Source organism: Nannobrachium achirus, assembly GCF_963921795.1.
Source record: "Nannobrachium achirus genome assembly, chromosome: 12".
Classification (NCBI taxonomy): Eukaryota; Metazoa; Chordata; class Actinopteri; order Myctophiformes; family Myctophidae; genus Nannobrachium; species Nannobrachium achirus.
In genome coordinates this window covers 58,624,479-58,696,567 of record NC_137832.1, presented here as the reverse complement: position 1 = coordinate 58,696,567, position 72,089 = coordinate 58,624,479, and the positions used below count along the sequence as shown (strand labels likewise).

General features: G+C 42.5%; 4 protein-coding genes across 4 annotated transcripts; 2 read left to right on the top strand and 2 right to left on the bottom strand.

Annotated features, from left to right (window-relative positions):
• Positions 1 to 20,086: 20,086 nt before the first annotated feature.
• LOC308295756 (nuclear factor 7, ovary-like) lies at positions 20,087 to 21,529 on the top strand (the record flags this gene model as incomplete). The annotated part of the gene is made up of 1 exon (XM_080738803.1): positions 20,087 to 21,529. The coding sequence occupies one exon, from the start codon at positions 20,087 to 20,089 to the stop codon at positions 21,527 to 21,529; it is 1,443 nt and encodes a 480-aa protein (XP_080594929.1).
• A 10,058-nt stretch (positions 21,530 to 31,587) lies between these two features.
• LOC308295755 (mycocerosic acid synthase-like polyketide synthase) lies at positions 31,588 to 40,784 on the bottom strand (the record flags this gene model as incomplete). The annotated part of the gene is made up of 6 exons (XM_080738802.1): positions 31,588 to 37,149; positions 37,589 to 37,770; positions 38,760 to 38,966; positions 39,796 to 39,956; positions 40,131 to 40,284; positions 40,727 to 40,784. The coding sequence occupies 6 exons, from the start codon at positions 40,782 to 40,784 to the stop codon at positions 31,588 to 31,590; spliced, it is 6,324 nt and encodes a 2,107-aa protein (XP_080594928.1).
• A 2,707-nt stretch (positions 40,785 to 43,491) lies between these two features.
• On the bottom strand, positions 43,492 to 51,567 carry LOC308295753 (patched domain-containing protein 3-like; the record flags this gene model as incomplete). The annotated part of the gene is made up of 5 exons (XM_080738800.1): positions 43,492 to 43,495; positions 47,156 to 48,710; positions 49,463 to 49,608; positions 50,424 to 50,551; positions 51,226 to 51,567. 5 exons carry the CDS (start codon positions 51,565 to 51,567, stop codon positions 43,492 to 43,494), a joined length of 2,175 nt encoding a protein of 724 aa, XP_080594926.1.
• A 4,582-nt stretch (positions 51,568 to 56,149) lies between these two features.
• dimt1l (DIM1 dimethyladenosine transferase 1-like) lies at positions 56,150 to 64,562 on the top strand. The gene is made up of 12 exons (XM_080738199.1): positions 56,150 to 56,293; positions 59,231 to 59,304; positions 60,318 to 60,404; positions 60,524 to 60,585; positions 60,683 to 60,776; positions 60,865 to 60,914; positions 62,160 to 62,283; positions 62,385 to 62,477; positions 63,514 to 63,578; positions 63,664 to 63,727; positions 63,856 to 63,962; positions 64,223 to 64,562. The coding sequence occupies exons 1-12, from the start codon at positions 56,236 to 56,238 to the stop codon at positions 64,263 to 64,265; spliced, it is 921 nt and encodes a 306-aa protein (XP_080594325.1). The 5' UTR covers positions 56,150 to 56,235; the 3' UTR covers positions 64,266 to 64,562.
• Positions 64,563 to 72,089: the final 7,527 nt, after the last annotated feature.

The window sequence follows — 72,089 nt, the reverse complement described above, 5'->3', positions numbered from 1 at the left end:
TTAAGACGAGCCCCCATTTGTCATGACTGGCTCAGGTCACAACAAAAGATTGGGGAGAGGAGACATGGCAAAAGTGTAACAAGGTGTATTTATTAAATAAAGGCTAACATAACAACTAAAGGTGGTCAACAACATGCCAAAAGGATCCTATGAAGTGTGGAGTCAGTAATCAGTGGTGTAAATGTGGATGTGTGGAACATGGTGTTGTGCAGGGTGTTGGATGGAAAGTAAAGCTAGAACTAACTAAATATAACAGAACATAAAGCAACAGGGCTGGTGGAGACAGGTCAGCCTCCTCTGGATCTCTGCTTCAGAATGGCATGGGCTGGCTTTTTATAGACTCCTGGAGGCACCGGGCCCAGGTGCTCTCCAATGAGCCATTAGACCAACGAGCCAATGAGGCCCCACCCAGCTCACCTATTAGGACACAGTTAAGCAAGGCAACGAGCCCCAATGACTCAGACTTAATGTGTGGGGCATCACAGGACCCTAACTAATTTCGGTTCGGGAGTGCTCCCCGACCCGAAATTATTTAGGTTCGGGGGGAGTTCATCCATACTTTCTTAACGGCTATAGTGCTGAAGTCGCTTAAATATTGGAGGTCCGTGGCATGACAACGTTTGTGGCCGATGAATGAGCATTGCAGGGCGGATATATATCTGACTTGCCCTGGCGCTGCAGGTTGAATGACTTGAAGTCCAGACAGTGAGTAGCAGGCAGCTCCAGCAGGCAGCAGCACCAGTGACGGGGACACTGCGTCTCTTCCATAGGTCTCTTTCTCTCTCTCTCTCTCTCTCTCTCACAAACGTCGAAAACATTTAATCTACAAGCTCACATTATAGACGTGCCGCGGCCGCCTCTCTTGCTGCATGCATATCATCACGCAGTCACAACTCGTCGTGGACAACACGGAACATTAGCAAAGTTGTGTCTATGCTTTTCTTTTCTCTTTAAAACGGTCGGCGAGTAGCACTAGCAAGACATGCACCAAAGCTGCGTGCGTGCGTGCGTGTCGCGCGCGCATCCCAGTCCACCACTCGTCTCCAGCAAGTAGAGGCAGCTGTATGTATCCGCTCTGCGATGCCCAACACACGGCCACACAAGCATTTGGAAGTCGGCGTGTCTCCCTCCCTAACGACCGCTGTTTCCTTGGATTTACAGCCGAGAATATGCACTTGAAGCCGGGCTGAATGAATTAGAAGACACCGCTGAGTACCGAAATTAAGTCGGGAGGTCACAACATTTCGTCAGCACCATAGAGCCGAATTTAGTCGGTTGACGCCCCCCCGAACCGGGAGATGCGAACCATATTTGGGTTTGCCTAGTGCCGAACCGAACTTTGTTAGGCTCCTTATAACGGTATGGATCGACCCTTACTCTACTGCGTTGCGGCTGGCAAAGTTATACCGCGGGGCGGGGCCGGGCCGGGGCCGTCTGCCCCGGTTCCCGGGTATCTATTGTGAAGTCGCCGGTTCCTGTTACCCGAGTGGAGCCGAGTCAGGCCGAGATTGAATGAAAGAGAACGCAACAACTGCACCAAATAGATAACGCCACACGATGGCACTAAAGATGCAGCATGTAATCTGATGCATTGGTTGTGAGAAGTTTAGAACTCACTCACAGTCACAACAACACTGTATCAGTTGGATTGTTATTATTATCAAAGATTGTAACGTAACGTTTTGGTTAATGGTTTACAATGGAGTTGTCTTTGCGTGTTGTCATGCTCTGCAGCGCAAAATGGACACTCAAAGCAGAAAGATATAATGAACGACACATACACGATAGCATTAGCATTGGCTAGCCAAAGAAGAAGGAATAAAAACATGGCTTTATTTGTATTTACAAACTGTCCGCATTGACTTACTGGTCAGGGAAAAGATAATTTTTTTGACGAGGCACAGCGCCGCTGACAGCAACAGCGACGTCGTTAGGTAAGAAAGACGTCTCATACAACTCTTAATATAATAACGTTGGCATTCTTTGGGGAGCAAGACAAACACCTTCACGTGCTGCCCCCCGTTAGTAACTTCTGACCCCAAAACGTCAGAAGCGAAACAAAGTTTGTCATTTAAGGGCCCTCACCCGGGCTAGTGTGAGGCAGCAGTCGGGAAGGACGGGCGGTGGTGCTTGGTCCACTGGCCTCCAACCCAGAATACTGCAGCTGAACACAGAAGGACTTACCGACAGCAAGATATGCGTCATCGAAAAGTTAGCCTTTACCACCAAGGCTCTCATCATCCTCCTTCAGGAGACCCACTGCGTTTCAGCAGAAAAGCTAGTGCTACCTAACTTTACACTAGCTGGGTTCATCCTGAGTAGGAAGCATGGCCTCGCTACGTTTGTCCATGAAAGGTTGAGCTGGACTCTTGTCAACCAATCCTCGGCTCAGTCAGAGATTGAGTGGTTGTGCGTGGATGTTGCCGGCTTAATTTTCACAAAAATGACAAAAAAGAAACAGATTATAATAAAAGTGATCCACATGCAACTCAAAATAAACATATCAGAAACCAACACAAATCTCTACATAATCTAAAACAACCTCTCTCCGCATTACAGCTCCTCTCAATCTATTTTTAAAAGTAGCTTTGCTGTTAATTAAAACTAAATAATTAGAGTAAATAAAGTGTGTTCCAAAAATCTATTGCTCTATACATCACCGTTTTTTTCAAAGCCTCACTTTTGGGCTTAAGCTGGGTGAAAGCACCTTTCAGGGCAAGCCTGGTGCCATACTTATGGCTATCACTAACACGCAATAACTTGGAATACAGATAAACAGGTTTATGTAAAGTATATATATTTTTAAAGAACATATTCAAGCTACCGTAATTGCTGGACTATAAGCCGCACCTGAATATAAGCCGCACCAGCTAAATTTCAAACAAAAAGCAAACGTTTACATATTTAAGCCGCACTTGACTATAAGCCACAGGTGTCCTTCCTGCTTCCTGCTAGAGCGCCCCTGGTGGCAGTTAGCTGTATACATCTATATATAAATCCTTGTTAAAGACCATTGTAAAACAAACTAACTGGCCATTAGATGTAAACATCGCTATATAAGCTGCACCGTTGTATAAGCCGCAGGGTACAAAACATGGAAAAAAGGCGCGGCTTATAGTCCGGAAAATACGGTATATGCTAGTCTTTCATTAACTTTCATCCATTCATTATGGAATGGATTCATTATGCATTATGTCAATACAAGTCCTAAATGAGCAGTGCAGAGCTAGTCTTGCAGCTCTATTTTGGGTAAGCTGGATTTTATTTAATTCTTGTTTAGATGCATTTGACCAGATTGCTGGGCAAAAGTCAAGATGTGACAAGACAAGGGCTTGTATAACTTGCTTAATAGTTGTGTTAGTTAGAAAATAGGCACTCCTTCTTATAATTGAGATACTTCTGCTAACTTTTATTACTATATTATTAATGTGAGTGGCCCAAGAAAGTATCTCATCTATTGTGACCCCCGCCTCTTTAACTTGTTCAATAGGAACTCCATGCAGAGAAACACTTAATTTGTGTTCCCGTCTCTGAGCATGATTTGAGCAGATGACAAGACATTTGGTTTTGGAAATATTAAGTTTCATCCTATTTTCAGTGACCCATTTAGAAATTTGCAGAACTGAGCAGTAAACTACAATATGAGGTCTATTGTAGTTTACTGCTCAGTTCTGTGCCATTCTCTGCATAAGCATATATTGTAGTGTCATCCGCATAAATTGCACAGCTAGCATTCTTTAACATATATGGCATTGCTGTCTGTTGAATAGGTAGCTTTTCATCCAGTTAAGAGCTGAGAGTTTAAAACCATAAGCAGACAGTTTTATAAGTTTTATTAAGTAACAGTTTATGGTCTAAAATATCAAAAGCTGCACTAAAATCTAATAGCACTCTTCCAACTAATACTTTGTTGTCAATTTGTTTTAGCCAGTCATCCGTCAGTTGTGTTAGAGCTGTGCATGTTGAATAGCCAGTCTTATATGCATGTTGAAAGTCAGAATTGATGTTATTAGTAGAGACATAACTTTGAATTTGCTTAAATACCATTGTTTCCATACATTTTCCAAGTGCTGGTAATATACTAATTGGCCTACTATTCGATCCAGTGAGTGAATGCTTCTTTCCTATTTTTTGGAAGAGGAGTTACTTTAGCAACCTTCCATTCTTGAGGATAGATTCCTTCCTTAAAACTTAAATAGGACTGGCTATAATTCCAGCAGACAGCTTTAAAAGTCTACAGTCTAGATAATCATGACCACAGGGTTTATCAGATTTCAATTCAGACAATAGATTTTCAACTTCCAATATGTTTGTGACTGAAAAATCTAATTTACATTCTTTGTCCTGCATGATATGCTTTTTAATAATAGATTCAGAGGTGACCCTTTACTGGCAACATGTTATTTCTTATAGTGTCAATGTTCCACTGTATGCTGTGCAAGTCCTCAATAAAGGCATCGTCAGATAAATATTTATAGAGTCTTTTATATAATTTTAGGTCCCACTTTGGGGACTTTCACTTTTCTTGCAATAGCAATCATGTTATGATCACTGAATCCAATTGGCACTGAGACAACATTTGTGCATTTATCTTCTGAATTAGTAAAAAGATGATCTATGCAAGTTGAAGACAATACACATGAGCTTATTTTATTTATTCTAGTTGGTGTATTTATCATTTGAACTAGGTTACATACAGTGGCAGTGTCTTCGAGCTTTCTTTTCATATGGCAGTTTTTTGAGAACCAATCTATATTTAAGACCCCCCAAAAATAAATTTCTCTGTCAATATCAGAAACATTCTGAAGCATTGTACATACTTTTTCAAGATATGCTGCATCAGAGGTAGGTGGTCTGTAGCAGCAGCACATAAGTAATGGCTTTAGATGTGGCAGGTGAACTTGAATCCAGATGGCTTCTACATCTGGCAAATCAAGATCTTGTCTCCTTTTTATTGGAATATGATCTTGTACATAAAAGGCCACTCCTCCCCCATATCTGTTTCTATCAAGTCTAATAATATTGTAACCTTGTATAGATACCACAGTATTGTCAACTGAATCATCTAAATGAGTTTCAGAAATTGCAACTATGTGTAAATCATTTTCAAACATGGTTTTACTTAATCAATTACCTTGTTTTTCAGACTACATATGTTCAGGTGGGCAACTTTGAAAAAATCCCATGAAGTCATTACTACTGAGAGTTAGAGGAATACGCTGTTTCACAGAGTCACAGCCTTTTGTCAGCCCGGCTATGGTGTCAAAAAGGAACTTGGGATTGTTTTTATTTTCCTCTATTAGGGATGAATAATAGGCAGTTCGGGCATTGCAAAGGGCCCTTCTATATAGCTTAAGGCTATTCTGCCATGCTATACAGGATTCGTCCCGTTTGGCTGAATGCCATATTTTTTCCAGTTTGCGTGAGGCTCGCTTAAGGCTTCTAGTTTCATTATTATACCAGGGGGCTAATCTCTGTTGCTTTATTACCTTCTTTTTAAGGGGAGCAACAGAATCAAGTGTCGCAAGAAGCGAGCTTGCGACACTGTCGACAAGGTGATCAGTCTGGGACCGACTATAAGTATTCAAATCTTCAACTTGGTTGAAGTATATTGGACTAATGGCTAATGGCAATTTTTCCTTGAATTTATTTATAGCTTTATCGGATAGACTTCGACCAAGGACATTCGTGTCCAATGGTGGGTAATCCAATAGTGTGAACTCAAAGGTGATCAAATAGTGATCGGAGAGTTCCTTATCATGTGGGAAGACCACGAGATGTTCGATTTCAATGCCATACACCAAAACAAGGTCAAGGGTAAAGCAGTGCTCAAATATCTTCACTCACTCAATTGACCAGTCGCTATGCCCCTCCTAAACCCGTGCTTGCCCAATGCCACGTTTAGCGACAGGTTACTAAGGCGGGTGCCTTGGCAAGCTGCCATGGCGGCGTGCAGCAATAGCACCCAGCTGCAGACTAACCTGCCACAAACTAACGCACGTCCAGGAAGAAAACAATAGCCTATACTAAAGTCAGATTAACATACAGTACACAAGTGTTACCAGTTATATTTTCTCATGAAGTGCTCCTAAATTATTCCCGTGGGTTTGTGTAGGTCAGTGCAATCCGTTCTGTTTTTGTTTCAGTGTTTGTGACACGGAAGCGAGTGGGTGGGACGTTCGTGAACGAATCGAGTCTGTTGAACGACTCTTTGAAATGAACGATATGATTCGGTTCACAGTAGGGAGCCGTTCCTTTCTAATGAACAGTGGTGGGAAAAGTACTACATGTCTTTACTTAAGTAAACATATCAATACTGCAATCAAGTTTGGAATGTTATTAATGTACTAGAGTAAAAGTAAAATAGTATTGGTTTCAAAATGTACTTAAAGTAATATTAGAACGTAGACCTACTCATTATGCAGAATGTCCTGTTTCACAGGTTTTCCAATGAGTAAAATGTAGAAAAATCATTTGCAAATAGCCGATCTACAAGCTCACAATGCATCGCAACGTGACACATTGTGAGCTTGTAGATCACCTATTTTCAAATGCCAGAAATGTATCCAATGGCCAAAATGTATAGGCCTATATGGGTGGAAGTGATTTACAATCATAATCAAAATCTACAAAGTAACCAGTAACTAAAATGAGCCAGTCTTTTGAACGGCTCTTTGAAAGGAACGGATCTCAGAGATGCGGTTCACTTCAAAGAACCATAAATCCCATCTCTATCTAGCAGCCAGACACCGATGCGCGCCGCCATGGCAGCTTGCCAAGTCTGCTGCGTTAGTAACCTGTTGCTAACTTGGCATTGGACAAGGACGGCTTTAGGAGGGGCATAGCGACTGGTCAATTGGGCTATTCACGTTATTCCTGGCCCCGCCCCCAGCTTCCTGTTCATATCCTGAAAGAGGCGGAGCTGGCCTGAAAAACATCATTTGGTTTCCTGTTGTCCTTGCATTAAAGTGTCAGTAGATGGCGTTCTGGCCTCTGGGCTCTGAATGTACCTGGGTTGCCATGTCTGCTTATAATAAGCAATGTGTGTCTCTAAAACAAATAGTATAGCTGCTTATTGGGCTTACTTTCTAATATTTTTTAAACCAGTGGTTCCCAAATCTTTTCATATCAAGGACCCCAGATTAACATATTTGCCCACAGTTGCAGACCCCCATCTGAAAACATGTGGTGCCAGGGACCTCCACACAGATTTATGTTGTTAAAATGTTTAAAAAATATTCAAATGTCTTTTTTTTCCCTCAATATTTTTTAAATAGCAAATATACAAGCTCACAATGTGTCGCAATAGGTTACATGTTTCCATTCCGACATGTCTCCTTTCTGACACTAACCCTATACCTAGCCCTAACTCTAAAATTAACCTCTATGGAAGTGTTGCCACTCGACAATAAGAAGTCAATGTCGGAATGGAGACATGTCGGAATGGAGATACGTCCCCGTCGCAATATGACACATTGTGAGCTTGCTGATCTGCTATTTTCAATAGTAAATGTAAAGTAGTATAGCCTAGCCCTAGTTGCTTCTGTTGGGCTTATTTCTTTGGCAAAATCTGGCAACAGACAATTCCGTGTCACTTCCTTACTTGGGAGGAAGTGAAAAGATGTTTTTTGAAGCACACACCCTCTGCAAAAGAAAATGGCAGCCTCCATAGAGAGGGCCAGGAATATGGTGAATATGTAAAAATATAAATATGAGCTATCGTCGGCCTGTGGAGGGCAGCATTACGCTTCAGCGTACAGCCTGCCGGAAACCAACAGAAGAAGAAGAAGAAGAGACCGGATTTAAAAGATGCCGAACGTCAGGTCCGTGAAATGAGCAGAAAGAACGTTTCCGGTCTGGGCACTGGCAGAAATAAGCCAGGCTCCAGCCTTCAAAATAAAAGTGCAGTAAATAATGTATATTTAAAAGACACAAATGTATTTAAAAGATGAGTATATGATGTATGTCTCTATACTAGTGTACTTCTAATTGTCCTAACACATTTTCCAGGTTCTTTCAGATTGAAATTCGTGGAATGCGAGCTATTAAAAGCCATTTAACAAAATTAATTCCATTCCAATTCAATTCGTTCTACTGTAATCCCATAAAAGAGCTATCATAGGCTAGAGCAGGGGTTTATCTGTTTATTTTGACAGGACAGATGCAAAGTATGGTAGGCTACTATATTAATGTAATTAATGAAAATATACATGTAACAACACACCATAAAAGTGTTATATAAAAATACTCTGTTGCAAGTAAAAGTCACAGAATTCAAAATATACTTGAGTAAAAGTACAAAAGTATTGGCATTAAAATGTACTTAAAGTATCAAAAGTAGGACTACTCATTGTGCAGAATTCCCATTTCAAGTTTTCAAATGTTTAAATAAATATCTTTTGAAAATAGCAGATCTACAAGCTCACAATGCGTTGCATCACAACGCATTGTGAGCCTGTAGATCTGTTATTTTCAAATTAAAATTGAGTACACAAAGTGCCGTTTTCAGAATCTAGTTGGCCCTGGACAGCAGACGTCTATTTGTGTCGGCACTTTGGACACATGCACGCGGGGAGATCTGCTCTGCCACACTGCACTCTCCACTAAGCGGGAGAGGCGTAAAATCAATTTCTGTTGACATTTTCGGACATTTTCTGACATTTTCAGACTCTTGTTGGCCCTGGAGAGCAGACGGCTCTTTGTGTCGCCAATTTAGAGATATGCACGCGTGCGGGGAAACCTCCTTTATCACACCACACTCTCCGCTAAGCGGGGGAGGCGTCCCCTCAATTTCTGCTGGCTTTCCAGTGCAGCCACCCGCTCAAAAAAGGGTAATTTTCGGAAATTTTCAGACTCTAGTTGGCGCTGGAGAGCAGACGGCTCTTTGTGTCGCCACTTTGGAGACATGCACGCGTGCGGGGAAACCTCCTCTATCACGTCACACTCTCTGCTAAGCGGGGGAGGCGTCCCCTCAATTTCTGCTGGCTTTCCAGTGCAGCCACCTGCTCAAAAAAGGGTCATTTTCGGACATTTTCAGACTCTAGTTGGCGCTGGAGAGTAGACGGCTCTTTGTGTCGCCACTTTGGAGACATGCACGCGTGCGGGGAAACCTCCTCTATCACGCCACACTCTCCGCCAAGCGGGGGAGGCGTCCCCTCAATTTCTGCTGGCTTTCCAGTGCAGCCACCCGCTCAAAAAAGGGTAATTTTCGGAAATTTTCAGACTCTAGTTGGCGCTGGAGAGCAGACGGCTCTTTGTGTCGCCACTTTGGAGACATGCACGCGTGCGGGGAAACCTCCTCTATCACGTCACACTCTCTGCTAAGCGGGGGAGGCGTCCCCTCAATTTCTGCTGGCTTTCCAGTGCAGCCACCTGCTCAAAAAAGGGTCATTTTCGGACATTTTCAGACTCTAGTTGGCGCTGGAGAGTAGACGGCTCTTTGTGTCGCCACTTTGGAGACATGCACGCGTGCGGGGAAACCTCCTCTATCACGCCACACTCTCCGCCAAGCGGGGGAGGCGTCCCCTCAATTTCTGCTGGCTTTCCAGTGCAGCCACCCGCTCAAAAAAGTGACATTTTTACTTGGCAAAGGCAAAAAGATGTGAGTAGGGATAATAAGTGGAAATGAGAATGAGAATGATGGAAATTAAAATGACTTGCAAAAAAATGTTTCATGTGTTTGTCCTATCTTGGAATACTCCTTTGGACTTTGGGATTCAGGTAACTTAACAAAAGGTGTAAGTGTGCATGAGAGAGATATTAGATATTTTCTGTGAGTTTACAAATTTGCTTTAACTAGCCCTTACCCGTTAAAGATATGAGCTCCGAAATGATGTGCAGTGTGTGGATTATGGGATGTGCACTGTGCACACAATATGTGAGGGATGGAAAGTAACTTTAACTGGTGCTTGCATGCTAATATGTAGGAGCATGTAAATACCCGTTCCATTTAATGGCTACAGAGATACTGTGTACCGATCTGCATGATTTTGGACAACAAGTTTTTGGGTTTGTGTGTGATTGTGCATGGCCTGAACAACAGCGCCCCTCCCTTAACATGTGTGGTCACAAAAGGTACTGTAGGCTAAATAGATATAGATACACCATAAAAATGCTATTATACAGCATACGATTTGTGAAAGTGACAAACGGGCTTCACAGTTATGTCAGGTGTGTTCATATGCTGATGGTGATGCGATTTCAGATCAATTGCTCCAGCCACCGAGGAGAAACGCTGAGACAGACAGACACTCACTCAGACATTCGCAAAATTATAGTTTAGATGGAGTTGGAAGCATATTTTAAGTAAGATGAGCTCAGCTTTTCACATTCTGAAAATACCTGCCATTTCCCTTGGAGTAGTAACAGAAAAAATAATAAAACAGACAAACAATGGTATATTGGGGGAACTTATTAATCTTTCTCAACACAGACGTGTTGAGAAAGATCAGAAGTGAAGTGCGCCAAAGAAAAGGCCGCATGAAGACGAGATTCAGGCTTTGATGCTACTGCAAAAGCAGTTTAAAGAGAAAGACACAGAAAGTAAAGTTTTAACAGGATTCATTCAATGTATTAAAGCTAGCCCCCTTAAGATTATATGTTTTAATGAAGCAGGAGTGAGAATGTGGCACAACTTGTGTACGAAGGATGCAGTATCATGGGATGCAACGGGGGGAATGATTAAGAGCAATATAACAACTAAAAGCATTTTGTATTATGAGCTTGTTCTAAGTTCATCATCCGCTTCAACACCTGTAGCATTTATGATCAGCGACACTCATACACAGCACGCTGTGGAGGAGATCCTCAGGGAATTGAGGGCCAGTGAGAGGGACATATTTGGTTGCAATGCAACACCTGTTCAGATCAATAGTGACAGGTCAGCATCCAGTCTGAAACGCAGAAAATGCCGGGAGGGGAGGAAGACCATGATCAACCAGACAGTCCACATGACATTGAGGGTGATGATGTATTTGACTGTAAGCACATTCCTTTAAGTGCATCTCCCTTCAAAGACCATTTTGAACAAGTAAGGACTAAAGCCAATCAAGCAATGAAAAACACCAATGACACAGGTATAAATAACTATCATGCAGAAACTATTTTAAACAAACTGTTCACATTCCTCCCAAGTATTCCAGTATGGTCAGATCTACTCTCAGGTGATTTGCAGAGATTCTCTGCAGACTATGCTGGTCAAATAAACCAATGTAAGAAAAGCACAGCGATCAGTGAGGCTAAGCCGTATAAAGAAGCGTGGTGTATAATAATGACTAGAATCTGAAAATGTCACTTTTTTGAGCGGGTGGCTGCACTGCAAAGCCAGCAGAAATTGAGGGGACGCCTCCCCCGCTTAGCGGAGAGTGTGACGTGATAGAGGAGGTTTTCCCGCACGCGTGCATGTCTCCAAAGTGGCGACACAAAGAGCCGTCTGCTCTCCAGCACCAACTAGAGTCTGAAAATGTCGGAAAATTTGACTTTTTTGAGCAGGTTGCTGCACTGGAAAGCCAACAGAAATTGAGGGGACGCCTCCCCCGCTTAGCGGAGAGTGTGACGTGATAGAGGAGGTTTCCCCGCACGCGTGCATGTCTCCAAAGTGGCGACACAAAGAGCCGTCTGCTCTCCAGCGCCAACTAGAGTCTGAAAATGTCCGAAAATGTCACTTTTTTGAGCGGGTGGCTGCACTGCAAAGCCAGCAGAAATTGAGGGGACGCCTCCCCCGCTTAGCGGAGAGTGTGGCGTGATAGTAGAGGTTTTCCCGCACGCGTGCATGTCTCCAAAGTGGCGACACAAAGAGCCGTCTGCTCTCCAGCGCCAACTAGAGTCTGAAAATGTCCGAAATGTCACTTTTTTGAGCAGGTGGCTGCACTGCAAAGCCAGCAGAAATTGAGGGGACGCCTCCCCTGCTTAGCGGAGAGTGTGGCGTGATAGAGGAGGTTTTCCCGCACGCGTGCATGTCTCCAAAGTGGCGACACAAAGAGCCGTCTGCTCTCCAGCGCCAACTAGAGTCTGAAAATGTCGGAAAATTTGACTTTTTTGAGCAGGTTGCTGCACTGGAAAGCCAACAGAAATTGAGGGGACGCCTCCCCCGCTTAGCGGAGAGTGTGACGTGATAGAGGAGGTTTCCCCGCACGCGTGCATGTCTCCAAAGTGGCGACACAAAGAGCCGTCTGCTGTCCAGAGTCAAATTTGTAAAGGCTATGCACTCCAGTGAACAGCATTTATCCATTTATTATGTTTTTATGTTATTAAAACCTTTCTTTTATACCCAGAAACCTAATTTGCATTTTGTTTGTTCGTTTAGATACTTAATCTATATTTGTAACGTCCATATTATGACAAAATTATCCGTTTTCAATGTTTTTGCAATGGCTTTAGGGGTACTCTTATTCTGAAGAGATCGGCGCCGGAAGCCTTATTTCTGCTAACGCTATTTCTGCTCATTTCACATAGGCCCGAACGTCAAAGCAGAAAAGAAAAGTAGACAACACCAGGAAGCGAAGAAGCAAGGTAACGTTTTATACTAAACTACTAGCTCCGACAACCTACCTGAGCTAACTGACTAGCATCAGCTGCTCTGCCAACAACAGGACCGTACATATGTTCCCCAGGTTCTATGTTCCCCACTATCCCCACAAAAAGGTCGTATGTTCCCCAGGTTCTATGTTCCCCAGTTATAAAGGAGACATAAAGTTATAAAGTTATTGAATCTTGAATCCTGATCATTCTATGATACTGCTATGCAAAAGTTTCCATTTGGTTACCAACTCTCCATCATTAGCTGGGGACCGACCACCTGTAACCTCCTCAAGGACCACTGGTTGAAAACCACTGCTCTGACTTTTTAGTTTCAAGGCCCACTATGACTCTTGAGAGTGTACAAATGGAACCAAATGGACCCTTATGTGTCCATTTGGTTCCATTTGTACACTCTCGGAGTTACAGACCTGTAAGGGTCCATTTGGAACTCCCTCGAGTAACCCAAAGGTGTGCAATACTGTATATAACTAGAGAAATTGCAATTTGGGAAATTGCGAGTGTGGTTGCATAAAAAGTTACATAAAAAAAGTTACCTTACTATATATGGTGTTTCCCATTCAAAGTCAATGGGAAAAGTTACGTCATAAAAGTTACTCACTATATATGGAGTTTCCCATTCAAAGTCAATGGGAAAAGTTACGTCATAAAAGTTACTCACTATATATGGAGTTTCCCATTCAAGTCAATGAGACTAAGAGTTTTGAAAAATGCAAAATTCCCCAGAGTAATAATGTGGTTGCCCTGGCAACCACACTAATTATGATTGTATTTGTTTATACATTTCTTTAATGAAGGCTGTTTTATTGATTTATTTTCAAATATAGGAGGCGTTAAGGAGCGTTGAGAGGGAACAGTTCAAATCCTCCAGGATCACAACCCTACCTGAGTCAACACAGTAAACACACAGGTTGGTATTTACACTCCTCACTTGACAAAATACCAGATGTACAAGCTGACAACACCTTACCATAAAAAAGAAATATTGTCCACCATCTGTGTCCATTCCTGATGCAGGTCATTAACCAGTCAGCGTGGTTAATACAAGGGACATTTTTTTCCTTTGTTGATCAATAAAACTCTAATGCATATCGGATAGTTGCTTTCTACTGTGCTCATTCACTTAATATCAAACCAAACAACCTTTTTCCCTAAGAAATGGTGTTCTGTAGAACAATATAAAGTATAATAACCAATGAGATGCCTAAGGGCAACAAGCGACCTCACCCTTCGCCCTAAAGGGCGAGGTCGCGCCATGTCTTGGCCATCTGGCCAGTGATGTATATCGGACCAGTTACCCATATTTGGAGGCCCCTTGGTACCCATATATGGAGATCCATGTACTGTATATGGAGATATGCTGTGAGACTCCAAACAAGCTTACTGGTTATTCGTTATGTGAAAGTCCTATGACATCTGACATCATACATAATTCCCTTTTATGCCCATATATGGAGATCCTGTCTGTAGAACCAGCCACACAGATATGGGCTGTCTTGGCCATCTGTCTTCGTCATATATGGATTCTGTTAGTGTGGTATGTTGACGATGTGGCCTCCATACAGTATATGGGCATTCCCATATGAAGTCCTGTTACAGTAGATATGGGCGTACTATTGATGACACCAGGGATCTCCATATATGGGCATAAAAGGGATTATGTTAGAGTGGCTCCCCTGACATCTCAGTGATGTCAGAGCATCAAAACCATAGACCGTAAAAAAGAAAAAAAACATGACACATCTGGAGACAAGATGTGCCGTTCCTCATCACATGCTAAACTGCGACCATAGGTCGCATTTATGTCTACATGCAAAACACGTGGAGTGAAGCTTTTCACTTATTACACTGACAACATTTTCAGGTTTCACTACTCTGGGTTTGTGCATGGGTTAAAGGGATATTACACTTTCAAAAAAACATTTGGTCATTTTATCATCTAATCAGGCTTTTATGAACACCCTGAACAGTTTTTAAGTTGCTTCAGCTTGATTCAATATTTAGATATTTGATGTAAATGTTATCAGGCCCTACAGGCTCAGGGCCTCTCCACATACACACCCATTGTAACTTCAAACTCCATTTTAACCATCATAGATTCATTAAAAACACCTATCATTTTTTCTGGTGACTCATACTACTCTCCTAATACGTGAGCAGGTCGTGTTTTTTCAATAACTTTTTTCTTTTATCAAACATATAATTTTCCGGATGTCTGAGTGTCTGTCTGAAACAGCGTTTCTCCTCAGTGGCTGGAGCAATTGATCTGAAATCGCATCACAATTAGCATATGAACACACCTAACATAACTGTGAAGCCCGTTTGTCACTTTCACAAATCGTATGCTGTATATTAGCATTTTTATGGTGTATCTACTATCTATTCTGCATCTAGCTTGAGGCTAATCTATTCTGCATCTAGCATGAGGCAACATGTTTAACCAGCTGTGTGTGTGTGTGTGGGGGGGGGGATGTCTGGCCCTGTTACAGATGTTGTCCAAAAATCATGCAGATCGGTACACAGTATCTCTGTAGCCATTAAACGAAACGGGTATTTCTTACATTGATGCTCTACATATTATCATGTAAGCACCAGTTAAAGTTACTTCCCATCCCTCATATACTGTGTGCACACTGCACAGTGCACATCCCATAACCCACACACTGCACATCATTTCAGTGCTCATATCTTTGAACGGGTAAGGGCTAGTTTGTAATAATTCTTTGGGAAAATGGAAAAAATTAAATACAATAAAATTTTATTAAAAATAAATGAAAAAAGTTATTGAAAAAACACGGCCTGCTCACGTATTATGAGGGTATTACGAGTCACTTGAAAAAAATATGGGTGTTTTAATGAATTTATCATGGTCAAAATAGAGTTTGAAGTTACAATGGGTGTGTGTGGGGAGAGGCCCTGAGCCTGTAGGGCCTGATAACATTAACATCAAATATCTAAATATTTAATCAAGCAAAATAAAAACTGTTCAGGGTATTCATAAAAGCCTGATCAGATGATAAAATGACCAAAAGTTTTTTTGAAAGTGGAATATCCCTTTAAGTAGCCTCTGCTAGGGCTGTCGCGATTAGGAATTTCTGGAGATGATTAATCGTCATACAAAATAATCGCGATTGACGAATATATTGTATTTTTTTTCCTTCTTTTTTTTCATTTTATGCCACTATGATGAGCTTTGATAATACTCATACTGTACACCTTAGAAGAGCAATTGAATTGCTTTTTGAACATCAGTTCAGTGGTGTAAAGTAACTATTAAGTACATTTACTTGCAAACTTAAGTCCGATTTTATACCGTGGTTATTTGAAAATAGCCCATCAAGCTCACAACACGTCGCGTCGCGTTGCGAAAATAGCCGATCTACAAGCTCACAACACGCCGCGAGCCGACAACTGCAAAATTTGCCGACAACTGAAAATAGTGACAATAGCCGATAATGTTTATCACGATCCAACATCTATACTCTAGTCGCCATCTGTGTGATCATCATCATCATCATCCCCTCCACAGCAGAGTAGCAGCGCTAAGCTAAGCAGTCCTCTGTGTTGAAACAAAAGTGAAAGCCTTTTTCTGTATGTATCAAAAGGAATTTAGTCCCGGGTAGGCCTGGGGCGGTATCGACATTTTGTTACCGCGATTACCGTCTTCCCATTTACAGACGGTACTGCGGTAATTACCGCACCCCCGTATCTATTAATTAAGGTTCGGCGATAAGCCAAAATATTGCAATCATCTTCCCTAAAGTCGCCTCTCCACAGTGGAGAGGCGACACAGCCTGACCGCCCGAGTTATACTTCTCCGTACAACACAGCGGGTATGGCTTTGAAAGGAGCAGATCTACAAGCTCACAACACATTGCATCCGCGACGCGTTCTGAACTTTTAGATCTAAACTGTCGGGTTACCATAGTAATGTAGGCTAGCTAGTAGGCTTTTCAGACACAAACAGCTGTGTGAACAAACCAGAAGAGGACGGGTAGTCAGATCGTGTACAGTGATTCTGTAAACTCACGTCACGTCTCAACTCTCAAATCCCAGTGATTGAGTGCTGCTATATACAGGTTTTAGTTACAAGACTTGACAGAAAAGGTTATAAAATCTCCGACGCGCCGCCAAACGGGCACAACGTGCGACGCGATGGAAAAAGTAAAATAGTTTCATTTTCGGTTTTAGTCCACGCGGCCCGTGCTCCGCCAGTAATCCGTATGAATAAAAAAAGATATGCCACAACACAAGGTATGTATTAACATCCTTGTGTCGTGTGGATTACAGAGAAATTTACGCTGCTCTGTAGGGTTTCCTGCAGCACTTTACAGGCCAGGCGCCCCGCCCGGCCTGAAAACCCCCCCGCCCCCCCAAGGGTATTAAAAAAAAAAAAAAAAAAAAAAAAAAAAAGGGTTTTTTTTTTTTTTTCAAAAATCTTTTTTTTTCTCAAAAAAACTTTTTGGACCTCCAACAATGTACTAGGCATGATCGCGATCGCGAAATTGCATGTTTAACCCCCATACCAACCCTATCTTTCAAACATGGCAGCCATGTTTGTTTACATTTGAAGAAAACATAAGGGCTGGTATCTCCTGAATGCAGGAAATACTCAAGTAAAGTGCAAATACCTGAAAATCTCCTTTGTACAGTATAAGTACAGTACTTAAGTAAATCTACTTAGTTACTTTACACCAATGTTTCTTTTTGGAGCTGTGTGGAACACAAGCTCCCTATACGTGGCCGTGTGTGTAGGTATGTGGGTGGGTATGTGGGTATGTGGGTATGTGGGTGGGTCTGTATGTAGCCTGTATGTAGTAACCCTGGGTGACCAGAGAGGTGCTGTTGAGTCTAGCCTGCCCTGAGCATCAACTGCAATACACACACACACACACACACACACACACACACACACACACACACACACACACACACACACACAGCTCCACTTCGAACAGAGGTTCGATTTTTTTTTACTGTGCTGTAGACTTCTATGTATATGGCACGAGTGCTGGTTGATTAACCTGGGGGGAAAAAACAAGTTACACTGTCCTGTGAAAAACGTAGTTATTCAATGTTGAATAAATGTGAATGTTAGCATGTAGTTGTGTTTTCCGTCATCATGGGCACATTCATGTGTTTTTATAGGGCAAAAATAAGAATTAATATAAAAAATTAAGTGAATTAATTACTCGAATTAATTAATTAATTATCAAAAAATTTCGGCGCACGCGCTTCGTGCGTGCGCCATGAGATCCCCCCCTGGTCAAGACTTTTTCCTGCAGGAAACCCTGGCTCTTCTGTACTCCTCTACGCAGGCAGCAGCAGTGACTGTCTGTGTCTCTGAGAGTGAGAGTGACGTATGTGGCTTCCAAACTGTGGTACACGGCCCAGAGCAGAGCGGCATGGAGCGCATGCGGTCCTCGCTTCTCCCCTGTTTTAAAACTCGCTTGTTTTCCAATAAAAAATAGACTTTTTTTTGTCTTTTTTTTACCGCGGTAAGCACACTGACACCGCGGTAGACCTCGGTTTACCGCGGTACGGCGGTTACCGTGTCCAACCCTAGTCCCGGGATGCGTATGGTACATGTGTCTGTTCCGACCGTCTGGAAAAAGTAATTGATCGGATCGGTTGAAACAAACTTTTTAAGCATGTTTAGTTAGCCAGCCAGCCTGCCTGCTGTAGTCAGTGCGTCCCTGCTGCCGTTGACTGACTGAGGAGGAGCGGCCGGGGACGCAAGGAGGACTCAGGAGGAGGCGCATTCAAGAATGCAAGTGTTGACGTGAGGTTTAAAGTTGTACCATGTAACTTTTTTTATAAAACAAATCTTAAAATTGTCCTAACTGTTAAATCGCTAAAGTTTTAGAACACCCACTCCGTTATTTTCAGCTTCTGAAGCCTTCTCTTTATATGTTTTCTTCTTAGCAGTGACAGGGGCGGGTTTTCGCGCCATAATGACGTAATCTGCATCATCTGTATACGTTGTGTATACGTTGCCCAATCACATCGCCGATCATGCACACATGGTACACTACCGGCCAATCACAGCGCATCTTGAAGTGGGGTCGCCATATTTGTAGTCGCCCGTGTGTCTCTTTACTCAAAAGGTAATCTCGCCTACCAGGCAGGGTGAAGTAGTCCGTTTCTCCGGAATGCCTGAACGCACAGGAACCAGGGACCCCTCTAAAGATAGCTCTCGGCGTTGTGGAGGCAGACGCGGGGGTGTGAAGGTACGAAAAACGGGCGAAAGACGCGAACGCGACCGCGGTTTGCTATAGGGCTACTGACCACTAGTTGAGCATCTTACACAGTATAGCTTTAAGAATGGTTTTATTGTCAAAACACACTACTTTTTTTAATTAAATTGGATAATTGACGATAATCGCGAATATGAAAAATAATCGCGAATATGAAAAATAATCGCGAATATGAATAACTAGAAGTTTGCGGCCCTTTGGGCCGCAAAAGTCTAGAGTTCAGGCCGCTGCGCGGCCTTCACCGCCATGTTGCGGCAGTGTGGTGTGTGTAATGGCCAAATATGGGTAATTCTTTTTTTGAGAAAAAAAAGTTTTTTGAGAAAAAAGTTTTGAGAAAGAAAAAGTTTTTTGAGAAAAAAAAAAGTTTTTTGAGAAAAAAAAAAGTTTTTTGAAAAAAAAAAAAATTTGGAAAAAAAAAATTTTGGAAAAAAAAAGATTTTTGGAAAAAAAAATTGAAAAAAAAATTTTTTTGGGGGGAAAAAAAACGCTTGCGCACACGCACGCGCACACACACACACACACACACACACACACACACACACACACACCCCTCTGTTGTAATTCGATACTCTACTCTACTCTGCTCAGCTCCTCTCCCCCCTCCCTCCCCCTCCCTCCCTCTGTAACTTGATACCCACTGGCCAGAATGGTCAGAATACTCTCTGTCAGGACTGGCTGCTCTGCGTGAGGCGAGATGTTGTTAAATTGAAATAAATGCGGTTCAAAGAGTGGCATGTTTAAAATGTGGACAGTTGTAAATTTTCACGTTTGTTCGACGTGTTGGCTATGTTTGTGAGAGGTGTTTGTGAGAATATGTAGCTAAACATTCTGGTTTAGGATTGCCTCCAAATGCTCCAGTATAGGATGGAGATAATCGCGAATAGATGATTATGTATTAATCGTGACTGCCCTAGCCTCTGCCTCCATGCTCTATTGTTTCCTGTCTATACGAATTATATATAGAAAATAAAAGACTGTCCTGACTTTGATACATTTCATTAAACTTATTCAATATATTTGGGGCAGACATGTGTTTTAGATTAATGACAGATCTTGTGTGTGTACTTTGCAACAGGTGGTGTGTCAACGCTCCTCCCCCTGTCAGACTCATCTGAGACGATAAGATTGATCAAACACAACTTCCAGTGAGCAGGACGGACTGTCTTTCCACAGCTACAGGAGGGAATACTGACCCAGACCACTGGAACCTGCTGCTGACTGGAGGAAGTGTTGCCACCACTGACTGATTTCCTGTATTGAGCATAGTGTTTGTAGCTTCACTCAGAGACTAAATGGCTTCCACGTCGTCTCTTCCAGTAGAGGATTATTCCTGTCCTGTGTGTCGTGACATCTTCAAAGATCCTGTTTTCCTGTCATGTAGCCACAGCTTCTGTAATGCTTGTCTGCAGCAATGGTGGAGACAGAAGGGAATAAAGCAATGTCCTGTTTGTAAAGAAATACATTCAACAGATCAACTACCCCGTAACCTGGCTCTGAAGAACGTGTGTGAGGCCTTCATACAGGAGAGACGGAGAGCTTCAAAACGTAAAAGAACTTCATCAGGGTCTGAGGATCTCTGCATTCTGCATGCTGAGAAACTCAAACTGTTCTGTCTGGAATGTCAACAGCCAGTGTGTCTTGTGTGTCGAGATTCTAAAAAACACACCGACCACAGTTTCAGACCCATCGATGAAGCTGCTCTGGATCACAAGGAGGAGGTCCAGAAATTACTGAAGCCTTTACACGAGAAACTGAAGGTCTTCAATAGAGCTAAAAAGAAAAGTGACCAAACAGCGAAACACGTTAAAGCCCAGGCCCAGCACACAGAGACACAGATTAAGGAAGAGTTTAGGAAGATGCATCAGTTTCTACGAGAGGAGGAGGAGGCCAGCATCACTGCACTGAGGGAGGAAGAGCAGCAGAAGAGTCAGGTGATGAAGGAGAAGATTGAGTGTCTGAACAGAGACATATTAACCCTTTCAAACAACATCAGAGCCATAGAGGAGGAGCTGAGAGCTGAACACGTCTCATTCCTGCAGAACTACAAGACCACGATGGAAAGAGTCCAGCTCACACCGCAGGACCCACAGCCGGTCTCAGGACCACTGATGGACGTGAGCAAACACCTGCACAACCTGACCTTCAGAGTCTGGAACAAGATGAAGGACATTGTCTCCTACACTCCTGTCATCCTGGACCCCAACACTGCTCATCCAACACTCACCCTGTCTGATGATCTGACCAGTGTGAGAGGTGGAGAAATACATTCCTTGCTTCCCGACAACCCAGAGAGGTTTGGAGGTTATATCATTGCCCTGGGTTCTGAGGGCTTTAACTCAGGTACTCACACCTGGGATGTTGAGGTTGGAGACAATGCATACTGGAGACTGGGTGTGCTAGCAGAGTCCTTTCTGAGGAAGGGAATCGAAGGGGGTCAATGCTGGAATATATTTTTATCAAAAGGTAAATACGGAGCAGGCTCCAGACCAGGGCCAGTCACTGTTCTCTCACTGAAGCAGAAACATCGGAGGATCAGACTCTCACTGAAGCAGAAACCCCAGAGGATCAGAGTCCAGCTGGACTGGAATGAAGGAAAGCTGTCATTCTCTGATTCTGATACCAACACACACATACACACCTTCACACACACGTTCACTGAAACACTCTTTCCATACATTTGCACTAGAGGTTCTCTGAAGATGTTACCAGGGAAGATCAGTGTAACAGTGGAATGATGATACATTACTCAATTCTAGGATCTTGTTGTCTTGACACAATCAAATATACACAATACATTGCTATAATTGTCACAATTAGGCTATTGTCTGAGCATAACATCAGGTTATACGATCTAGCCAATAGTAAAGATTTTTGATTTATGGAAATGAAAATATGTATCCAAATGTGATCAATCGGCAAAATAATGGATAGATGAATCTCAAAGAAGATGAGCCGTAATTGCAGTCCTAATCCTCAGTGTTAGTTTAACTCGGGGTTACAGACCCACAAGGGTCCATTTGGACCCCTGGTGGTCCTCAGACCTGATGTTGAGAAATGGTGGTCTCTATTGAACACTTAGTGATGTTGGTCATTCAAGTTGAAATCTAATTTGTAATCTTTCCTTTTTTACCAGTTCAAGTATGAGGTCACATTTACATTGTGTTTAGACCAGTGACCACTGCACTGACATTTCACATATTTACTTTTTACATTTTTCTTTGTGTGCAGCACCTTTGTATGTACTCCATTGAGTCAAATTGTTACTACTTATCTTTTTCTACACTGCTACCTCATAAAATATAGAATTTGAATAAAAAAAGATTTGAATAGAAGTCACTAAACCATCTGATTCTTCATGATGCTGATCATTTATAATAAAATAAAACTGTGGGGAAAAATGTGAATACTTTTTGAAACATTTTAACAATACAAATCTTGTATGGGGGATCTTGTCACATGTTCAGACAGTTGTTATGAAGACAAAGCTCAGCCAGTATATGGAAAACCGACTTATGACACCCTTCCCAAGCTCGCAGCACGGCACCGAGTGCCGTGTGGCAAGCTTGTAGATCATCTTTTTTTTTGTGTGAAAAACCTATGTTTCTATGTAAGTGGTGCTCAAACCTTTTTCATGTGGTGAACAAACCCAAAAAATATATGTATTTGGCCACAGACCCCCATCTCAAAATATTTAGTTTAGGATCCACCTGAAGCAAAATTTGAATTACAAAATGCATATATTACACAAATGTTCACGACTTAAAAAGAAAATAGATCTACAAGCTCACAGCGTGGCACACTGCTATATTTTTCAATAGCTAAAGTATAAAATAATTAAGGGCCCTCCACCTTGGGCCCCTCTCTAGTCTTGGTGTTGGTCTGCTCAAATCAAGAAAGATTTACCTTAGCCTATTTTTTAAGTATTGGATATGTTATGGAAAGACAGTTCTTACAATATTTAGGTATTTTCTACTTTACTGCCAATCCAAAAGTTTACTTCCACTCTACTAAATCTCAAATAAAAGGCAAATATTGTACTTTTACGCCACGATAATTATTGGAAAACTTTGCTAGTTGCTAGTTACCTGTTTATTATTACAAAACCACTTCAGCCCATTGTTTATATACTTTGGCAAGTTGAAAATAGCAAATCTACAAGCTCACAATGTGTTGCTTTATGACGTGTATTGAGCATGTAGATATGCTATTTTTATACATATATATTATTTGAAAACAAAATGGGACCTGCGCAATGCATTTTACTTTTGGTACATTTTGATGCCATGCAATACTCGTAAATTCGGAATACTGAACTTGTAGTACTTAAGTAACAGATTATTTCTACAATAAGATATTGATATAGGGTATTGATAGTAAAAGAATGCGGTTACGCCCATCACTCTTTGTAAGACGGTTAAAATGCTGAGACAAAAGCAAATTGAACTATTTCCAGTCCATAAAGAGTGCTTAGAATAGTTTCTGCAACCCTTTTTTGTGGAATTAAGAATTCATTGCACAATACATGTAGTTGTGCACTTGTGCTCTAACGCAAGTTCAGGAGTGGAGACCACCCACTGCGATCACCGTCACTGCTCGCCTCAGCCATCCACGTAGCCTCCGCTCTCCACAGCCACTCACGTTCCTTATCACCTTATCAAATACAACCACGTTCCCCCATCGGCCAATCGCACAGCAATCACACAGTATAAATACACCTCAGATCACGTCACTTACCTGTTTGACTCTGCTCACGTAGAACGCACAGTACGCTCTCACGTCGCTCGTCCAAACAAGGTAACGCTTCTTTGTGTTAATCCCTTATCGCCTATTCCTCGCGTTTGTTTCATCAGCCGCACTGTTGCTAAGTCGTTAAAGCTATTGTTATCCCAACAGTGCCAGCGTATAAGTCAGGTAGTATTTATTTATTCATATTCAGAGTTGTTTCGCTCGCCGTCCGTCATGGACGAGCGTGAACAGCCATTTAACGTGCACGCCTCCGACGAGGAATTGTTATACACTCCCGTGTCGTGCACAACTATACCCGAAACCAGCGGCTCAGCCAGCTCCAGTTCTGTCTCAGCGGCACAACCAAGGCACGTTCAGCCGCATCAGCCCAGCTATCCATCTGATGCCTCCACTTCGCTCGCCGCTTCCGCTCCTCGCCGTGATCCCGCCGGCACACATCCACGAGCTGCTCCATTGATGGCCATATCCGAGTGGAACGTCGCCGGCCTGCAGTCCGTGCTTACGGCGAGCGGAGTCCCCTTCCAGAAGACGGACCGAAAGGCGGACCTGTTCGCGGCCTATCTGGCCCATCTCCGATCCGAGCGTCCGGGAGCGGCGTCTCCCGCGGCCCCGCCCTCCCGGTCCAATCGCCCCACGCGCTCTTCCGCCTCCCACCCGTCTTCCTCCGCCCCCTTTCCAGCGAATCCAATTCCAAAGCAACTTCCCAGTAAACAACATCTTAAGTCTTCCATACGGCAGGTGCACGCTCGGCCCAATTCCCCTCCCCCTTCCTCCCCTCACTCTCACGCTGGCCGACGTGCTCCTCGTCCGTCCCCAATCGATCCCGCACAAAGGCAGGCGCTCTTGAGCGCCCCGCCTTTTCCTCACCACCCCACCCTCCCTTCCCTTCCCTCCCTCCCCCCCAACCCTCTCTCCCCCCGACGCCGTGCGTCTCTTCCCCCGAACTCGCGCCGTACGCCTCCCTCCCCCCCCTCCCGACGCCGTGCGTCTCCTCCCCCGAACTCGCGCCGTACGCCTCCCCTCCCCCCCTCCCGACGCCGTGCGTCTCCTCCCCCGAACTCGCGCCGTACGCCTCCCCTCCCCCCCTCCCGACGCCGTGCGTCTCTTCCCCCGAACTCGCGCCGTACGCCTCCCTCCCCCCCCTCCCGACGCCGTGCGTCTCCTCCCCCGAACTCGCGCCGTACGCCTCCCCTCCCCCCCTCCCGACGCCGTGCGTCTCCTCCCCCGAACTCGCGCCGTACGCCTCCCCTCCCCTCCTCCCAACGCCGCACGCCACTTTCATCAGCGCAGCAACTTCCCGTCCCAAAAAAGAGGACTAAGAAAAGCACTCCACTTTCCGCCGTCAGACGCTGCACGCCGCCTCCACCCAATACTAGGCCTTCATCAGTTGGGCGCCAATTGACTTCGGGCCAAAGCCAACAGCCCTCCTCCCCTCCTCCACACCAGCGCAACGTGCGTCCTCCACCCTCGACAGCAGATCGCTGCTCCGAACCTCCATCTCAAGACCGCCACTCACCGTCCTCAGACCGACGACCCTCGTCCTCTCCCGCCAATCAACATGCACCATCCTCAGACCGCCGCCTCGTGACTTCTCCACCTGGCCGCCGTCTCTTGCCCTCTCCATTAGCCCACCGCCTCGCGCCCTCACCACCTGGCCGCCACGCGTCTTCTCCACCTGGCCGCCACGCGCCTTCTCCACCTGGCCGCCACGCGCCTTCTCCACCTGGCCGCCACGCGCCTTCTCCACCTGGCCGCCGTTTCGTGCCCCCTCCATTAGCCCACCGCCTCGCGCCCTCACCACCTGGCCGCCGCGCGCCTTCTCCACCTGGCCGCCACGCGCCTTCTCTACCTGGCCGCCACGCGCCTTCTCCACCTGGCCGCCACGCGCCTTCTCCACCTGGCCGCCACGCGCCTTCTCCACCTGGCCGCCTCGCGCCCTCACCACCTGGCCGCCACGCGCCTTCTCCTCCGGGCCGCCGCCCCGGGTCCTCGCCGCCTGGTCGCGGCCACGGGCCTCCCCTGGCGGGTCGCCGCCGACCAGCTTCTCAACCCCCCCAGTCTCCTCCCCCCGCTCGACGTTCTCGCTCGGCACACCGGCAAGCGCCCCAGAACTCTCCACCTCCAGCTCAATGGCCTCCGACTCCTCCCCCCCCACGACGCTCCACACGTCGTAGCGCTCGGCACGCTCCCTCGTCTCATTCCGCAACTTCCTCCATGGTCTCAGCTCCCAACAGTGGGGTCGTGCACTCCCCTCAGGCAGCGCCTTCGTCAGCCGTCCCTCCTCCACCCTCGCAGCCCGCAGCTCCCAACCAGGCCTCACATTTGCCTGATGCAGCCCAGGTCTTCTCCATGCTGTCCTCCCTGTTCTCCCAGGCTGCGCAGGCACCCCCTCCCCCCCCCCTTCCCCGCATTTCATATGCCTAACGCCTCGTATGCCGTAGCTCCCTCCCACACTCTGGCTACGGCCTCAGCAGCCGTTCCTCCCCTGTCTGAAGCCACACGGCCTTCTCCAGTGCCAGCTTCACTACGCCAGCAAATACTCAATGGTACGTATTTAGATCTGGCCGAACTCGTGCAGCCATCCATATCCGACCCACTTCGCAATAGGGAGATAACTACTCCGTTTGGCCTTTTAGCTCAGCTTCGCCAATCCCTCCCTTCTCGATCTAGAGATCTGACCTCTACCGAATTTGCCTATGCATTTTCCTTATTCAGGGACGTAATATGTTCCGTTTACCCTGGCCGTCGGGCCGAATTGGACCATTACATGTCCCTGGTATTGGAACTATCCATTCGTTTCGGCGGCACAGGTTTTTATAATTATCATGTGCTCTTTGCCACACAAGCTGCAGCACGTATCCTTCAGTTTAACCTGGGTACATACTGGGGGGCCCTGGACCATGAATTGTACTGCAGGGTGTTCGCGGCCAGGGCCGCCCTGTCCTGCAACTTGTGCGGTGCCCCCTCCCACCCAGCAGCCGCTTGCACCACAGCCATTCAAAATTCCCGCCCCACCAAAGCATCATCCACCATTTCCACCAATCCACCTCCTCTGTTACCCCGAAATCGTTCAGCAGCTCCACCCCCGCCCATAATGCCAAAACCATCTCCCAACACACGCATCATTGAACCTTCCAGCGCTAAAGACTGCAGGGGAAGACCCCTCCTCTACCAGGCAGGCAGACAACTCTGCAACAATTACAATTTCCGCGGCTGTTCGTTGTCATCCTGTCGATTCCTGCACGTATGCTCATTCTGCGGGGGAGCCCACTCTCGCGCCTCCTGCCCCCACAACCCCACTTCATCCGCATGACTAGGCCGTTTCCTCAAGACACCCATCATCATCCCAGCCTTCGCCAACGCCCTCCGCAACCATCCCGACCGGCCGTTTGTCAAATTCCTTATCAACGGATTTTCTCATGGTTTCCACCCCGGGTTAGTAACCACACCGTCCACCTCTCACATTTGCCATAATCTCCAGTCCGCCATCAACGACCCCGCCGCAGTCGACACACTCCTGGCCAAGGAGGTAGAGGAGGGGTTCATGATGGGGCCTTTCGACAGGCCACCTTTTCCGGTCTTCAGGATTAGCCCCATCGGAGTGGCCACAAGGAAATACTCTGGCAAGAAGCGCCTCATCTTGGACCTCTCCTCTCCCCACAACTCCGATATTCCTAGCATAAATAGCTTAATCCCCAGCCATGACTTTTCGATGAATTACTCTACCGTCACACACGCAATTAACTTGATCCACCTCGCCGGTCGCGGAGCCATGTTATCTAAGGCAGACATCACAAACGCCTTTAAAGTTTTGCCCTTGTGTCCTGATTTTTGGCCTTTTTTCGGCGTGTCATGGAAGGGTTCCTTTTACTTCGCGGTCAGACTTACTTTCGGTTGCAAAAGTAGCCCAAAATTGTTTAATTCACTCTCCGAAGCACTCTGCTGGATTTTAACAAACAACCACCACATACCTCACCTCGTCCACCTCCTCGACGACTTTTTGGTCGTCGAGTCCCCGTCCACCCCTTCAGGGCACGGCCTTTCCATTCTTAGGAAAGTGTTTGCGGACATCGGAGTTCCCCTCTCCGAGGCTAAAACCATCGGCCCTTCCACCTCCCTCGAGTTCCTCGGAATCACACTGGACACAGTTGCCTTCAAGGCCTCACTCCCCCTGGAAAAGTTAAACCGAATCACTTTACTCCTCCAAAACTACCTTCTCGCCCCCCACTGCACTAAACGACAACTCCTGGCACTACTCGGTCACCTTAACTTCGCACTTCGCATTATTCCCCAAGGCCGTCCCTTCATCTCTCACCTCCTCACCACAGCTTCATCCGTACCCAACCTGCACGATAACGTCACCATAGATCACTCCTGCCACACAGACCTCCGCCTCTGGTGCCACCTCCTCGAACGGTGGAACGGAATTACCTTATTTTACGATAGGCTAATTTCCAACCCAGACGACATCCAGCTGTACACGGATGCAGCCCCATCCATCGGTTTTGGTGCCTACTACCAGGGTCGATGGTTCGCGTCAGAATGGTCACCTGAATTCCTCGCCTTCACCCCCCCCTCCGCTCACCCCTCATCTGCACTCCACGAAATCTATCCCATCGTCATTGCGGCGCTCATTTGGGGTCACGAATGGGCGCAGAAATCCATCCTCATTCACTCAGATAACCAAGCAACAGTAGAAATAATCAATAAAGGCCGCTCCAACTCACCCGAAATAATGCCATTCCTCCGTCGCCTCATCTGGACCTCAGTCACTCATCGGTTCATTATCCGTGCTGCCCACATACCCGGCCATCATAACCTAATCTCCGATTCTCTCTCCCGTCTCTCGTTTCAGAGGTTTCGTCTGCTAGCTCCGGACGCGGACCCTCACCCAACACTCATTCCTCAGTTTTCCGAGACCATATTCATCTGAACCCACAACTTCAGCAGCTCATCATACAATCACGCCATCACATCATCAGTGGGTTCGCACCCGGGACACTCACCAGCTATCTCACGGCCTGGAATGCCTTCAAGCGATTCCACACCAACTACGGCATCCCGTTCCCGTCCTCAGACGTCACCACCGTCGCGGCCTTCATCACACTCAGTCATTCTCAACTTCACCTCCGTACCTCTACCCTTCACGTCTACCTCAGCGGAATTAACTTTTTCTTCCGTTTGATCAGCGGGTCTCCAAGCCCCGCCATCACTCATCCCCACATCACCATGCTGCTACGTGGTCTCCAGCGCAGAGAAGTCCCGGTCCCGCCAAACCGTCATCCCCTCACTTCGGACCTACTGCTCCTCTGTCTTCGCACACTCAGAGCCGGTTACGCCACTCCCCTGGTCTCCTCAACCCTGGAAAGTATGTTCCTACTGGCATTCTACGGATTCCTGCGGTGCTCCGAAATGACATCATCCTCTTCCCGGTACGACCCTACGCGCCACCCGAGCCTGTCCGACGTAACCTTCCAGTCATCTGAATCACTCACCTTCACTCTCAAACACAGCAAGACGGATCAACAGGGGCGTTCGTTCACCATCCCTCTGTTCAAGTCAGACTCACCACTCTGCCCTTACGAGCCCATCCACCGGTACGTTTCCACGAGACGCACCCTGAACGCAACACCTCGAGATCCCCTCTTCATCACAGAAACTGGTTCCGTCGCCACCCGACACTGGTTTCACCGCCACCTCCGCCAAGTTCTCTCCCTCTCCGGCCTTCCCCCTCATCTCTACTCCGGCCACTCGTTCCGCATCGGCGCCGCCTCTACTGCATCCAGTCTCGGTCTCTCCGACCACCTCATACGCATCCTCGGACGATGGAACTCAGATGCGTACCACGCCTACATCAGAACCAACGCCCAAGACGTCCGAAACGCCCATCTCCGACTTGGTCGTCAATAACAATATCTGGTAATCACACAGGTCAGTCAGTTCTTTGGGGGCAGTGCAGGAGCAGATGACAGTTGGCTCACGGACCGAGCAAACTCGGTCGTCTCGCTCCCGGAGAGCAGATGACAGTTTGCTCACGGACCGAGCAAACCCGGTCGTCTCGCTCCCGGAGAGCAGATGACAGTTTGCTCACGGACCGAGCAAACCCGGTCGTCTCGCTCCCGAGGCTGCTTCCCCATCCTGAGCCTCGCCCTACCTCGGGCTCCTCAGCAACGCACACACACACACACACTCGCAATACTGCATGCTACATCTCACTTGTTCAATAAATGCTGTTAACCTGAGCAGAGGTTGTGGTCTCTTACTAGTGAAATGTAGTTGTGCACTTGTGCTCTAACGCAAGTTCAGGAGTGGAGACCACCCACTGCGATCACCGTCACTGCTCGCCTCAGCCATCCACGTAGCCTCCGCTCTCCACAGCCACTCACGTTCCTTATCACCTTATCAAATACAACCACGTTCCCCCATCGGCCAATCGCACAGCAATCACACAGTATAAATACACCTCAGATCACGTCACTTACCTGTTTGACTCTGCTCACGTAGAACGCAATCCCCACCCCCTCCCCAGTCACCACCTTCATTCTAATCGTTCTGCCTTGCTAACTTCGTTTCTCGTTTCATCTCACTAACTTTCGTTTCTATATTTCCTAGGAGCATCGAGGGGGGCAGTGCAGGAGCAGATGACAGTTGGCTCACGGACCGAGCAAACTCGGTCGTCTCGCTCCCGGAGAGCAGATGACAGTTTGCTCACGGACCGAGCAAACCCGGTCGTCTCGCTCCCGGAGAGCAGATGACAGTTTGCTCACGGACCGAGCAAACCCGGTCGTCTCGCTCCCGAGGCTGCTTCCCCATCCTGAGCCTCGCCCTACCTCGGGCTCCTCAGCAACGCACACACACACACACACTCGCAATACTGCATGCTACATCTCACTTGTTCAATAAATGCTGTTAACCTGAGCAGAGGTTGTGGTCTCTTACTAGTGAAATACAAGTTGCGCTCGAAATTATTCATCCGCCTCTGAAGATTAGGTTCATTAGTGTAGCCACAGTTCCTTTGACTTTTAACTTGTGAACTATGCTCAAAACTGTACTTAAAGGAACATTCAGTGCCTTTGCAATTCCTTTTCCTTTTTTAAGCTCTTTAAAGGACAATAGGTCAAACTCTTGTGTGCTGATTAAGTAATTTATGTTTATTTTTGATTAAAATGATGATGGTAACAGGGTTGACATAACAGTTACAGGGTTGAATAGCCACATTGATTTTGGTCATAGATTATTGTTAGTATGACAAATACATGCTCAAGACCACAGAATTGGCCTTTTAATAACATACATATTATTTGAATAACTTTTAATGTTACGCATAAGGATGGTTGGTAGACAATCAAGCAATGAATTTTCCTAAAAGTACGGTTTTGAGGATAGTTCACAAGTTCAAAGTTAAAGTAACAGTGGCTACTACTAATAAACCTAATTTTCAGAGGGGGTTGAATAATTTCGAGCACAACCGTACAACTCTTTGCAAGCAACCGAAACAAATAAAAATGAAAGAAATAAATGGAATAAAATAGACATTTATACCATCAAGTAAAAACATTTTATTCAAACAATTTTCAACTTTATTTTGTGGAATGTGGCACAATACAAGGCTCTTAAACAACTGGAGGAAAAGAAATACAGTACGATTGTGTCACAGAATTGTCAAAGATATCTGTAAATAGGCATGTCAATTAATGTCATTGCACTCGTGCTCAAAGTCTCCCCTATCCCCCTAATTTTGTTGCATAACACATTGTTCATTTTGTATATCAGTGCCAGTATTTCTGTTAATCTGCATTTCCTCTTTTGAGATTGTGGTTTTGCTCTTTGAAAATTGCTAGTTTTCTGTGATCAAATTAACTTTACTGAACAAGAGAAAATACTATAAATGTTGAATAAAATCCACTCACTTCAGCTTCAGGATCACTCTTACCAGTTTTCTGACACCTTGTTGGTGTCAAAAGATGTAGTCGCTAAAAGCATTAGCTATAATGTTACAATCATAAAACAATACTTGGACTATGTACAGCTTCTGTGCTTGACAGATCTACAGCCTTGTTGAAATAGCATCTGTCTCTTGAATCAAGGTGGACTCTTGGTCATCGTTCATACGTTCACTGCTAGCTCTTTCAGTTACGATGTTTACCAATGTTGACAGTGTGGCGTTGGGGTTCAGCAGTTTGACCAGAGGCACATTTACACCTCTGTCCTGAAAGATGAGGTTCTGCAGAGTCATAGCCTGCATGGAGTCAATGCCTAAAGAGGAGAGCAACAATTCCTCACTCAACTCACTCTTATCAATGCCAGCTGTCTCACTAAGTAGAGATTTGACATAGTCGGTTGGCAGGACTGTCGGTTGGAAGTCTGTTTGTTTTGTCTGTGAATCCAACTGTTTGGATCGGAAGAAATCTTCCACCACAACATTCAAACGCTCTGACAGGGAGGGATTTTTGGAGAGGACGTTGTACCTGATGTTATGGAAGTTAAACTTGCACACAACCTGTTGGGGTCTGTTGATAACAAGGCATTGTTCCAAACTTGTGTGAATGTCAGCAACATCCAGCACCATGATTCCCTTTGCCTCCAGAAACTTATGGAACTGGTCCTTGTTTAAAAGAAGACCCAAGTTCAAAGCCCCCCAGTTGATAGACTGGCCTGGGAGCCCAAGCTTGCGTCTATAATGGCAGAATGTGTCAAGGAACGAATTGGCTGCTGCATAGTTTGCTTGTGATGCATTTCCTAGGAAGGCAGAGATGGAGGAGTAACACACAAAGTAATCTAAGTCAAAATGTTGTGTTGCAAGATGAAGATTCAGAACACCGTTCACTTTGGGCTTGAGGACCTTCTCGAAGAGAGATTCGTTAAGGGTTTCAATCAACCCGTCGTGCAAGACAACAGCACTGTGGAACACTCCTTTGATTGGACAAGTAGGGAATTTCTGGCCAATTGCGTCGATAGTCTTGCACACATTCCCAGAGACAGATACATCACATTGCATGGCAATGATGGATGACCAACACTGTTTCTCTACATTTTGTATCTCTTGCTGCATCTCTGTTGATGGACGGCTTCTGGAGAGTATGACAACATGTCCTCCACCTCTCTGACAAATGAACCTGACCGTTTCAAAGCCCAACCCTGTCAACCCTCCCGTGACAATGTACACAGCTTGCTTACTGAAAAGAGTTGTCTTTGTAGGCAGCAATGGAATTACAGATACTGCATCTTTTACATCTTTTGCCAATTCCACAACAGGCAGGGTCTTTAAATTGAAGTATGACTTTGATCCTTCCAATTGGTGATGGTCAGTACTTTCGGATGTTGCACTCTGCAAGGTGAAATTCTTAAATGAAAATGATTTTCCATCCAATTTCATGGACTTAAGCCAGTGGTAAACATGGGACCTCTGCGCAGTCAAGGAGCCCTTATGTAGAACCACTGGCATTTGAATGATCTGCAGACGAACACCTTCCCTCATATTTTGAAATGTGTCCTGAATCATAGAACTCTGGGACTGAGATTCACAGACTACAATGACATTTCGTACACCTGGAACGTCGCAAAGTTTAGCAATCGTAGACTCATCAAACTGGGGCAGGAGGACAAAGGCCTCCACTTGTTTTCCATCTACAAAAGACCCATTGTGCTGTGTACTACCAATGACATTCCATCCTGATTTGTGAGCTGTGAGACTCAAAACTTTCATCAGCACAGAGTCGGGGACTGAAGATATAATTCCCAGGTTTTGTTTTTTTCCAGTCAAAGCTCTGCACAGGATCTCCCATGCTAGTACAAAGTATGAAACACAAGGTGTTCTCCTCAGGAATGGGAATTGTTTGCTACGGTAGCATGCATCTGCTGGCACTGAAACAGTGGTTGCTGCCTGAACAGGGTAACAAGCAACAACATGATCTCCAACTTTAAGCTTTCTAACATCCTTTCCAACTGCTGTAATCGTGCCACTGAAATCCAGAGCGAGTAGATTATGGTTCTGGGATGCTTGTTTGTTGCAGTAGATAGTCTGGCCATATTTCATATGTGAAACACTAACAGGATAATAGTCAGACGTATGAGCACACATCTTACTGATCTGAATGTCAACTGATGACTCAGCAATTGGCCGGTGGTCTTTATCATTGAAAGGAACAGCGGACAACTTGGTCATTGCATATGCATCAGCTGTCTGAAGGATGCAGGGATCAGTGGAGCAGAAGTTGCCTTTGAAGCTTTTAATGTCACTGTGAACGGGGGTACGGACAATAGAAGGTTTCAAAACTGACCCATCTTTTACTACCAATTCTGGGTACTTACTGCAAGGGTATGATCTCAGGATCTGAGACAGTGCAGTGATGTCCTTAGCAGAGATGGAACTTATGTCAATCAGTTGAAAAGAGAGCTCTGCCAACTCTGCAGCAAGTGCTCTTGTCATGCCAAGCAGAGCAAAGCCTGGGCTTATGTGGTCCACTGTGTTTTCAGCAGCACGGTAGGTTATTGCTCTGATGGAGTTAGGAAAATCTATTTGCTTCAGTTCAACAACTATTCGGCGGAATATCTCACAACAGCTCACCAAATTATGCAGGACATTATCGGCTGCCACCGAAGAGAGATCTTCTTTGCCCCACAAAAACAAAACCTCATCAAAATGTTTCCCTACTTCTTTGATGTTGAGATTAAGAGTATGGAATCCATGACTCAAGATTTCCTTTGCATGTGAGAAGGAAATGAATCGAGATCTTGGGTCCAGGTGTTGTTGCATTGCTTTACCTATGCCTAACTGGTCACAGAAGACCAAGGCCTTAGGAAGATCAAGGGAGGTGTTGTTTTCAGAGACCACATTGTATTCATTGTGGTAGAAGTATTCCTCAACCACGTGAGTGCGACTTCCAAGGTACTTGAGCAACACATGTTTGACCTCAACCAACACTCTTCCATTTTTATCAGTGAAGAAGCCACAGACTTCAAAGTGATCATCACCCAAATCGATTGCTCTAATGTAGATAACCATCTCACGTTGAGGTGGTTCCAACACTGTCACACTTCCAATTTTGACAGGGAATCCTGGTCTTCCCGCAAAGGCATATGCTACCGTAACTGGGAGAAGTTGCATCAGGTAGTCAAATACAACAGGATGGATGCAGTAGTCGTATAACTGAGGCCATAAGTCCTCTGGGACTGATACAACTGAATATGCCTCCATCAATTCCTCCCCATAATACACATCCCCCTTATTCTGGAAAATAGTCCCGTGCTGAAAGCCTGCCTGAGAAAGATACAAATAGAGATGTTCAGAGCTCACAACAGATTTGCACCGTTTGTAGATGGTATTTAATGAAATACTCTGTTCCTCGATTACCCTTTCTTGCAGGCAAGCTACTGTGCCTGATGCATAATTGCGAGATGAAGAGAACACCTTGAAAGTGGACTCATTTCCTGCTGGCACTAGTTGCACTTTCATTTCTGGTGTGTTCTGCATCAATTCGCATGGACTATGAAAATCTACACTCAGCTGAAGAGAGCTGAGTGGCACCTTTGGTTTGGCGTTTACCATGAAAGCAGCCAAACCCAACTCGACATAGAAGGCACCCGGGACGATTGGTGTGCCGTTGTATTTATGTTCTTGCAGATAGGATGATGAGTCAGAAGACAGATCACAGCTGAATGTGTTGCTGTCTTTACCAGTTTGACGCAGTACAGGGTGGTAAATTGTTGCGTTGGTGCTTCTATGTGATGCTTCAATGACTACATCCCGTTTAGAGCTATCAAACTGGTATCTTGGGAAAGGCAATGGGGATGTCTCACATCCTCTGTAGAACTGACTCCAGTCTACCTTAACCCCCAGCTCAAAAAGCTTAGACACAAGGCTCAGAATTGTTCCATGATCTTTCTCTGGCAGAACCGATTCAAGAACAGGGGTGTTGTTTCCTAGAGTTTCCATGATGTTCCTTTGGAGGGCTCTCCTTGGGCCTATCTCTACAAACACTGCATTCCTCTTTCCTTTCGATGCTACTGTCACTGCCTGCTCAAATAATACTGGCTCCCTGACGTTTCTGGCCCAGTACATGCCTGTGCTAAAATCATGCTGTGCTACCTCCTTGCCTGTCACTGTCGAGATCAGCTCTGACTCTAGGTCATTCGCCTGTAAGGAGCCAATACTGTCCCTTATGTCAGACAGAATTGGATCCATCATGTGGCTGTGGTAAGCAACAGGCACATTTAGAACATGGAGGAACAGATTCTGACTACTGTCTGATGCATGCAACTCACTGTAGAGGCTTTCTATAGCATCTGCATCACCAGAGAGAGTGCAGGACTGGGGACTGTTGACGGCAGCGAGGCAAACCGTGTTAGAATAACGAGGGATACATTTAAGAACCTCTGACACAGCCATGTTGCTGAACACCAGCATCTTTCCGCCTGTGACCCTACTCTGGAGGGTACTGCGGTAATAGATCACCTTCACTGCATCCTCAAGAGATAAGAGGCCAGAACAATGAGCAGCAGCCACCTCACCAACCGAGTGCCCAAGAATGGCATCAGGTTTGACACCCCAATACTTGAGGAGGGTGGCAATGCCAACCTGGATAGCAAATAGGAGTGGTTGGATGACATCTGGGCTTGAGAAGTCACTACTCTCAAACTCACTCTCAAGTCTGTCCAAAATGCTCAGTCTACTGAATCTTTGGAAGAGTTTCTCAATCTCTTTGACCTTATCTCGGAATACAGTCTCCTGTTTCAATAGTTGCTTACACATGCCATGGTAGGTCACACCATTCCCACAGAAGACAAACACTAGCTTCACATCTGAGAAGGAAGGGTTGATATTTTTGCTCAGGGAAGATTTTATTTGCCCCTTAAGCTCGGCCAGAGAAGAAATCACAATGGCCTTCCTGTATCTGTGTCTTTGATGGCTTCTTCGACAAGCTGATGTGTATGCCAGTGAGTCAAGGTCAACAGTGCTGTCTGCATCTACCTGTTTAATGGTGTCTTCCATTGTGGAAATTAGGGATTTAGGTGAATTTGCTGACATGACCAAATACTTAGTTTGTTTCCGTGTATTCTTTTGAGGAAAGCTTGTCTGTTTGTGTTGTTTTACAATAGCGTGTGCATTTGTTCCTCCAAAACCAAAATTGTTTACCCCTGCAATTCTGTCACCAGAGAAATTCCACATCTCTACTTTACTAGGAATCTTCACATTTAGGGCTTTGGCATCTATACTGGCACTGTGGTCTGAGTAGAACAGAGTTGGAACAATGGTTTCATGCTTCATCATTAACAGTACCTTAATGAGCCCTGCCACCCCAGCTGCAGATTCTGTGTGTCCGATGTTGCTCTTCACAGAGCCGATGCGGAGTGTCTCTGAATCTGGAGGCCTGGCTTTGGCGATGACGTTTGAGATGCTGCCAGCCTCTGTTGGGTCTCCAACTGGGGTTCCAGTCCCATGTGCCTCTATGTACTGGACATTCTGGAGGTCAGACTCTGAGTAGACACGGCGCAGCAGCTCCTCTTGTTGAGCCATGGAGGGTTTGGTGATCGGAGAGACTGTATGACCATCCTGGTTGACTGCCGTTTTGGTAATGACACCCCATATATGGTCACGTTCTTGTAAAGCCTGTGTAAATAATAGACAATTGTAATGTTATCCAGCTAATTATAAATGTATTGTCATCCCTGGTTAGGCAACCAGGCCTGGCGAAGATCTACCTTTCTATTTAATGATGCAACACACCGTTTTCTTGAAATACAATTGATCAATGTTTCTGAGAAAAAAATAATAATAATAACAATACTCAATTAGCCTGTAGCTATGCCCTTCCCAAAAAGCTTTTGTCCAATGCTAGCTTAGAATAACTTCCTGCTTGCCAGTTATTCTAAGCTAGCATTGGACAAAAGCTTTTTGGGAGGGGCAGAATCTACAGGCTAATTCATCATTCATCATGACCTTGGTGACCACACTGTGACTCGTTTAGTCACTGTAAACTACATGTATGTGTAAGTGTAGCATTGTGTAGCAATATTATACATGATCATTAACTTGTGTCACTCCGTACCTTTCTCAGTGGTTTAAGCAGAACAAACCCGCAGCCCTCCCCTCTGCCGTAGCCATCAGCAGTGCTGGAGAAAGGTTTACTGGTTCCATCAGGTGAGACCATCTTTGCCTTGCTGAGAGCGACGAAGACGTTTGGCTCGATGATACAGTTGACTCCCCCGCACATGGCCATCTCACAGTCTCCTGGCAAGAGAGAATATATATACTCACATGAATCAATTATGTTTTGACACAAAGTCAGTTGTTTTATGGTCATGGTTCATCAGGAGCCTGGATGTCTTTAGCCCCATATAGAACTCCACCCGTCGCTGCATACTGTTGTGCTCCGAGATGAGGTCCTATAAAGGTGGCGTAGCGATCACTGGACTGCCGCAACAACGAGTTGGAAAACACTCAAAACGAAATTTTATCCAAAAAGTAAAGAGTAAAGTAAAAAAAAAAAGTAAAGTAGTTCTGAGCTCCCAGACTGTGATTACCTAACCACGGTATATAAAACATGAACCACGGCGTTGGGAAAATGGTTTAAATCGCTTATATAGTCTCATTAAATTCAGAAAAGCCCCCGGCGGCAGTGCCAGTACTGCATCTTTCCCATTGTAGCAGATACTGGCACCTGCCGCCGGGGAAGTTTCGGTTGAATGGGAAAACATTACAAAACTAGCGATTTAAGGGGTTGTTTCATGCCGTGGTTCATGTTTTATGTACCGTGGTTAGGTAATCACAGTCTGGGAGCTCAGTACTACCTTTACTTTTTGGAGAAAAAAAATCGTTTCGAGTGTTTTCCAACTCGTTGCGGCAGTCCAGCGATCGCTACGCCACCTTTATAGGACCTCATCTCGGAGCACAACAGTATGCAGCGACGGGTGAGGTTCTATATGGGGCTAGGATGTCTTGGTCCCACTCAGGCTTAAAATAATTTATACAAATATTTTCGTGAATCTCTATGGGAAAAATGAATGGGCTTTCTATCTGTGGAACCACAAAATTGCTGCCGCTGCTATGCCCTGCACGACACTGATTTTTTTCAATGGATAGAGTGTCCCTAATGTTGCTTGTAAAAAACGTGTTATCCCTTTTTATAAGTTGAACAAATTAAACAATGGCATTCAAATAGCTCAAGAGGTAACCAAACAATTAATTATCCAAGTATAACTACATCCAAAAGTGCCAACCTTGTTTAATGGCTTGACAGGCCAAATGAAGAGCCACGAGCGATGATGAGCAAGCGGTGTCTATAGTCATTGAAGGTCCAGTGAAGTTGAAGACATAGGAGATTCGGTTAGCAGCTATACTCATAGCTAGCCCGGTGCCAGTCCAGTGGTTGATGTCACTTGAATGCACGTGTGCAGCAGTTGCCTCATACTCTCTGTTCATCAAACCTGCAATATACACATAGTTTATTTAGTGGGAAAAGTATAGGGTGCTGTGCCGTTGCTGCATTTACTAAAACCTGCAGCTCATGTGCTGTCTGTCAGTCAGTCATGCCTCAGCAACCACTTCTAATTCTGTCCATGTCCCTTTTATGCCCATATATGGAGATCCCTCAATATAAAGCCCATAGTGGGAATGCCCATATATGGACATATTGTGTCAGTCTCTGTTGTTTCAGCGCCTTAGGGTGTCTTACTTGTATTATCTAAAAGTTAATACAATGGCAATTTAAGAATTAGAATTCTCATAGTTCAAAAGATACAGTATAAACAACTATGTAATCAACGACTTCACCCATTTTCAACCCAGCTTCATATAATTGATCCTCGCTAATGCTCATGATAATGTGGTTACATTTTTGTCTACTTGGTCTGTATCTCATAGGAGAGCTGTGGACATTTCGCAAACCCATCAGCCACCGGTGACATCATCGATGGGGATTCCAAGCTAAACTGGAATGTATGTTAGCATGCTATAATGGAAGCCATTGTTCTCACATTAATACCATAAAATAAAAAGAAAGTTACGATGCCACTGGTTTCTGAAGTGTCCACAGCCCTTCTATGAGGCACAGACCGAGTAGGAAAAAAAGGGTACCGTTTTATCATGTGCATTAATTAGTGAGGACCAATAGGCTATATTACTAGTTTAAAAATATATATAAACATAGTGTAATTCTTTCTACGCAGAAAAAGTCTTACAGATCCATTGTTACTCAGAGGTACAGCAACGTTCATGATTTTACTGTGTAGGCCTACTTTATTTCTCCCACCTTACCCAGAAACACTCCTGTCCTTGTGCCGCTGGCCTTTTCCATTGGCAGTCCAGCATCCTCTAAAGCCCTGTACACACACTGAAGAACCATCTTCTGCTGGGGGTCCATGCGCTCCACTTCACTGTCACTGATGCCAAAGAACCTGTGGTCAAATTCATTGAACCTGCAGGGGAATTCACATGGAAGCTGAGTGAGTTAGTTGGCAAATGATTTAAAATATAAAATGTATTCAAAAAATGTGAATCCTGAAGAGTAACAGATATGGTCCTCTGTTGATTTGTGTTGTTATTAAGATATTCATTGACATTTTGACTAAGAATGAGATGAGTAACCGTACCCCTCGATGAGAGCAGCCTTCGCTGTGCGGGACTTGCCCGGTTTGCTGTCATCAGGGTCATACCATCTTTCCACGTCAAATCTCTCCTTGGTAATTGGCACCGAGCAGTTCTTCCCATTCACAAGAACGTCCCAGAAATTGTCAAGCCCCTCTCCTGTGTACAGTACAATGATATTATGATTAATTCCTGTCATGATGTGAACATGAATAGTCTTTGCATGTTAGACATTTAATATCATAACTGCTGGAGTATTACATTCTGATAAAACTGTTGAGTTGCTTGTGCATGTCTTTATCATGTGGAGTGAACAGGACATCTTAGGGCACGATCACCACACTCTTATTGTACCTGCATTGGCAGATTCTGCCAATGCATTTCAATGGAGAATGGAGCTTGAAATCTTCAAATGGCAGCAAACCCCTCCATTCCCATTGAAATGCATTGGCAGAATCCGCCTTCATAAGTAAAATAAAAGTGCAGTGTGATTGTGCCATTAGGTGTATACAAGTATACATAGTATTACTACTATATATTGTTTTTACATGTGCAGTAAGAATGGTTAAAATATCTTTCTTAAAAAAAGTAAAATTCTTACCCCCTGGGAAATTGCATCCCATGCCCACAACAGCAATTCCATCTTCAGCTTCTTCCATGGCTTCCCTCACTACACTACACCGTGAACAACTTCAGCCAATCTGACATGACATTCAGTTGTCATTTCTTCAAACCGAATGAATCAATGTAGTGTCATATGATACGCAGACCTCTACCTCTCACAACATACCATTTACACCTGTATGTGCACCTGGCTTACTGACCATACTTATAGCCCACTTTGTTTTTAAACGTTGCCATGGGGACGGAGGACTTTGATGCCCACGTTTTTACAGGACTTTAAATGACCTCAGAAGTTCGATAAGTAGTCCAGCAAGGAACGCACGTTCACCTTATCACCATCCTATCTCCATCTCTCTCGCTTGGCAAGTCACATCACGGTCAAAGTCAGGCTTTGCAGATTAAATAATTTGAAAATGCTTACATAGCATAAGTTAATGATTCTTGTTTCCTTGTTCCTTCCAAGTAAGTTGTCTATGTTGTTGCACAGATCTTGGTTTATGTTCCCTAATTAAGTTGTCTGGGTTATAGGATAGATATCGAACGTTATATACTGTAGTGTTTTGTGAAATAATGCTGCCACTGTGCTTCACAAGAATATGATAAGAATTACAATAACTTGGTAGAGATAAGAAATGAATAGAAATAACAAGAATATGACAAGAATTATTAACTTGGAAGAGATAAGAAATGAATAAAAATATTAATAAAACAAATAGAATGTGTTAAAAACACAATAAGAATCGATAAGCATGGATTGAAGAGAAGTAAGCTAACGAAACGATAAACCTTTTAAAAGGTGGCCTTGACATGAAGGTACGTTTGCAGAAGTGACTTAACGTGATCAGCTCGCCAATGCAGGCCTTTCCAAAGCTCTGTCGGCTGGGCTGCAAAAGCCTGATCACCCAATGAGGCAAGTTTAAGGAACAACTATGGCCCATGTGTACCAGAGGTGCTCAGGTTCACACACACATAGCTAAATATGAGGCTTTAAAAGTCATCAGTAAAATATTAAATTAAATAATGAAATTCACAGGCAACTAGAAGAAGTGCTCTTCCGAGCACAGGTCTCCACCAGCCACGCGTCCTGGTGGTGGTATAATAGGCCAATGTAAAAAAGGTGGCATGTGTTCTTCACCAATCTTAGGCCTTTAATGGTGCCACCATGAGGCTGATTTGAACATTTTGTAGTGTAATTTCTTCCTTGGCCTTTTGCGAATGACTATCATTACAATTGCACGCTGTGTTTGATTTGAGGCATTTTGTTTGAAACGGATCAATCCTGCAAAATTTGGAGGCCAATCTTAGCCAATCAGGATGGAATATTTAATACAGGACAGATCCGTTTTGATCATATGACCGTAGAGATACTGTGTACTGATTTGTGTTCATTTTGGGTCAAATCTGAAGGAGTAATATCCAAAAATGTGTCTTACATAAGTCGCTATAAAAGGCTGATGTGAAAAATGCAAGGACAGGGTTTTTCCTTGGCCTATAGGGAGTGCGCTTACAAAGTTTGAAACTGATCAGTGGAGTTATAGGTAAAACCACGAATTGGCCTGTTATAGCGCCACCATGAGGCTGATTTCAAAAATTTGAAGTGGCATTTCTTCCTCATCCTAGTGGGAACGTGTGTGCGCGATTTCATGTTAATTGCACTCTGCGTTTGTGATTTGAGGCATTTTGTCCAAAACGGACCAATTTTACAAACTTTGAAAGCCAATCTCAGCCAATCAGGATGGAATATGGACAATCAGAGAGATCCATGTCGATCACATGACTGTAGAGATACTGTCTACCGATTTGCGTTATTTTATTTTTTTTGGCAGCGTCCGGGCCAACGGCGCCGGAGATTAGCTGTACACAAACTCGGAGGATGGAAGGACGCACGGACGGACGCACACACGGACAGGGGCGAAAACATACTCTCCCCCTGCCTTCGGCTGGTGGAGACAACCAGTGAAGAGAATCAAGCATGGGTAGGTGCTTAAGTTTGCACCAATTGGAGATGGGACATAACCTCCTGAGCCCTGACAAGGAGTTACAATATTGTATTTATTTTATTTCCAGGCGATATGTTAAAATAGTATGATCCGCTGTGTCAAAAGCAGAACAGAGGAGGTTTAACATTGAAAGTTTTGAAACATTTAAAGGACAACTGCAATGGCCCTTCTGTAGGAGCTCAGGAGCTTAAGCATATCTAAAATATAATAGGAGCCTGGCATTTTAAAGTAAAATCTTAAATTAAATTCTGGAATTCACAGGTAACCAGGGAAGCATGGATGTGTGGAATTTCACATTTCTTAGAATTGATTTAGCATTAGCATTAATCTAGGAATGTAATTGCTATTTCTGGATTTCCTCTGGTGCACTGGAAAAGGACCATCTCTGATGTTTGAAGGCTATGGATAATTCTGAAAGATACAGTATGAGTTATTAAAGCTCCACTAGTAACTTTCCTCTTCTAGATTTGAACCCGGGCCTCTGCACAAGTGTTTCTTTTTTTTCCACCTTTAGATAGTAGAGGTAACATTATAAGAGAGCTGAGAAGTAAACCCATAGCCTGGAAAAAGTTTCAAGTTGTTAAATTATGTCCAGAGAACCCCATGACATTATACATACTGTGTAGGTATCTTATAGGTATCTTCTTCATTTTTCTCTCAAAGTGCACCAGAGTAATACATTTACTGTAACTTACAAATGCAAAGAAAAGGGATAATACCCACTGACCACAAGGCCTGACCGTCACCTGCACCACCCCAACACAAGGCCACTTTAGATTAGATTCTCGGCCAGCCGGACATCATGCCAATTCCCTATACTCTTGCTCCATGTTTGTGTCTTCCCCCACAGCACCTTTAACTAACAAGGATTTCTTTGTATTTTTATTATTTTTTATCTGGTCTCAGTCTCGACTTGGTCTCGACCCCCGTTGGTCTCGGTCTGGACTCAGACTCGATCTCCTCCCACACTCGCTTTAGGTGGACTCGACTACAACACTATACTGGGAGACAAAATTCAACCACCCCAATTCTATAAGATTTATTGTATTAATTATACTCTACCCTTCATATTGTATGAGTTATATATGATTAACATACTCAGATTGGACAAATTTACACTTTATTCATTAAAAGCTGCACTAGTAACTTTCCTCTTCTAGATTTGAACCCGGGCCTCTGCACAAGTGTTTCTTTTTTTCCACCTTTAGATAGTAGAGGTAACATTATAAGAGAGCTGAGAAGTAAACCCATAGCCTGGAAAAAATTTCAAGTTGTTAAATTATGTCCTGAGAACCTCATGACCTCAGAGGTTTGATAAGTAGTCCAGCTCTTGTTGTTGTTGCACAGATCTAGGTTTATGTTCCCTAATTAAGTTGTCTGGGTTATAGGATAGATATTGAACGTTATATACTGTAGTGTAGTGTTATATACTGTAGAGATTAAGATAGATGGTAAACTTTATTGACAATCCCTTTTATATTCTGCTTCACTTTGCAGAAAAAAAATCCTTTTGTACACATAGTGAAATGGACAGGTAGGAGCAATGGACTTGAGAAGAGCAACATAAAGTCCCATATACTGTCTCTTCACTTACTGTACAGCAGGCTGATTGAGCAGTCATCAGAATCAGAGGCAAGCAGTAGATCAGGGGTCGGCAACCTTTTTTGACATTTTCAGCCAGTCTGCCATATTAACACATTCCCCGCCATTTAACAATACCTTCGTACTCTATGGTGCCTCTGGTCTCCATAGACTTCCATGTAATTCATAGTGCACGGATCATGCACACCCATGCCTAGATAATGCACCACGTGTGTCCACATTGCTCACAGCTTTCAAACAAAAAAATCCGAATGGAAATCCGTTCAGGCATTCATGAGATACAAGCCATTATGTTTTCCTAAAATGTAAACAAAGATGGCTGCCATGTTTGATAGATGGGGGGGTTGCTATGGGGGTTAAACATGCAATTTCGCGATTTCTATCATGCCTACTACATTTTTTGGGGTCCAAATTTTTTTTTGAAAAATAATTTCTTTTTGAATTTTTTATTTTTATTTTTTCAAAATGGCGGAAATTCTCGGGACTATCGGGCCTGGCAGGGAAAGACATTGAAATAATCTCGGGACTATCGGGCCTGGCATGCAATGAGTTAACATACCACACCTAAATTAAAATATTTAAACAGATTTGATTGTCCATAGGCTATACATAATGTTTTCTTCTTTCACATCAGGATGTAAAGAAAGTAACACGCCGTAAGACAAAAACAATACAAAATATATATTAAAAACATTCATTTACCCCCATTGATTCCGGATGGGGAACAAAATATGTTTTTTGTCTTAGGAATGTGACATATACAAAAACATGTAGATTATTGAACTCAAGTCTCCATGGTGTGAGTAATCAATAGAAAAAAAGTCATTTTGGGGATGAACTACTCCTTTAAGTTTGCGCCAGTTGGAGAAGGGACATTACTCCCTGAACCCTAAGCAGAACAGAGGTTTAAATTGAGCAGTCACAATGATCATAGGCAAGCACAGACCACTAGTGACCTTTTCCAGTTCTTCACAAATTTACTTCTAAAAGGTACAATGGTGTCAAGAATAATTGAGCATATTCTTTTGAAAAAAGAAAAAGAAAGTACAGACCTCCATTAATGTGTGTGTGTGTGTGTGTGTGTGTGTGTGTGTGTGTGTGTGTGTGTGTGTGTGTGTGTGTGTGTGTGTGTGTTGCGTGCGTGCGTGCGTGCGTGCGTGCGTGTGTGTGTGTGCGCGCGCGCGCAAAATCTCAATTCTAATAAATGTGTAATATCTAGAAATGTATAGGAAAACGTCATTTTTGTTCCATAAAAATAGCTAAATTAACTGCCCATTGTTCTTTTTTTTTAAACAACTCTTTGTAAGGTTAATGTTTTTAATATTGTAATTATAGATCACTGCATATAATGTAGATTATGGACTTATTATGCTATGGTTATTGTGCATGAACATTGACACGTCTACATTTCTTCATCCAGTAAAATGTTGTCAAATTATGAAAGTAAAAACCTGTATCATTCAGATACCGTATAACTCAGTGTTACTATATTGATCATATTTGATTTTATATTTGTTCGTTCTGTTCAAGTCTATGTACAAAAATGTTCAAAGATCTAACTTATTATGTTACAGTATGTGCAGGGCTATATACTGTAAAGCCACCCATTGTGAATAGCACAACAATAAAGATATGACAAACTTACTTTGATTTTGACTTTATTTTTCAGTCATGAGTGAAAATAGCATCAATAGTATGACAAATAAATTACTTATCCAATCCAATCCAACTTTTTTATAGAGCACATTTAAAAACAACAGAGTTGACCAAAGTGCTTCACATAAAATGCCAAATTGACACAAGACACACAATAAACCAGAGAGAATCATAATTAAAACATAACACAAACAAATAAGCTCATAAAATACAAGTGATACTCATATAATACAAGTTAAACTGATTAAAAGCATGGGAATAAAAAAAGAATTAAAGCCGAGTTTGAAAAAACGTGACTCAGGGGCAGCCACATTGGGTATTCATAAGACCGTGAAAGTAAACTTAAATTCTGTGCTTCCTTTTCAAACACAAGCCAAAATAAGTCTATGGGGAAGCAATGAGCTAATAGCTTGCTAGAGACCGACGGTCTATTACCAATAATATCGGCCTTTGACTTTTTCTCTTGGTATTTGGAGCTTATTTCTTAACAACTGTCAACCTATTCTAATTTTAATCATCATTTCATCGTCATCATAGGTGTATATTTTTTAGCCGAATCAGATTCAGCTTTATTTGTCACATCACATGGTTTACAGAAGTAAAAGAAAAACAAGTGGGTGAAATTCATTTTTGTGCAAGTTCTAACAATTTAGTTATTTCCATACAAAAAAAGAAAGTGAAGAAGTAGGAGGGGGAGGGGGCAAGGGGAAAGAGAGATCAATCAACGAAACAAACAAATGATCTAATATCTACATATTCACACATACTGTAGTACCTGAGATAAGACATGATAAAGGTGCATGAGCATACAGTAGCAGCAGATGTATACCCGTTGGGAACGCATGCCCCCGCAGTTTTGCAATACCCATTGTATGCGCTGTTTTCATACCATTTAGTGCTCTTTTTTTAAAATAACCTCATTCTCAATTTCGAGTATTTTCAAGTATAACTTACCATCAGATTTTTTTCTAAGATTAGCTCCCAACTTTAAGGACAGTCGGCAGACTCAACACAATTGTTTCTGCTATGCTTGTTGTTGGGCTGTGGTTGGACTGTTTGCAGTTTTAGCCACCTGGGAACTATTTATGTCTAACGGTATGCCGTTAGTGTGTGTTTCTCTTGACCGATTCGAGACTTTTTCACAACACGTTCCGATTAAGGTCAGAAAAACGGGTAAGAAAACGATGCCGTGGACCGCGGCGAAAAGTATGACCAAGAACATGATCTTGAAGAATGTCCTGAAAAGGTAACTCTTGGCGGCAGAAAGCACTACCACTCCAAGAATGGTCGACACGGCCCCCTGCATGATAGGATAACCCAGTTGCACGACCGCGTCCGTGGCCTTTTTGTTCGCAGAGGTTTCTTCGCTCGAGACAAAAGCGTACGAAATGTGCGCTGTGAAATCCACAGAGAAACCAATGCATATGACTAGATTGATCATGGACACGGAGTCCAAGCTGATGCCCCACAGCGCCATGAAGCCAGACACGCCCACTATGATAGACGCGACGGCAAAGGTCACCCACAGAGAACAAATGGGATTGGGAATCAGACACAGCGAGATCACCAGCATGGCGAGAGTGGCAACGAGAACATTCTGGACGGTGTTGGTGACGATGACTGCATACTGGTCGAAGAAAATGAAAGCCGGGTGGTAAACGACAAGAGAGCCTGGACAAACGTCTGACTGAGCGATCTCCCTGAATTTATTCAACAGGTTCTTCTCGTCGACGGGCGTTCTGATATTTATCGTCTGGACGAACATACGAGAAGCGTAGATAGTGTTCTCGGGAATTGAAAAGTTAACATCTTGTCTGAACAGAAATGTGCTGGGTGTTGCGTTGAAAAAACGTGGTAAATTATCAATGAATGTGCTTTTGTCAGTTAGATTTAAGCCCACGGCGGCTCCATATCGCAGGTATCCCCGAAGCCAAGACACGGTCAGTTCCGGGTCAACTCGTGATTCTTTCTCGAATGTCAAATTTCCAAACGTTTGCAGACAAGCGTCTAGTTGAGCACGGCGGCTCTGATCCCAATACATGAAATCTGGATCTGTCACAACAACCATAACAGGAGGCCCATAGTCGTTAAAATACTCATCTTCATCATCGTAATATTTACCCACATACGAGTCGTCGGACGCCAGATTCTTTAGCTCTATGCCCTCTTTCATGTTTATGCAACCGTAGATACCCCCGGCCAAATATCCGGCGTACAACAAAATCACGACCAACTTGGTCCACGTATTTGTCAGGAACGGCCCGTAGTAATTCTTAAGAAAGATCGTGACCGGCATCGGTTTCTCCGTTCCAGTCACCGGATCGTACGCTCCGCCTACGTAACAAAGGTCGCCCGCAGCGACGTCCAAGTCTACAGGTTCCGGCAGCGGAACTTTGGCGCAGGTGAACCAGTTCCTGTTGCTCCGCTCTCGCCTCCCGTTCAGGGCCAGGAAGGCACCGAAGAAGGTGAGGTTGTACAGGTAGCAGAATATGACGGCCGTGCCGGTGTACATGCAGAAGGACTGCACGGAGCGGAAGGGGGTCAGGAGGCCGATGTAGAACGCCAGCAGGTCCGTCAGGGTGGTGATGGTGATGGAGACGGCCGCCTCCTTGTAGGTGGCCGCCATGCGGTCTTCTACACCGTCTTTGACCTGGGTCTGCTGCCAGCTGTTGATCATGATGAACATGTCGTCCACTCCGATTCCTGTTCGAGACAAAATATTAGCCGAGCACTGTTCATTTCGTTGACTAAAACTGTGATGAAAGATGTTCTTCTAATCTAATACCTTTTTTCACTGGCTAAAACGAAATAAAAACTAAGCCATGATGACTAAAACTAAGACTAAATATATTGTCATCAAATACAAACTGGACAAAAATGTTAGGGAGGGACTAGTGGAGAAGAGAATAAGAGATCCAGTAGAACTAATTAGACTAATTACTTGTCTAATTATTAAAAAAGTCATTTTATGTTTGATTGCGCTCGGGTGTTGCACTACAATAGCAGTTCTAAAAGCTAGGATCTTGGCCATCAGGTCAAGTGTTTAGGTGAGACATGACATTTAACACGATCAAAATGCAGGCTCTATTAGCCCCAAAAACAACAACACTTGCTTAGGGTTCAAATCCGGGGTAGAAGAGGAAAGTGCTGCTTTAAATTGATTGATTGATTGATTGAAGACTTTATTAGAAGTTTGCATAGGAAAAGGAACAGTTTCATGACGGTACAGTTCACTGGTACAAGGTCTACTAAAAGGAGATCCATGAAAAGACTAAGCTTATTCCCACAGGAAACCATTAAAGTATCTCAAGCAAAACTAAACTGTCTTCTCTATTAAACAGCACATATTTCTCAAGGTAACTAAGTACATCGATGTTAATGAATGCATGGACATTAATGATGAGATCGAAAAAATAACAGAATAAAGAGAGACATTCTAATAGTGCCGTTAGTACCGAGGATCAGGAAGGGAGTCATTCCTACACTCGATGAGAAAGGCATTCCGCAGTACAGCAACAAGCCGAAACTGGACAGAACTGCCAGGCCAGTGGACAGGACGCCAAATGTGGCGACCCACACCTTGTTCCTCACACAGTCCAACCTGGAGACAAGGAGACACAATCAATACAGCAATGTGGAAACACTCTGTTACAAGTAAAAGTCTGGAATTCAAAATGTACTTAGTAATATATAAAGTAATAATATATATAGTAATATATATACTTCAAAATCTACAAAGTAATTATTAACTAAAGTCACACACACGCATGCATGCACGCACGCACGCACGCACACACGCACGCACACACACACGCACACACACACCATCTCTGGTGTGTTTTTAAAACAACCTCATCAAAGTTGGTATGGTGACTTTATACATTGTTCAGATACTTGAATATGTCCACACTATTATTATATGTGTATATATATTATTTGTCCTCATTGATTAGAGAATCGTTTCATTAGTTCAAGTCAAGATTTGCAAAACCCACACACAGACGTAAAAGGTGTTCAATAGCACTGCTTTAAAAGAAAATAATAAAAAAGTTGAAAAACAGAGATAGTTGGTTTCTGCCCGACATTGTAGTGTATTTTAGACACTGCTTATTTCAAACGTGGATGTTTGACTGTGGAACAAAATTCAAATATGATAGAAAAGTGGTTCTCAACCTGATGACAGTGAATTGACAATTTAAGGACTTTTACAATCCTTTTAATACATTAAAAAGAAAAAGACCATTACGGCATCAAAAGTAATTAACACACTATAGAGGGGTATGGACGTGACATCATCATCATCATCATCATCATACCCAGAAGTTATGAGGGAACGCCTACTGAGTGGCAAAAAAACCACTGTGATAGAACATAAGCTGAAGCTCAAAATAGACTAATACAAAGTTTGAGTCTTACCTCATGCAAGACCAGATTGAGAAATTAATAGCCAGGACATAAGTTATTGAAAACAATGGAACGATGGAGTCAGAATTCTTGTCAAACTCCTCTTCTCTCGACAGGGAAGTGAAGTAGGACACATCAACCTGTAAGAAATTACACACTTTAATAATTATGCTTTCGTTTGTAAAACTCTAAAAAGTAAGTCTCTTGCACACCTACAAAGTTGACAGGTGCGTAGGAGAAGACCAAACGAGGGTAAAAAAAAAAACCTTTGGCACGCTGTCTTCAAATGCAATAAAAAGGTTTTAATGGGAAATGTTAGACATTCATCAGGTTACAGGTAATCTTTTATGAAAAGATACATATTTTATGAAACTTTTTCAGTTTGTAAAAAAAGAAAAAACATTAATTTATCAAATTCAATGCACAACGTAAAGTAAATACACGCATGGAACATTGATTATAGGCTTACCTCTTTCAGTTGTATTTCTGATACATCGCTGATGAATTTCTTCAACCATAGGTTATTCACTGTTGCGTTGTCCTCCTTCAGAAAATAAAAAAGCCTGATCGCACGTGCACTCTTTATTTGTCCTGTTCCACTAATCAGTTCTACGCCTCCAATCTCAGAACCGAGGAAAGTATTGTTGTTCATGGGGTAATGAATTGTGCCGTTGGAACTGTTCACAGCACTGAAGATGGAATTCAACACGCACTCTCCTCCAGCCAAAGCACAGAGGCTGCTAAACGTCTGCTTATCTACTTCCATCTCCAAAATCTGATCATTAATCTTTAATAGTTCGCTAAAAGGTTCGACCGCAAGGATATTCGCAGTCGATGTAAAAATGAGGGATCCGAAGGTTCCCTCGGTATACAGCCTCTGACGAGAGAACTCGAGCTCATCGTGCGGGAAGTAGGCCTGGACGATCAGCCTCTCGTCTTTGGCCTGTCCGTTCACGGGCGTAAATTGGTCTTCGATGCCTTTAGCCTGGCTCTCCATCTCTCCCAGAAAGTAAAAACCCCCACCGAGCCCGGCGGATAAGACCAAAGGAACGACTAAAAACCACCAAGGATTGCTCCCCACGCATTTTCCGAAAATCTCGAAAGCCCTGGTTACGGGTTTTTCAATGCAATCAGTGTGACAGTGACATCCCCCCATTTTCTAGGCGACTATTTCCGCAAGACATCAATATAATCTCGTGTTATCCCTTCTCTCCCGATGAGCACCGTCTCTGGTCACAGCGTAGGTAATAACAATCTTCTCACCTCTCATATCCACATAAAGACTTCCCCAGAAGTGCAATCCCTGTTAACCATTAACGACTAGACATCATTTTATTATGGCCCAGCGGCAAGAGTTACTGTAAGTCTAATAATAGACAGAGAAAATAGACAGAGGCCAACCGGGTGCTCACTGCTCACAGGGGATAAAAAAAAAGTAGTTTTAAAAAGTGTGTATGGTGCTGCAAGGATCAGCAGGAAGATATACCATACAAAATAAGAGATGCACACAAAAACAACTGTGGAGGAGAGAAATTTAAAACAAATTTCATTCTATAAAAAACGGTTAAGGTCTTCATCAGAGTGAGAACTGAAGAAGAACTTAAAGGACAACTTTGTTTTTGTAACAAAAAGGGTTCATATTTTAGTGTAATTAGAGAAAAGAAAAGATGAGTGTTAAAATTAATTAACTTATTCCTTTCTATCGTTTTAGAGATTTGAATGATTTTGATTTCAGTGGCTGGGGCATGGTAAAAGTTAAATATTTTTATATTTTTATTTACACACAATAAGCCCTTTCCAAAGATGCACTGCAATCCTTCATGTGCAGATGTGACTTATGGGGGCTGGTAGTGTTACTGGTAAAGAAATCCCCAGCTTATTGTGTCTAAAAAGACATATTTTGCGACTTGTACGCATGCCCCCACCCACTGAAATCAAGATCGCTAAACGTGCTAAAACAATAGAACGAAGTAAATGAAAACATTTTAACACTTTTCTTTTCTCTAATCACAATCTAAAATATGAACCCTTGTTGTAAAAAAACAAAGTTGTCCTTTAACCGGTCGAAAATGTTGGCTTTTTTATGGAATAACATTTGTTTTAACTTTACTTCCTCTCATCTTTTTTATAATAATATAATAATAATAAAATAATAATAATAATAATAATAAAAAAAGAAAATGTGCCAAGGGTTATATTATACTTCCTTATAATTTGGTTATAAATTGTGTTTGTTTTACCATGGTCCTAATCGGTGTATGATGTCACATAAAGGCCATGTGATGGCTAATTTGTTTACAGATACTGCTTCCCCAGCCGGCAACCAAATCAACATGGCGCAGGGAAGTTAAACACCATCATCACAGCATGACGAAGGAATTTGGCAGAATTTTTTATTTTATCACTCAAAGTTCTACATTTCTTATATTATTCTTTTGGTCTCTTTATACAGCCATGCATATTTAAAAAAGAAACATTAAATATCTGACCTGATAAAACATTATTCTAAATAACATTGATAAAGGATAGTTGGAATACAAGAACACTCGGCCCAAAACACACTGTGCCCGGGTCAAACCGATGACCTCGGAACGGTCAACACCAGACGGTAATCCTAAAGGTAACCTCAGTAAAACTATATCAAACCTAACCTCAGTAAAACTATGCCTAAACCTAACCTTATTCCTAAACCTAACCTCAGTAAAACTATGCCTAAAACTAACCTTATTCCTAAATATAACCTCAGTAAAACTATGCCTAAAACTAACCTTATTCCTAAATATAACCTCAGTAAAACTATGCCTAAACCTAATAACCCCAGTAAAATTATGCCTAACCCTGAACTTATTACTAACCTCAGTAAAACAATTGGTTACTGATAGCTGGTCACTCTATTTGATTGTGACTAGATAAGGTTTGAGTCCTTGAGTAGGACCATTACAAATTGTAAACGCACAGTGTTTGTTTTATGTCGCTGTTCCACAACATGGTTTTACCCATGTGATTTACCTCAATCTGCATTTCAAAGCCATCTGCTGTCTTCCCATATGGACAAGCCATTACGCCGGCGTTGTTGATTAGGATGTTGAGTTTGGTCTCTTCTACAAAAAATAAATAAATACATATGGAAATCAAATAATAATTGTGGCTGACAACACTCATCAACTCCTCATTCTATAAAGATCAAATGTATTGCACTTACGGCATGATCTAATAGGTGATTACTTTTATGTGAAGCAATGGAATGGTAACATTGTACAAATAAACAGGTTTACATACTTTTGACCGTATCATCTATACAGTGGTTCTCAGCCTTTTCATATTGAACTGTGGACACCCCCACTCTGACGGTTTTGGCTTGTAGATCGGCAATTCTTTTGCCATTTTTGACTATATATGCAATATGCATTGTGTGGCCCTCTGGAGGGGGACTGCCCCATAGGTCGATCTCCCGTTGGGTCGAACTGAGGTTAGGGTTAGGGTTAGGTTTAGGCATAGTTTTACTGAGGTTAGGGTTAGGGTTACGGTTAGGTTTAGGTGGTCGACCAAAGGGTGTTCGACCTAAGGACATGTTACCCTCTGGAGTGAGTGTGAACATATAGTGACCCTCTCCATCATCAAAGTTGCCCACCCCTGCTCTAGACAGTAAAAGTGAGTACAACACCTTCTCATAACCACTTGTTGTATACGGTGGTTTTGAGATATGACCGTTATGTTTGTCATGTAGTCAGACCAGAAAGACCACATTAGACATGAATGAATGGAGAGATTGGAGACACTTGTTCAAATGTATAGTACAGTAACATTCAAGCACGGAACATGAACTGGAATGTGACTTTTAGTAATAATGTGTATTGTGTTCCGTATCTGTGGTTTAACAAGAGAAATGCAGCTCTGATATAACTGACCCACAGTCAATGGTAGCTTATTGCTATGTGTAGGCCAATCAGCAGATTGTTCTTGTGAATTCCTTACCCTTGTTTATGGTTTCTGCGAACTCCCTTATTGACTTTGTGTCCGACAAGTCAAGTTTCATGGTGACAACCAGGGTAGGAATTTCATGGAGGCCATGAAGGCCATGGCCGCTGTTGCCCCTCAGTTTGGCCTTGAGCCCCTCAAACCAATGCCATACCATGAGGCCACAGTGGCCTTAATGCCCCAGCTGACTGTAGCACTTTCTCCTCTGTCTCTTTCTTGTCATTATGTTGACAGTAGACACCAGTGTCCCTTTCTTGTCATGTAGACACCTGCGTCTTTTGTTGAGATTCTGAAATCTTAACTCCCCGCGTCCCCATGCATCTACAAACCAATCCAGTGACTTTGATTGGTGCAGGGTTGAGCATGGATCAGATTGTAAATACCATAATTTATCTATTTCACTGCAGATTCGTGCCCTCAAAAAATGGACAACACCAAAGGCCAAGTGGCCTTGCCCCTAAAATGACAAAATTCCAGGCCTGGTGAAAACGTTTTGGTTTCCAGAGCCGTCGATTACTTCTTTCAAGGCTATATCTACTGTATAGTACTGTATAGTCTCTCCATGTCTCTACAAGCCATGCATGATGATCCTGGCACCTTTATGCCATAAAAATGTAGCCTGGTTAATAAACCAGACCGCACAACACCACCCTGTGAAACAAAGTGTGTGATAGAGTCTGGTTTATTAACCAGGCAAATAAAATGGATATTAGATGGAACTCTTCACTCTCCTACACACACATACACACAATGCTCCCTGCTGGCACAAATGTATATAGCCTGCAAATGTACACACATTGAACTTTAGTACAATCCTTGTATCGTAGAGCTACCAAGTCATGACACGTTCAACAAATATTATTTGTCAGCTGCTCCTGTTCTCTGCATGACAGAATGTGGAATCAGGATTCTTTTCTCTCCAGTCACTCGCATCATTGTGAAACAGATCTCAAAAACACGTGAACTCTGACAATATATTTAGTTTAAAACAGAGAATGTTGATTTGGGGGATATAAAATGGTTCTATTCATGACATATTAATCTAATTGGTGCCCTTTTAACGTCACAGAATCAAAAAAGGTCAGGAATAAAGCCAAATAAAACCTCATAACTGAAACATTTTGTGGCCAAATCCAAACCTGTAATTTGTAAAACAGAAAGACAGTCCAACACACACACACACACACACACACACACACACACACACACACACACACACACACACACACACACACACACACACACACACACACACACACACACACACGTTAGATGGACAACCTTTCTGTAGAGCAGGGGTTCCCAGACCTCTTAGCCTGTGACCCAAACTAGGTAAAATAGCAGATCTACAAGCTCACACGTCACTTCTTGTTGTGTTGCGTTGAGAGCTTGTAAATCGTCTATTTTCCACAACTTCTTATTTAATATTTTTATTTTATTTATGTAATTCCTTAATTGTGTTTGCTTGTTTGTTTGAAAATGTATACAATTCTTGCTTTTTTAAAATGTATTTCTAAACATAAAATTACATATTTTAAAAGGCTTTCTATCTTTTGAAATATATATTATATATTTGGTAGGAAAAGAAAATTAGGAAATATCTGACACTGGATTGTAAATGTAAATGTTAAATACCTCCAGAAGGTGGCAGTAATGCAACACCAGTTTGCAAGTTGCCTTTCAAATCCATAGAAGCAAGGACAAGAAGACATCCTGTTTACGTCTGAACTTCCTTGTTTACGTCACCACCACAAGTGAAGAGTGAGATTTGCACGTGTAGCTTCTTTTACAGAAACAAACACTGCCTTTCTTCAGTCATTTACCATTTTATACATTGATTTAAAAGATGCCGAAAGTCAAAGCAGAAAAGAAAAGTAGACAACACCAGGAAGCGAAGAAGCAAGGTAACGTTTTATACTAAACTACTAGCTCCGATAACCTACTAGCTCCTTTCGGAACCCCTCACTCCACTGCTACAGCTGCTCTACCAACAACAAGGCTTTAACACAGTGGTTCTCAAAGTGGGTTCCTTTAGAATTTGACCCATACAAGTATGTAACTCTGACATTGTGTACACTGCTTTACACACACTAAAGACAGCTGGTCCATATCATTTGTTTCATATTCATAATGTCTGTATTCAATCCATCAGCATAAAAATAACACAATACCACATGTTTCATCAACAAATACTACAATAAATACTAGCATCCTTTAAAATTGCCCTGAAAAACCACTTACAGGCAGCAGCCTTTCGCAACTGGTAAAAACAAACATAGCCCAGCCTTTTTTCCCTCTTTGTATTTACCTACTGTATGTTTTTATTATTAAATTGTTTTCCCCTTTTTTCCTGACTATATCTACTGCATATACTTTGTTCTATCTGTCTGTCATTCAATGTTATATGAGATACTTAAATGGTTTCCTATGGAAATAAACTTAGTCTTTTCTAGAATCTCCTTTTAGTAGACCTTGTACCAGTGAACTGTACCGTCACGAAACTGTACTTTTTCCTATGCAAACTTCTAAATAAAGTCTTCAATCAATCAATACACCAGTAAGACTCCCTAATAATAATATGTACAAAGCAGTGGTGTAAACTTAACAAATTACATTTACTTAAGTACTGTTCTGAGGTACTTTTACTTTACTAGAGTATTCCCAATTTTCAATACTTTTACTTATGCTTCACTACATCTCATAGGGAAATATTGTACTTTTACTCTGCTACATTTATTTGGAAACTTGAGTTACTACGGTAGATACTTAGCAGATATAAACGATTGTATTATAAAGCATACATTAAAGCGTCCCATCATGACACTTTGTGAGCCTGTAGATCGACTATTTTCAAACATTTGGAACTTTTACTTTTGGTACTTTAAGTAGGCCTACATTTTGATGCCAACACTTAATACTCAAGTTCAACACTTAATACAACACTAAAGTACATTTTAAATTCCTGACTTCTACTTGTAACAGAGTATTTCTAATATTGTAGTATTGATACTTTTACCTAAAGGGATATTCCACTTTCAAAATAACTTTTGGTCATTTTATCGTCTAATCAGGCTTTTGAGAACACCCAGGTCAGTTTTTTTAATTTCTTCATTGAGTATTTAGATATTTGATAATTTCCCCCCATTTTCCCACTTCCAGGACCTTCCTATACAAAACCATTATAACTTCAAACTCCATTTTAACCATGATAGAATCAAAGAAGAAAACAACTTTCCTTTTTTTCTGGTGACTCCTGAGACCCTCCGAATACGTGAGCAGGCAGTGTTTTTTCGATAACATTTTTCATTGATTTCTATAAATTGTTTGGGGAAATGAAAATTATTAAATACAATAAAAGATTATATAAAATAAATGAAAAAAGTTATCAAAAGAACACGGCCTGCAGTGCTTACGTATTCGGAGTGTGTCAGGAGTCATCAGAAAAAAGGACAGGTGTTTTCATTGAATCTATCATGGTTAAAATGGAGTTTGAAGTTATACTTGGTTTGTAAAGGAAGGTCCTGGAAGTGGGAAAATTAATATCAAATATCTAAATACTGAATGAAGAAATTCAAAAACTGTCCTGGGTGTTCCCAAAAGCCTGATTAGACGATAAAATGACCAAAAGTTATTTTGAAAGTGGAATATCCGTTTAAGTACTTACTTAAAGGGATATTTCACTTTCAAAAAACTTTTGGTAATTTTATCATCTAATCTGGCTTTTATGAATACCCTGAACAGTTTTTAATTAGCTCGATTGAATATTTAGATATTTGATGTAAATGTTACCAGGCCCAGGGCCTCTCCCCACACACACCCATTGTAACTTCAAACTTCATTTCAACCATGATAGATTCATTAAAAACACCCATTATTTTTTCTGGTGACTCATACTACCCTCCTAATATGTGAGCAGGCCGTGTTTTTTCGAAAACCTTTTTCATTTATTATTATTATAATTTTTTTTTTGTATTTCATTTTTTCCATTTTCCCAAATAATTATTAAAAATAAATGAAAAAAGTTATCGAAAAAACACGGCCTGCTCACGTATTAGGAGGGTAAAATGAGTCACCAGAAAAAATTATGGGTGTTTTTAATGAATCTATCATGGTTAAAATGAAGTTTGAAGTTACAATGGGTGTGTATGTGGAGAGGGGCCCTTCCACTGCTCCCTGTTGAAAGTGGCATATCCCTTTAAGCATGTGAGTACTTTTTTCCACCACTGGTACAAAGGATAAAAATCACACCCGTGTGAACTGAGCGGTGGTCGTGGAGGCTGCGCAACAGCAAAACAAATATATACTGTATATATTGTGTGTGTGTGTGTGTGTGTGTGTGTGTGTGTGTGTGTGTGTGTGTGTGTGTGGGGCCTGGCCTGGCCTGGCCTGAACAACAGCGCCCCTCCCTTAACATGTGTGGTCACAAAAGGTACTGTAGGCTACATACAGATACGCATACATACAGACAGACAGACAGACAGACCCACACACACGGCCACGTATAGGAGCGTTGTGACCACCGCTCAAAAAGCAGCAGTGAATGGACCCCTCCTTTCTATGGGAAAATGCATTTACCCCCCCTTGTGGTCTCCTGATAGATGTTTTTTCAGGCTAGTTTTGAAAGAATCCAGTGATTTACATGTTTTAACGGATGAGAGTATTAGAATGAGAATTTCCCCACGTTTGATCTGCTAGTATTTCCATGGGACAACTTTGTATAGACTGGTTCTTATGTTGTTAATGTTCTCTTGGGGATTATTTAAGACTTTGCTCATATGTTATGTTATTATTTTTGTTTAAATTACTACACCTGTGTCTAATAGTCCATGTCTGTGTTGCAGGGATCATGTTTAACACTGGCATTGGCCAGCACATCCTCAAGAATCCACTGGTTGTCAACTCAATTATAGAGAAGGTCGGTGTGTTCTCCATTCTTGATGTGTTTGTGAGGCATGAAACTAGGGATGGGACGATAAGCGATATTATCGTTTGTTGCGACTCACGATAATCATATTGTGGAGATTTAATTCATCGTGAAATCGTCCTCTGTCATGCACTGGGATCAATTCACCTTTTATTTGCTAAGCTTCAGATCCAGTACCATTTTAAACCCTTCTATTGGTAAAACGTACTTATAATATATGTACTTGATACAGTCTTTTTTTTTCACTCTCTACCAAATTTCTTAGCCAAAAAACTGCCGATCTACAAGCTCACAACGTGTCGCATTGCGTAGCGACGTAGCGTTGTGAGCTGCTATTTTTTGGCAAATGTTCCGCCTCAAGATAATGTGAATTCTTTGGGTCACAATTATCGTGATATGACATTTTTATATTGTCCCATCCCTACATAAAACCACATCGACTTCTTGCATTTCAGACATCTTGAGTTAGGCTTATTTGAGTATAATTTGTGGTGGAGTTACTGATACTAGTATAGGAAATGCTGCCGATAATGCCTAAAACTCTGGTATCGGTATCAGCGAGTGTACCAGGTGACAAATATCATTTACAGTAATCAATTATTTTGATTTTAATTTGAATGCTTGTACTATTTACATTATTATTTTACTAACTTGTAGCTGCACACTTTAGAATTCCTAGATCAGTGGTTCTCTAAAAGTTTTTAAATTTCAAGGACTCCCATAACTCATAACTAAGGGCGTACAAATGCAACCAAATTGACCCATTTGGTTCCAATTGGACACAGAGTTACAGACCTGTAAGGGTCCAGTTGGACCCCACTCAAAGAACCCTTTAGAGTCCCTGGACCCCACTTTGAGAATTAATCGTCTAGATTTGTTTTTTTAATTTATTACGCATTATTAACGGATCGGTACTCGGTATTGCCCGAAACACAAGTTAAGGGTATCAGCAGGGAAACAATTGTATTGTTAGATCTCTTAATTATTTGTGGTGTTGTTCACAGGCCGCTCTCCGGCCAACAGATGTGTGTCTGGAGGTTGGACCTGGTACTGGCAACATGACAGTTAAGCTGTTGGAGAAAGTTAAGAAGGTGAACATTTTTCTTAAAAACAAAAAGACAACATCTTCGAACGTCCACAGTTCTTATCTGTCACAATGTAGTCCCACTGTAAATATTTATTTTAGCTAATTTAGTTTTGTTATATTTAGGTGGTGGCTTGTGAGTTGGACACCAGACTGGTAGCTGAGCTTCAGAAGAGAGTACAGTGCACGTGGGTATTTTATTTTATTATTCAGGGTCATATGATTTATGTTATCACTATATATGTATATGTCACAGTGTTTCTGAGATTGTTTGTCTCCCAACAGACCCATGCAGGCTAAACTGCAGATATTAGTAGGCGACGTATTGAAAACGGATCTGCCATTCTTTGACATCTGTGTTGCCAATTTACCTTACCAGGTACAGTTTACCAAGTGAAACACTGCTCCTGTTTCTTTGTAGATGATGTCTTGATATATGGTATAATATAAAAATATTTCTTGTGCAGATTTCATCACCGTTTGTTTTCAAGCTACTTCTACACAGACCGTTTTTCCGGTAAGAAATCTACAGAGGCTGGACAAGACTATTGAATGAAGTACTGATCTTTGGTGCCGTTTAGATGACAGGTCTCTAGGCAAAACGAATAAACAAATAAATTGTCGGATGTGCTGTCCGTTTAGACGGCAACAGCGTTATCGGGGGTTGAAAACACAACAAAGTGGAAATCACTTCTCATCTCCATGTGAAAGGGGAAAATGGGGGAATCCGCTAAATGTGTGATGTCATGTCATTGGCTCAGCCCAAAATGAGTTCCACATCCTTGGTCTAAACGCAGAATAAAAATCACACCCGTGTGAAGTGGAGCTGTGTGTGTGTGTGTGTGTGTGTGTGTGTGTGTGTGTGTGTGTGTGTGTGTGTGTGTGTGTGTGTGTGTGTGTGTGTGTGTGTGTGTGTGTGTGTGTGTGTGTGTGTGTGTGTGTGTGTGTGTGTGTGTGTGTGTGTGTGTGTGTGTGTGTGTGTGTGTGTGTGTGGATCATGTGTACCGATTTTTGTGACATTTGAAGAAAATATGTAGGAAAAGGAGCAAAAAGTGTGTTTTGGAGAAAATTCAAGATGGCGGAAAATCTATCATGGCGCAAATGGGCGTGGCCTATATGGGGAGATGCGTCATGACCCAAGGAATCCAGGGAAAAAATATTTTTAATTTTCCGACCTACGGTTCAAGAGTTACAGGCCAAAACGTAAAGTGGGGTGTTATGGCGCCACCATGCGGCCAAATGACACAATTATTTTTTATTTAATCCTTGAAATCATTATGAACCTCCTCTCCAAGTCTTGAAACTCTAGCCCCTATGGTTTGCGAGAGACAAATAATTGAATGTGAGTTTTTGCGATTCCCATTATAAGTCAATGGGGAAAATTAATTCACTAATAAATTAATATCAATTAAACTATTGAACCTTTCTCTTAGCAAGTTACTAGCCCACGATTCCAGAGTAAGCCTGTCGATTTGACATATGGCGCGAGTGTGTGGTGGCAAAACTGTGGGACTAGTAGCGTGCCGAAGTTTAGGAAGTTCAGGCTACATACACACACACAGACAGACAGACAGACAGACCCACACGGCCACGTATAGGGAGCCTGTGCTTCACACAGCTCCAAAAAGTGAACGCAACAGGACTTTGCTGTTTTCCTTAGAGACCGTCCTCGGTTTAAATTAAATGAAAGGAACAACTATTGACATGACATGCAGGCCTCATTTGGTACAACAAGACAATGCAGTTTCTATTTGTTTTTCAGGTGTGCAGTGTTGATGTTTCAGAGGGAGTTTGCCATGCGACTAGTTGCCAAGCCGGGAGACAAACTGTACTGTCGATTATCTATTAACACACAGCTTCTGGCCCGTGTTGACCACCTCATGAAGGTCAGTAGAACTGTTAGATACTGGTTATTTTAGCCACTTTGGCCTGACTGTGAGTTGAGTTGAGGTTTGTGTCTTAAAATGGATGTTTTTCTTCTGTTCAGGTGGGGAAGAATAATTTCCGACCTCCTCCCAAAGTGGAGTCAAGTGTCGTCAGAATAGAACCAAAGAATCCTCCTCCTCCAATCAACTTTCAGGTGAACCTTTATTTCCTGGCTTAGTAGCTATTAGTGACACAATTGTATGAAAACTAAAAACTGATTTCTTTCTAGAAGGGAAGATGTTTCAAAGAGCATCTGTTGTGGTACTGTGTACAAACACAGTCAGTACTTTTATATAATTTGCATCAAATTATATATTGGAAGACCTCTTTAATTCAAACGTTGGCATTTATAATTAGTTCATCTTCTGAAAATGGAAAAATGCTTGCTTGTTGTAGCATGGATTGCATTCTGGATATTTAGCAAATGATCATGATCAGTAAAAATGTCAGTGTCTGCATTCGATTCCATTTAGACTTTCTTTTGGACACAATCTCCAAGGGAATCTGTGTATGTAATTCCCTCATAAAATAGCTGCCAAAGCAAGAGGGTTTTAGTTCACATTCGATATGTACTGTAAGTGAAGCAAGGGAATGTAGTCTGCATCAATGCTTTCAGTCACTCATCAAGGTAACACTTGGTTTTATAGGTTGCGAGGGCCTAACCCAACTTCAGTTGATCTCTCACCTTTCTTCACTATTATTTAATCATTAAAAGTAAAAAAGAAAATGTAACCAATACATTGTGAAATGGTTGTTATGCTGTTTACACTGTTTGTCATTTGAAGAGTGTTTGATTTCATTTCAATAATATTTTTTTAGTTTTTGTGGCATTCCTAAGCCAATAATTTGATAATAAAAAATGTACCCCCCATTGATTCCGGATGCGGATGGAGACCAAGTGCCATTTGGGTCTCCATCCGGAATCAATGGACCTACAAAGAGTCTCCTCAACTTTTTGGCTCATGCGACAAAAACTAAATAATGATTGAAATGTCTCCATGGAGTGAGTAATCAATAGAAAAGGGCATTGTGGGGCTGAACTACTCCTTTAAGTGGTTAACTTGCTGAGGACCATACAGGTTCACTTATTGTACAGCTGAATCACAGGCCAGCTCAGTACAGATAGAGATATTAATATTTTTTTCTCTCCCCCCCCCCCCCCCCCCCCTCTCTCTCTTCCCCACCAACAGGAGTGGGACGGCCTTGTGAGAATCGCCTTTGTGAGAAAAAACAAAACGCTCAACGCAGCGTTCAAGTAAGAATTTGTCTGAAGTTGTCACACATCCCAAATACCAGCCACATGGAGGGTAGAAACTTAGGATTGTGTTTGACTTTTGCAGATCTACTGCAGTCGAACAGCTGTTGGAGAAGAACTATAGAATCTACTGTTCATTGCACAGCGTGGTAAGTAAACAAGGGACACCAAACACAGTTTTATTAACATCTCTTACATTAATTCTGCTCTATTTTATTTATACTTCTGGTAATTTGTAACATTTCTAAAATTCTATAATTGTTTTTATAATTACCAGGAAATCCCACCAGATTTCAGCATTACTCGGAAGATTGAGAGTGTTCTGCAGGAGTTAGACTTCAGTGAGAAGAGAGCTCGTTCAATGGACATTGATGACTTCATGGTGTAAGTGTCTGGAAGACAAATAACTCAGTTGATTTATTTTGAGGCAATATCATGTGATATGGATTTCTTTTATGTTCAGCCCCTCCTTTGGCCACATTAACCTGTTCATTACTGCAGCTACTTTCTATAAAGTCTAACTAAACAGTAACTTTATCTCATTTAACCTGATCAGAAGTCTGTAAATAACGTTATAACATGATCACAACATATTTTTGATTTCATATTATCCCGCACTCATGTCATTGTTTCTCCATTTCCAGACTTCTCCATGCATTCAACGCTGCTGGGATCCACTTCTCCTAGACGCTTCAGTCTGGAGGATGTTCAATTATAATACTGTAGATTGTGTATACAGTATATTAAACAATTATGATTTTATAGCTTATCCTCATATGGTCAGCTGGCTTTCTGAGTAGAAAGAACAGGACGACAGTGCTTTTTTGGTTGGTGAGCCCTTTGATCTTGTCACTGGACTTCTTCCAAACTGTTGGAAATTCTGTGGACTCCTGCCTGATTGGACCAGGACCTGTCTCACATACTGTATTGACCCCATCAATACTGCAATGTAAAAAGAAAAACAATGTAATAAAGGGAGCTCATATTGAGATTGTTGTAAATTGATGTGCAATGTCTTCTTTCATCATTGGCATGGGGTCAGTGTAGCCTGGTGGTGGACTTGTAGTAGGGCGACATATCTAACCTTTGAGCTAACAAAAGTAAAAAGTAGCAGATCTACAAGCCAATGGGATTCCTTGGGCCAAGGTGAAAATCATACAAGACAATTAACTGTTGGTTGCACAGATTCTTTTTTTTCTTTAAAGTCTGCTGGCATTTAGCACTGTAAGTAGTATGCATACAGCTAGATGAATAGGCATAGCTAACCTACCTCTTATTTTCTGTCTTGAGAACAACCAGAAGATTAGCCAAAATAGCCATAGACAATGCTTTAACTATGGAGAAAAATATTGCATAGGGCGGCTATATTTCTTTTAAAAAAAACATTTGTAACTCAAATATTTGCTTCTGGGTGGTCCCTGGAAAAACATATTTTGTGATGGGGGTCCCTGGCCAAATGCATGTAATGTTGGGGGTCCTTGACATGAAGAAGTTTGAGAACCACTGATTTAGAAGGATTTAGAAGACATTTATAGAATCGGGTCAAAAATATTCAAAGACTTGCACAAATGTCCACGATTTTTCAAAAATAGAGTGCTGTGAGCTAGTAGGCCTATATCTCTGCTATTTTTTATTAGTTAAAGCATAAAATAATGGTTAAAGTTGTTCAAATCTAAAGTGACAGATTTGCTTTCAGGTCTACAGTGTCACTCATCCGGCCACTAGACGGCACTATTGTCTTACTAGCAGAGAACACGAACTCTTCACTTCCTGGCGGGGTTCATTGATTGACGTCAAATTCAACCAATGAAAATCATGGCAGTGCGAAGCACTTCCTCTGTATTGGCCAATAGGAGTTATCGCCCCAATGTTTTCAAAAATACTAGTGGGCTTCCTTCCTGTGGACAACAACACTTGTTTCATTTCAAATTCAAGGTAAACACATTATCATTGTTTACATACGTAAATACACGTTATTAAAGTACATTTAATACAAAACATGCATGCGGCTCAGATTAAACGGATGCAAAAATAGAGTTGACGTTAGTCCAGAGATCAGAGAACTAGGGTATTTATCATTGAAGCGGTACATTATTCAGAATGGGGGTCCGCTCACTATCCCGACTATCCGCTGTTCCGACATGGTCGGCAGGTTAGTTACTTAGCGTCGGCAGGTTAGTTACTTAGCGTAAGGCAGGTTAGTTACTTAGCGTAAGGCAGGTTAGTTACTTAGCGTCGGCAGGTTAGTTACTGAGGTTAGGTTTAGGGTTGGGGGTAGAGTTAGGGTTATAGTTTTAGTGTCGGAATAACGGCCCGTCAGTCCTCGTCGCATGTGAATGAATTGTTGTCTAAAGTGTTGATGAATTAACCCAACATAGGCTATATTCTCTCATTTCTACCCATCCTTTGTTGTCAAGACATCTACTGTATTATTAGCTCCTTTCGGAACCCCTCACTCCACTGCTACGCAGCTCCGAGATGGGGTTCCTACTGGTAGCATGCCGGAATCCTGCGGCTGGATTGCCGATCCGCCGTTAGGGAACACTTCTTACCTTTGGTGAACACTCTATCCAAAAAGTGACGGGTCTCTGTTAATCTATAATCGTTTTACTTCTTTAAGGTGGAAGAAACTCGAAGCAAGGGGGTGAAATAAAGTTTTTATATCGCTCAGAAGGTCAGCCGGCTCTGTGTTTTTAGACATTACGGAAGTTGTGGCCGCATAGGGAAACATTACTGCCTCCCCTGGTCACGTGGTATATACACAAGTTACGTACAACGGGGAAAACACAGAGCCGGCTGACCTTCTGAGCGATATAAAAACTTTATTTCACCCCCTTGCTTCGAGTTTCTTCCACCTTAAAGAAGTAAAACGACTATAGATTAACAGAGACCCATCACTTTTTGGATAGAGTGTTCACCAAAGGTAAGAAGTGTTCGCTAACGGCGGATCGGCGATCCAGCCGCAGGATTCCGGCATGCTAGTAGGAACCCCATCTCGGAGCAGTGGAGTGAGGGGTTCCGAAAGGAGCTACTGTATTATATAATACTAGTAAGATAAAGCCTCGTGACGCGAGGTTACTAGTAGTAAGACGCCTCAGGGCGACATGCGACGTCGCGCCAATTCTTGGCCATCTGGCCAGTGATATATATCGGCCCAGTTTTCTATGAATGCAAGTTACCCATATATGGAGACATGATAGTCAACAATGTTATGTCCAAACTAGCCCTGAAACAGGAGTCAAAACTCAAAACATATATGGGCAGAATTGGGCACTACCAAATATGGGCATTCCCAGATATGTCCTTAATATTGATGACATTGGGACAGGGATCTCCATATTGGGCATATACCTATGTTAATTAGTAGGCTAAGGCCAAGCAGGGCCTGGTTTGATGCCTGGGGATCACCATATATGGGCACAAGCAGGGAATGCCCATACTGTATATGGACATTTTATTTATTCCTTTATTAATATATATCCATATACATATATGGACTTTATATTAACATTTTCGGTGAAGGTAGGGTGTAAATCACAGGTCCATTTGTACACAGACCTAATGATCGCTCTGTAAAGTTCCAATTTTGGTTTCTAACAGTAACTCTTAATTAATTTAGCTGGGGACCCCCTAGAAGCACTGGGTCTGGACCCATTTGTGAGTCGTGGACACATTTTTATGGGTCCTTAAAATTTTCTTCCAAAACAATGAATTTCATGAATAAAAAAATGCAATGATTTTTCCAATTAATTTCAGTAATAAATACAATATTTTTAAAATAAATTCCATAAATTAGAAGACAAATGTCTAAGAAGTAGTGAAAACAGCCGATCTAAAAGCTCACAACGGGGCGCGAAGTGACTCGTTGTGAGCTTGTAGATCTGCTGTTTTCATTAGTTTGGGTCCCGAGCAAACGTCTAATTTCTCTTTAAGGTTTGGGAACCACTGCCCTAGATTAGAACCCCCTCCAAAGACCCCTCTGAGTCCCTGGGCCCACTATGAGAACCACTGGTCTAATGTGTTTATGCTGCCTGGAAATCTGTGAGAGCGAAACAATTTGCTATGTTTTGTATGGTGATTGCAGCAGGGCTAGTATTTACTATTTGATGTCCATGTTCACTTCACAGATTAACCGCGGCTATTTGACATCATGGACCCATCAGATGACGTAGAACTCCCCGGCCCTCTGGCGACTGCATCCTCCAATGGATCTCTGCCCGATCAGGGTCCCAAAGAACAGAACCACTCGGCAACAGACTTATTAATGAGGTTCCCTTTAACAGACCTGCATTTATTGCTCATCGCTCATCTAGCCTATTGCATTTGCAAGGAAGTTGCATTAATGTGTTTTTCATTGAAGCTTATGTTATGTTTTTTTCTTCCAGGATAGAGAAGCAGATGTCAAACCAGTGTTTTGAGATGTTAGTGAAGGTGCATGCAGGTACGGGAAGAAGAAGTGTCATTTAAGATATAAGAAAGAATATTATTATTCCCTGAATGTGTGTGTGTGTGTGTGTGTGTGCGCGCGCATATTTGCATATTTCGCGTAATTGACAACTCTTTCGCATATTTTGCAAGTTTATGCAATTTCACAGCATAAAATCACATAAAAACCCTCATATTTCATCGCAAAACTTTTTATTTTTTGGTCTGCATAATCAATGATTTTAGTCCGCACAATGAAGGATTCAAAAGCCAAATATCTAGCAGCGCACACTTTTGATTCATTTTAATCATAAGAATAAATGGATTTACAACAATTTATGTATAACAAATAAGAATTCGTAAGTCAACAAATGACTCTTAACCATGTTAAAAAATCTCAACAGAAAACAACAGAAGAGCATGCAGTGTGCTGGACGCAGAGAGAGACTTGTGAGTGTCAGATGTCTCTGTCTAAAATGATTTTATTACTCGAATTTATGGCATACATTATTTACACATACCTTTTGTATTTCTCAGGCCTGTCCTTGTCAATCAGCTGGAAGAAGTAAAGACGGTGCATTTTTTCACGACCACTACACATCACAGGTAGGTCTCAATCTTGTAGATTTGTAAAAATAAGCTTTCCTCTCTATTTGAGTGTAATGCTCTGTGTGCTAGTTCCAGTAAGGGTGATGTTTGACATGATTTGTATGTTTCAGATCACAGATTTCGAACATCTTGGCAGAACATCTGTTAAAGGAGGATGATCCCGAGGGTCGGTGAGTAGTCTTGAGATAAGATATACCATATATTAAAAAATAATATTTTAAAGAGCAACCATAACGTCATATAATTGGTCCTCTCAGGCTGATTATAATATGCCAAAATGTCTATCTACTCACTCACTGTCTCATTCATGGGCTATGGACAGTTCAGAAATATGCCTACCAATAATGTCGATGAGGATTCCAAGCTAATAGAAACTACTGCCATTTTCTCCCTAGAAATAGAAGCAATTGTTCTATCTTGCATTCATAGAAAATTATGTTTGAGATTAGACTGAAGGACAGCCACAAAAACAGTCAAGAACATGGACGATAATCGACATTATCTTTTATCATGATTAAAAAACACTCACGATAATCGTATCGTGGAAATTGAACTTATTGTGTAATCGTCCTCCGTCATGCACTGGGATCAATTCACCTTTTATTTGCCGAGCTGCATACCTGGTACCATTTAAACCCTCTATAATTGGTAAAACGGACCTGGAAATAACATACTAAAAAGATAATAATCTCTACCAAATCTCTTTGCCAAAGAAATAACCGATCTACAAGCTCACAAGCCTGTGAGCTTATAGAGCTGCTATTTTTTGGCAAATGTTTCCACCCCAGGATAATGATGTTGGGGATATTTTGATTATCGCGATAATATCACAAATCGCAATTTCTTTGGTCACAATAATCGTGATATGAAATGTTCATATCGTCCCATCCCTAGCCACTACAATGTAAATATTATAGTAATTCTCAAAACCTTTTCTCCCCAACAGTCAACGTTACCTGGCTCGTGTTGAAGATATACAACGTATTCAGAAGGTAAGCAGTCTTCTCTGAGGGCTGTTTCGCTGCACCAGTGTTGCATTTATTGGAGTGTGTGTAAGTGTTTGTTTTAAAAGGTGATTTAATCTTTATCGACAGGAATCACAAGATCTTAATGAAAGAATCATAGAACTTCGGAAGCAGAGACTGGGTATGTCATCACCATTGAAATGCATGTTTTTAAATCACTACATGGTGAAGTTCTTTGTTAATTTACCTCTGAGGAGTGTATAAATTGAACTTTAAGGGGTCAATTTGATTACTTCAATTTATTTATTTTAGTACCCAATTATAGGGTGTAAATACAGTTAACGCGGCGAACGCGTTGTAGGCCTCCAGCGACATCAAAGAGTTTGACGCGTGGGCACTCGCTGAGTTAATTGGCATAATGACTGATTATTATTATTTTTTATTTTTTTCATTATTTCAAATGTATTCATTATGCCACTTAATTTCTCCCCACACTATTTTTTACAATTTCTCTGTTGTGTAACTGCTGTTGTACCTTACTCTGGCTCACCTGCCATTGAGGAGCCCCCAGTGGGAGGGTGTAGTAGTGCCTCTGTCTACTCCTCCCATTCAACACCCCCCGCCAACAGGCACAGGCGCTGCCCAAGCCCATAGCATAGGTCGGTGTACATGCAGTGACAAAGATCGTCCTCCGCACGGCCAATTATGTTCATATAGAGTAGACACTTGGTCAAACTGTGGGGCGTGGGCATTTAATCTCTACACTTTTTTTTTTGTTTTTATATACATTTTTAACTTAAGCTTAAATGTTCTTGTACCTTCATATCTTTCTTCCCTCGTTAACAAAGCATGCAATTTGTGTTGCTTTCTCGGACCACAATAAAAAATTGAGATGCTACAAAAATGGTGTTAATAATTCCTCAAGGTGTAATTATCTCCAACAGAGCTGAAGCGGCTCACACATGAGAAGTTGAAAGAAGCAGACGATCTCCTGCAAGCGGCAAAACCAGTCCCACAAGAGGAGGAGAAGAAAACCCTGAAGAAAGCCCAAATTACTGTGGAGAAGCATAATAAGATGGTTGCTATAACACAGAATGTCCTACGGGTAAATAGACGATTTAATTCACACCGAGTAGTTTTTTTGAGAACAACTGCATGTCATGATGCTGTTCTATTAATCACTTAGTTACTGTACAGCACATACCTATTTTACACTTTGTTGTGTGATGGTTGTGCAAAAATGGCAGATCTATAGGCTCACGAGGCAGATCTGTAGATCTAGTTTCACTATTTTTGCTAATCCTTTGAAATGTTTGAAAATCTTAAAATGACATGCCGAAAATAGGATTGCAACTTTGAAAGTTGTTTGTGTGTGTGTGTGTGTGTGTGTGTGTGTGTGTGTGTGTGTGTGTGTGTGTGTGTGTGTGTGTGTGTTGTTTTCTCTGCAGGGACTCCTTCTTGGTTGTGGCGTGAATTGGATGGATGACCCCAAAGTTCGTGACATTCTCTTATCGGATAATCGCCCCACCTCTGAATAGGCTGTTTTAATTTTAATTAACATACAATTTCATAAATACAATGTGTATATGTATAGCCTATGCTAAATACAATTTCACTGTTTTTATTATTAGTATATGCATTTCATCTCATTTATTGTTTGTGGGCACTAAGCTCAGCTTAGAGTCAGAAAATGTTTGTGGTTTTGGAGCATTAAAGCTGCTTAAGTGAAGTTGTGGACAATGTGTTCTTATACGTAAGAAATTGGTAAGACTTTGTATTAAAGTTGGGTCTATCATGTGTTATAACCACATTTATATTGCACTTTTTAAGGCATTATAACGCTTATAAATGTTTATAATTATTATGCATAACTGTAAAGGAGTTTCTTAAAGGACTATATTTGCTATAGCGAGCATACAAGTTGATGCTTGAGCCTATAGATCTCCTGGTGGTAGGCCTAAATAGGAAGCCCGGATTTCTATCAAGTTAGTTGGGATACTTGAGTTCTGTTCGTGTTCGTGTTCGACAGTGGCGAATCGCCACTGTCGTGGTTAACTAATCTGGTCTGTTCAATCTGGAATGTTATATTCTACTGATTCTCTGCAGGGCAACCAGATTATCATACTTGTCCGACTTTATTCCATCCATCCATCTTTCCCCTCGTAGATAAACTTTTTTTGCTCCCACAGTTTTGGTGGCACCACTGGCACTTGGGCCATATGCCTAGCCTAGGTAGGCCCCACAGTCTGCCTCCAAAACCTATTTTATCTGTATCATGAAGCTCTTGGGCAATTACATTTTTTTCAATTTAACAAATGCAGTGAAGATGTGTGTGTGTGTGTCTGTGGCCAATACCAAATTTAAATACATTATTTGCAAGTACTTTCTAAATTTTTGAAGTAAAATAGATCCACAAGTTGTCATGTACAATTTGGTTCTCATCAATCGTTGGTTGGTGGCCACTGGCCCTAAAAAAGGCGACGTTGGAGCTGCACAGGCTCTTGAATTAATT

What these genes read in the sequence shown, in the direction of transcription:
- dimt1l (XM_080738199.1), top strand. Translation starts at nt 56,236, where the DNA reads ATGCCGAAAGTCAAAGCAGAAAAGAAAAGTAGACAACACCAGGAAGCG. An exon ending in TTGCCAATTTACCTTACCAG is followed by an intron (nt 60,777 to 60,864) that starts GTACAGTTTACC and finishes TTTCTTGTGCAG; the next exon opens with ATTTCATCACCGTTTGTTTT. An exon ending in ACTGTTCATTGCACAGCGTG is followed by an intron (nt 63,728 to 63,855) that starts GTAAGTAAACAA and finishes TATAATTACCAG; the next exon opens with GAAATCCCACCAGATTTCAG.